The sequence below is a fragment of the Cyanistes caeruleus genome, chromosome 5, assembly GCF_971803275.1.
Source record: "Cyanistes caeruleus chromosome 5, bCyaCae1.hap1.1, whole genome shotgun sequence".
In the NCBI taxonomy this organism is placed as follows: Eukaryota; Metazoa; Chordata; class Aves; order Passeriformes; family Paridae; genus Cyanistes; species Cyanistes caeruleus.
Genome location: NC_141705.1, coordinates 49988772 through 50060860, shown reverse-complemented (window position 1 = coordinate 50060860; position 72089 = coordinate 49988772). Strand labels below are relative to the sequence as shown.

General features: G+C 38.0%; 2 long non-coding RNA genes across 2 annotated transcripts; both read right to left on the bottom strand.

Annotated features, from left to right (window-relative positions):
- Positions 1-36196: 36196 nt before the first annotated feature.
- LOC111929422 (uncharacterized) lies at positions 36197-42773 on the bottom strand. Its single transcript, XR_002864700.2, has 4 exons — positions 42605-42773; positions 41444-41527; positions 40991-41031; positions 36197-39771 (listed from the first exon to the last, which is right to left on the bottom strand). It is a non-coding gene; the product is annotated as an uncharacterized LOC111929422 (long non-coding RNA).
- A 14582-nt stretch (positions 42774-57355) lies between these two features.
- Positions 57356-69980, bottom strand: LOC111929423 (uncharacterized). Its single transcript, XR_002864701.2, has 5 exons — positions 69854-69980; positions 66021-66246; positions 58636-58797; positions 57569-57674; positions 57356-57420 (listed from the first exon to the last, which is right to left on the bottom strand). It is a non-coding gene; the product is annotated as an uncharacterized LOC111929423 (long non-coding RNA).
- Positions 69981-72089: the final 2109 nt, after the last annotated feature.

Genomic DNA, 72089 nt, shown 5'->3' with positions numbered 1-72089 from the left:
GGCTGGGGGAACCATCAATATAAGATTTTTTAATGTTAATACTTGCAAATTCTGTTTAGTTTTGCTCACTTAACATACTGTACGTAAAGCAAAAGATATTCCAGTCCTGAAAATTATATTTTCTTATTTATTTACATTTACTTGCAGCCAAGTATAAGACAGAAGCCATCTTTTCCATAGGGTACTGCAACTGGGGACTGAGGTCTGATTCTGAAATAAACAATATTTCATATTGGTGGGTTTTAATATCAGAAATACTGCAGACAAAACAGTATTTACTGTAAATTAATTTCTCTGACCAAAGTAGTATTTATGCTAAAAAAACCTGTCAACACCATGCAAAATTTCATAGTCCAGCTGATACTTGTAATTTTACAGGACAAAAAGCTAATGACTCTAGTCTGACTGTCAAAGCAATTTCTGAACAGTTATCAACAGTTTGCATGTATTAGTATGGATACAACAATTCTAACAACAGTTGGTTCTTGCCTCCTATAATCAAGCTCTTAGGAAATATTTACAGACACTCTAAAGATGTTTCAGGTTTTGAATAAAAGCATCTCTGAGAGTCCAAGTGAACAGATTAATAATGCATATAATTTTACCCCAGGTATTAATTTGATGAAACACTATTTTCTAAAATGGAGCCCAAGTCGAATATTCAGGGCTTGGGACATGATTTAGGTCTTGCTAGAGAGCTAGCAGTGAGCACAAGGCAAGAAGGCACAGATGGGAGAAATAGCCAGCCCGGTAGGAAATCGGAACTCCAGTGCCTGCAGCTATCCAAGGCGGGCATGCGGCAGCAGCCACTGCACACCAAGCAGCAGCTGATCTGAATGAGGAAACGGAGTACGCGGGAACAAGGAGGGAAATGAGACAAAAAGAGAGATAACAACTAGCCTCATAATTACTTGACTACTGAATGGAAAAATATCACTTAAGAAACAAGATGTTGTCACTGAACTGAGAAACAGAAGCTGGTGGTCTCTGTAGGATTCAATTAAAGTGCTTCAAATTTTGCTTTCAGACACTTTGAGATGCCTGCTGCTAACAGGATCTTGTTGGACTTTACTACATCTGGAAATTCTGCAACCAAGCCATGACAAGACATGATACTTTTTCTGAAGAGAATGTTTTATTTTATTTTATTTTCTCAAGGCTCCAGATCACAAGTAAATTAAGACACAACAGAAGTTTTTCAAACTGAGGTTGTACTGAAGGGCATCCTACACCACAGAAGAACAGATAATCATCTTAAGTACAGGCTTCTCTGGCTATCCAAAGATCAATACTAATGTGCCAACCCTCCAGCCAAGCCAAGCACAATTCACTGGAATGTTATTACTCCGCAAAAAGGAAAAGAAAACTTCATTAGCCTGAAGAGTTTCATTTACGAATGCTGCTTTCACAACAGCACAGAGTGCAGAAATACAACCCTGTTTCCTGGTTTCAGCTGTGATAAAGTTAATATTCTTCCTGATAGTGGTATAGAGCTGTGGTTTGGATTTGGGATGAGAGAGAATGAGGTTTGTAACACACTGATGTTGTGGTTGTTGCTAAGCAGTGATTAAGGACCTTCAGCTTCTCATGCTGTCCTGCCAGAGAAGGCACAAGATGCGGGGGGGGGGAGACACAACCTGGATAACTGACCCAAACTGATCACAAGGATATTCCATACCATATCATGCCTTGCTCAGTATAAAAACTAGGGAGAAAGATACCTGAGGGGCACTGCTCAGGAACTGGCTGGACATCTGTTGGTGGGTTATGAATAAGTGCATTGTGCATTACTTGTTTTCTATATTCTAATTCTTTTATGGTTGTTGTTTTTCTTGTTATTATTATTTATTTCCCTTTCTCTTCTGTCCTATTACATCGTCTATACCTCAACTCATAAATTTTACATCTTTTATTTTATTGTCTTCTCCATTCTCCTGGGCTGGTGAGAGGAGCTGTGGTGTGCAGGCAACTGCCTGATGCTTACATCTGTATACACCTCATTCTATGCAGTTAACATTGTTGGAATCTGTATAATATTGGTATTTTTAATAGAAGACTCCCAGTAGGACACAGACTGAGGTGTCTAATTTCCACACACCCGTGGTCTCCCTTACTTCTGTAGGTTTTGTAGCCCATTTTGCCCTTGATTACCTACGCATAACTATCACTGAAATCAATCAAAATATTTTGTATCTATATATACGGCCAAAGGCAAGAAAAAAGGTATTAATGCTGAATTTTTAGACATAAAAAATACAGACTCCTTTTGTCCCATTGAAGCTAAAGAGAATGTTAGCATTGACTTCCAGCAAGGAGCACAGATAAATCAATTGCAAATGCTTAGAAAAATCTCTCTCCCTAATTTGCACGTTTTTCTGGTAGCATAATATCAATACCACAATAGGGAAAACAGATAAAAATCTTGGGCCTGTTGCCTGTCCAGGATACAACTTCTGCAGAAAGCTACAGCACTGGTAAGGAAAGCCAGCAGGTTGAACATAGGCATCCAGCACAAAACCCTTGTTTCACACAGATTTTCCAGTGCATCATAGCTGACAGCACATGTAAACTTTTAGAGGAATACTACTCTGTACATATTTTTCAATATCCTTTATTTTTATCAAACAAGGGGTTCAGCACTAACCCATGCAGACAGAAACACAGCATACCTTTCCCAAAGTGCAAAGCAGTGTCCAACAACAACCATAAATGCAGTGTCTCCACGTACCCTAAGGGAATCTCAAAATAAAGCAATGACTCTGTTCCATGCTTCACGTTTTTCAGCTAATCGCTATTTCCTGGAGCTCAGGAATCCATGTGCTGTGAAATCTTTTAAATCTGCTCTTAATATTTCAAGGTACTTAATCACTAACATCTATTGTGCATTGGACCTGAAAGCCTCTCATATTCCAGCAAGTTTGTTATCTTCCTTTAACACAGCTTTTAGATGCAGCAGGACTTGTAGCTCAAAGTGATTTAAATAAATAATTTAAATTTAAATTTAAATAATTTTTATTTTTCCCTTGTTTTTTAACATAAGATTTCCATTAGGTTATAATTTAATATGTTAGCAAAGGAAACTATTTTTTAATTAACCTCTAGGCAGTTCTCTTTAGCAGACTGATGAGAATTGTCTAGGCCAAGATTATTGTTTACTACAAGTGTTAATGCTTCACTGCCTGCTGTGCTTACAGTTCTCCCCTGTGCTGAAAGCTGACCCAGTCTGGACACCAGTTCTGCAGTGGCTCATTCATCACTTCTTGTTAACCAGTGAACAGCAGTTTGCTGCTCATCGTGATCCAAGCTCCAAGCCCTTTTCTATCCAATGACTAATTCCACCATCAATCCCATACTGGCTAATGAAATGTACTTGCCTTTTCGGTAGTACTGTGTCACAAAGCCTTCCTGAAGCCATAATACTTTATATCTTGTTCTCTACCCCTGTCAAGTCCCATTGACCATCTCTCCTTCTCAGAGAAGTTAATTGGATATGTGAAGCATGACCTTCCTTTCATTAACCTGCACTGACTCCCTGTATCTGTCCAGCTTTCCCCCAACTTCATTTTAATTAGTGGCTTGAATCTCTCCTAATTCAAAGGTTACATGTGTACATATGCCATTTTCTCATTTATCCTGTAGTTCTTTTCCAGCTAAAAGCTTTACATCATGGTGAATTCACAGCTGATAACAACTTGAGAAATCTCCCTTTTCCTCTGCCTATGCATAAACACACACATACACAGCCTCCAAAGAAAATAAACAGAAAAAAAAAGCCACTTTTTCTTTAAACTCTGGTATCACCATTTAAGCTAAAAGAAATCTTATCTATCTTGAATCAGCAGCTAATCAATCTATTATTCTCAACAGGTCCACATTATATTACAATGCTAACAGTTAAATTACCTGCTTGGCCAATATCTCTCTCTAAGGTTTTCAAGAGTTCAGATTCTATAGCAAATCAGCAGCATGTCACACAGGAGGGTCAAAGCTTCAGGGATTAAAGAGAAAACTGTTAGGACCAAGTGAGCATATTTTGATTAAATCACACTCTACAGAAGTCTGTTATTACATTTTCCTAGAAGTTGACTTCTGTATCAATATTAAGGTACTTTAATAATGCAGCTTCATTTGCTTTAATACTGTACAACCAGAAAGTCTAATTAGCTTCTACATATTGTACTTGTGGATCATAAATCTGAAATTTAGTGAACTTCAGTGCTGAAATCATCAACTTAAATATCTAAGTTTCTACCTTCACCTTCCTGTATCCTGATCCAAGCTTTGTAGACCTGGATCACATTTAAAACTCATCTCAATTCTACAATTTTATCCGTTTTCTACTGTTCTTTCATATCTTGAGATCCAGTTGACATTTCCAGAAGATTTACTGAGGTTTTATCTATCCTGTAGGATTCATAGGAAGACATCTGTAGTCCTGGGCTACTATGGCTGTAGAAGAAACACTGCTAGTACTGAAAGCTTTGATCTAAGGACTGGATCAAATCTCTCTTTACTTTCAAAGCCACTACTCTTCAATCCAGGTTCCAAAACTGTCTCTAAATTTAACCAAATAAAAGGCCAAAACAATAGCTAACTTGCCCTAAATTATGCATTTGAATTCAAATTATAATTCCCTTACCTTGTTCTCTGCCAGGCTTTTAAGCCCTCCTAAAGTAAAGGTGTTTTCCAGAACTGGAGTTTTGTTATTACTGTTCCTGCTTAGAAGCAAGATGAAGACAAAAGTCTTTCAGTAAGTGTCTTTATGTCCTCTGTTTTCATCAATTGATACTTGAACGTGTAAAGCTGTGTGGAAGAAGTTATTTTTCCAACTAACCAGGAAGCCACATAAAATCATAGAGTCACAGAATAGTTTGGGTTGGAAGGGACCTTAAAGACCATGGTATTCCAACCACCCTGCCATAGGCAGGGATGACTTTCAGTAGACCAGGCTGCTCAGGGCCCCATCCAGCATGGCCTTGAACACCACCAAGGATAAGACATCCAGATCATGTCAAAAATAAAATCATGTTGATGATTCAAACCACAAAGCCTTCAAGCCTCCTTGCCAATTAGCCTAGTGAACATTGGCTCTAAGATGCCACTGTGATGTAAATATCACATGCTCTTGAAAAGTTTCCTTATGGCCTTATGGCCCCACAGTGACTGCAGTCTCTCATCAACCTCTTGCTTCTAATAATTTACATTTGTATAGCCATTTACTATTCATATTTATATCCTAAGTAATTTTCCTTCCACTTTTGATCTGTTTTCTTGATAAATTCTTTGTACGTTTTATTTTGCCTCCTATGCATTCTCTTTCAGAGCTAACAATTCTGATATATCCCAAGGGCTTTCCTGAAAATAAGATGTTAGCTGTCAGTGGAATATTTTTTGTCAAAATATTTTCTTAAAGAAAAAATAATTTAAACATCTCAAGTGCATTTCTCCTGGTCTTCATTTCCTCCTGTAGTTTTCCAGTCATCCATATTGATCATTTCTGCCACTTCCTGAATATTTATGTCTTGACTAGATACAGTACTGTATTTGCTGAGCTCACAGTAATCTGCCTTTGGTACTTTGTACTCCCTTTGCTTCCTGCAGTGTTTTGCTCAGGGGTGTGCATAGCTCTATTGCTTCAGGAACTGGCATCTCTGTGTTCCCCACACGAGGAGAAGTGCTATAGGTTATCTATCATGCAGCAACTGAAAGCACTAAGTTTTGTGCCTGGAATGTCTCATTCCCTTGGACAAGATAGCAAGGGGTCAAATTCTCCATTTCATATTTCTGGATGTGAAACTGTCCAAACACTAGTTCCTTTTCCCAGTCTGCTCTAGTATGTGGTAGTTATGTATATTGCAGTAGATAATGTACTTTTCATACTCTTCCCTTCTGTGTGGTATCAAATTCTACCAATCTGTATAGTGAGTTTTTACCATAGTCACACTATTTAAAGAATTGTTTTCTCCAGAAAAAAAAGAGAATAAAAAAAGCTAGAATTCTCCTTAGTTCACTCCATCTGAATACTATACACTATATTTACATTACATATTAATAGTCTTACTTTGTGGGGGAACTATAACTTGACCTTCTCCTCCTCAGAGGGAGGAAATGCCACTGTAATTTTATATTTCTCAAATCTTCCATGTGTTAAACTGGTGTGAAGAACCTCCTTGGCATTTCAGTGCTGGGATACGGTATCATTGCAATACAGGCTGTGCATTTCACTGTGTTACATTCAACTCTCTCATCTAGAAAAAGAGTATCAAGATCTCTTATGAATTTAAGTTGTCTTCAATCTAAGAAAACAACACAGATTATTAACCGGAGCTCCTCACCTACCACTCCCCCAGCTACAGTATTTTCATCCCTACAGCAGGGAGCACTACAAACCCACATAACTCATCTTGACAGCTGAGAAGAAAACTTTGAAAATGTATGAAAAATTCATATACTCTGAGGTAGTGTGGGATATCTAAAATGCCTCTGCTTGACATATATTTTTTTAATATACTTTTCTTATTAGCTGTGTGATGGGTTAAAATAGAGGAGCGAATGTGTAAACAGGAGAGGTGGATACATGGGATACATGCATCTGCAGATAGATGAATGTTGAGTCAGGAGGTGGAGAGAAGAGAAGCACTTGAGTTTGTAAAGAATGGAGACAAAACTGATGATGGAATTTTCTTCAATACTTTGAGCACTAAAGGAGTGAAACTGACATTTTGGCATTTCCCAGAGAGATAAAAAAGTGTTTCTACTGCACTCACTTGTATTATTTAGGTTCTCTTATTACTTCACTACTTTGAAAGCCTGCCATATGTTCTTTCTTTGACTGCTGACCAATGCAGGGGATTTCTTTACAGAGGGCAGGCAGACAGCAGAGTCTGCAGCCTTGTGCCTATCACATAAAGACAAGTTCTCATTGTAGACTGCTGTGGTGCGTGCCACAGTGAATCCCTGAATGCAACCTGTGCCTTCAGGGCCCAGAGCACACCACCAATGAAACTGTCAGTGAGAAAGGAGCGAGGGACTGGTCCTTGTCCTTTTTGGATATTCAAAAAGCGTTTAATCTCCAAACGGGTCCAGGGACAAAGACAAAAACTATCTGAAGGCAAAGGATTAAATAAAGACTGTCAGCGTTCAGTTGGAACAAGGGAAAATGGTGCAAAGGTGTGGCTAGGGACCAGGGAAACCAATAGAGTAACAGGGGTGGGGCAATGCAGCAAAATGGGGCCAATAGGAATCAGGGGAAGCAAGAACATTCTAGGGATTAGCCATAAATGGCAAACAGGGATGAAACAGGGATTACATCAATTTGGTGAACCAATAGAATGTCAAACCTTGAGAATTATTTACATGTGTCTGCAAAGGTCCATGGGAGGGAGGCCTTTTCTCACTCTATCATTGAGGGGCATCTCTCCCCATCTGCCTTTGCACCTGCAGGGCTGAGCTACAGTCACGTTTGTGGCTGACTCCTGGGCCTCAGCAGTAGACAGCAGCAAACATACCCATATTTGTTGTCTGATACTATAAAATGATGAATACATTGGAGCAGGTACTGCAGGTTCTGCTGGAAGTTGCAAAGATTCAGTATCACTTAAGATTAGATTTTTTGGTCCAAGGATGCATTGTGGCCACCCTGGTTTTCTCCCAAATGACACAATCCTGCCAACGGGAAGGGAAGTAAGTCTTCAGAGATTCAGGTTCCACAGTCTCAAGGACAAGTCAAGGATGGTTGACTCCAGGATTTGGGCTTGCACTTTTGAATCATTTCAACAAATACTGGTGAAGCAGCCATTATAGGCAACCAGTAAAACCACAACCAGTTAAAAGATGAAGTGTGCTTGTGCCCATTCTGAAAGTAGAATCACTGAAAAGGAATGTTGGACTTTGGGGATGTTTTGTTTGGATTTTTGGCTCTTTTTCCACATTTGCAGTCACATTACCCGAGGGGGAGATTTCTCTGCTCCTTGGAGAAGTAAGCAGAGCAGCCAGTGGTTTCAACAGAAGTGGTAACACCTCATTGTGAAACTCAGGGTTTTCATACTGTAGTAATATATCCTTCAGTTAAAATACATTGTCAATTTTGCATCAGAAATGCTCATCACTATCAAATGATATAGTGTTAAACATCTCTTGAACTGGATAATTTGGAAGAATACAGTATGAATAATGTCACACAATCAAAGATTTTCCTGTTTAAAGAATACCATAATGGCAACTAAATCAGAACTCTCATTTTGACTCAGTGCTGTACTGTATCATCACCACTTCCAGTGAAATGTTTTCCTGTGCAAATGATTTATTCAAAGCCTACTTTAAGTTACCCAAACAGGACTTCAGCACACAATAACTACATTTAGTCTTTTTTGCCCAAAGAAGAATTTATTTTCATATTCTTCCTTCCTGGACTTCTCATTTTTACAGGTTGGGCAAAAGAAAAAAAAAAACAAAACACCTCATTTGAAATGCACTAAGTGGTAGAAGACAGCAAAAAGATATCTACAGAGAGAGCAACAATGTTTCAGGAACACAAAGTGATTCAAACATACATTCATTTTTATCCTAACCTGGAATTCCTTGCTTTTAATCACTGTGGCCAAAGATGCTTTTGATGTTGCAGCTCTGCTGAGGTCAAGGGCTAACATGGTCCCTTTAAGTTTTATTTATTTTAATTACAAATAAGTGGTACATGTTATCATGTTACAAAACATTAAAAAAAAATATTTTCCAAAAAAAAGGTATATCCAAGCAAGTTGAATTTTCTGAATTTTTCTGCTGAAGAACAGTTCATCATACGTTGTGTTATGCAATTCCCAAAAAAAGTTTATTCTAAAAACATATCACTGCTCTGATTGCACACTGTATATACATGGGAAATTTCAAGTTCATTTAATTAAAAATAATTTTAAATGAACACTGGCTGAATATTGAAGAATTGTTCCTTCATGGACATTTATTTTAGGTGGTTTTCCAGGTAAAGTTTTTTGAAATGGTTCCATTATGTTTTTGTTTGTAGATATCAACTTTATAGGATGACAACCAATGATAAGAGTATTCAAAAGGGAGTTAAAGACAAGAAGATATGCACATTTGATAGGCACGACAATCAGTTCTACCAACATTGTTAATATTGACAAGTTACTGACACAGATTAGACATCTGAAATCGAAATCTCAGTTGCCAGTTCTAGTAATAAGTTGCAGTGTGTTTATTTTATCTTCCCAAAAGTAGCCACAGATATAAAAAAAAGCACATCTCTTTATCTCTTTATTTTGGAAGTGGCCTCTTCTTTATGCTAAATTCAGAAAGCAGTACTTTTTTGTTTTCTTTTTATACTTGGGGGGGTTGATTTTTTTTCTTGTTTGGGTTGGTTTAGGGGTTTTTTTTTTGGCTTAGGGCTTTTTTTGTAGTTTTGAAAAAACACCCAAAACTTTCCAAGCAAGTTTTTCCTGAGATAATCCAATTAATCTGCCATGTAACATATATTTCATGGCACACATGACATTCAGCCCAATAACTTGAGGTATAGTAAGCCAAATTTTTGACTCTTTAGTGCTTAAGAAACTACCTCTTATCAACAATTCTGTGATTCTGTGAATGTTTTCTATCAGTTTTTTTTCTCTCCTTTCACTCCTTATGACAAACTTTTAAACAGCTACTCACATATCGACTTCTGGTCTGAATTTCAGTTTGTTGACAAACTGATTTTTAAAATAACAGTCATGTTCGTCCCATCTAAGACATCATAATGGCCTCGAACTTGACACAATGTCAACCATTTGCTTTCAAATTTGCTACCCTACCATGAAAAAATAATCACAGGAGAGAGCTCAGCTAACCAGTGTTAGCCCACTGGGTGTATCAGCAGGAGGCATTTTGGCTCACATGGCCACTTTCTGAGGTGAGTTTTGAATAAGTGGGATCTAATTGTCAGGGGCAATAAAACCAACAAAACTAAACAACCATATCAAAGACAAGAAATGGAAAACAATAAGCAGAAAAGTCAGATGGCTGATTCCCTGTATGTCCACACGTGCACCATCCTCAGCGCATGGTTTTCTTCAGAAGAACCAATTTCAGCCGAGTCCTCGGGCTGCTGTCCCCATTCCTAAAGCTGTTTCTGGCTCTGCAACAGCGCTGGGTGTCTGTCACATGCTGGGACCAGTAGTGTGGAAAATGACATTTGTTTGCCCATCGCGGCAGTCAGAGCTCACCGCTACCCCAACCACACCCGGGCCAAACCCCCACATTCCGGCCACCTGCCAGCCCCACCACAGCCACCCCTCACTGCCATACGCTGCCCTGGCACAGAGACCACCCCACCGAGCCACCCTGGGATGGGCAGCGTGCTTGGGCCACCTGGCAGCAGAGCCAGCCCCCGAGGCTGCTTTCCGCTGAATGATGAGATCAGACAGGGCACTGCGGGCCCCCTGAGTGCCTCAGCTGTGTCCTTTTAATTGAATGTGGCACCAGCAAGGCACCTATGCTTGTGCCACAGTATTTGGTCTGAGAGAAACAATCATTTTAAAATAATTGCTGTGGCAGAGGGCTCATGGCCACCGAGGGTAATCTGCCACGTGCTGTTTGAGGGGGAGGCAGGGAACACTTCGCCCTCTGCACCTCTCCCACGTGCTTCACCAAGAGCAAACACTGCTGCACAGCTCTGGTTTGCTTCTTCCATTCCACTGAATGAGTCGAAGGATGATTTTTGCAGTGTTCTATATTAAGTGAAAGAGACATCTTTTTTGTTCTAAAAGAGCTTTTGAAATTAAGCCAAGGTGATTCATAATTAGATGAGTTGAATGCAAGTGTAAAACGCTGGGCCACATCCCCGGTCTTTGTCAACACCACAGTATCCACAACCAAACCACAACCCACAGACAAAATGTGAAGTGGCTCAAGGTGAGCACACTGTAAGCTTTTCCAGATTCTCCAGATTTCCACAGAACTGAGTGCCATATTTGTCTTTTCTCCTGAATTTTTGTAATGATCAGACCACAAAGTATGACATTGTCAGAGCTACAGAAGAGTCAACAGCACCCATGTTCAAGGAGTTACTCCTTCACAACAAACTGCTGTCAAAAGTAAGACACAAATGTGGGTAGCAGCACAGAATAGACAAGATTGTCAGAAACTCAAATATTAATGTTAAAGACTGACAGGGAAAAATTAGCATAAGGGGGAAAGAGTCCCTTATGCAATTTTGAAAAACTAAAATAGGCAGACAAGTATATATATGTATCCACATCTATATAATCATAGAGAGTTTTACTTGTGAAACACAAGTGATCTGAGAGGTGATGACACTCTCACTGAAGGAAACTTATAAAGAGCCAAGAGAAGAGAACACCCAAGCAAAGAGAGCTTGATGAGAAAGACCAGACACTCTCTTACAGAAAAGGATCCATTTTGCCAGAGTACAAGACAGTAGACTCCCACACGTCCTGCCTCTGCTCTCTGTGCGTGGTGGTGCATCCCCCCACCTCAGGCCACACCATGATCTGCAGAAGTCCAAAACTATGCTTTTAATTTCTTTTCTCTTATCTTTAGCACTGATTTTTTCTAGATAATGCACATAATGCATGCACGTTGGAAGGAGGAAGCTGACCCTCTAACAGACATATTTTCAAGCCCTAGGACCAAATTCTGAAATTTACTTCATGTTGTTTCAAAAAAGGTATGGAGCTAATCCATACAGAAATGGATCTGTAGATATTTCTTTTACGAGTTTCCATGGATAAAATAAGCTTTATTATTATTGTTACAATGAGGAGTAAGTAGCTCAATGTTTTTTTCCTAACTTCAAGGCTCAAAACAAAGGCATCAATGAAAAATATCATAACTACCAAAATTACTTTTTTTTTTTTTTTTTTTTTAAAGAGCTCACATGGTAGAAGCTTTCTTTATACCATATTACATCCATTTCTTAATGGTCCAGTACATCTTTTTTGGTCAAGTTTTTTAAATTATTTTAGTTCAACAAGCTCCCAATACAGTAATGTACATGGAACAGAACCTGGAACAGAACCAAGTACCCTCACCAGAAATGACAGACAACACTCCCCAATAACTGAAAAAGCAGAGCTTCTTTTTAAATAAGCTGTGCTCATCTTACAGACACAAAACTTGATCCTGGGCCAGCATAACAAACAATGAAGCACAAGCTTTGGAATCAACAGGCATACACATTTTGGTGAGCAGGATATGAGTTGCAGCACCTTGCAATCACTTTGATAAAGTGATTATATTCACACACAGTATGATCATAAAACCATAGACATAGCTTTTTTTCTGCAGATATTAGTTTACACTCTATGAAAGCAGATGACAAAATTGCTTTTCTTTGCTCTTGGGCAGTTTCTGATCAAGTGATGTGCATCAGGAAAGATGCAAGCTCACACAAAAGAAGAAAATCTGTTCTGAACTCAGATTTTAGGCACTGGTTGGATTTTGGGTCTCATCTAAAAGTCAGCTGAACAGCCTACAAAAGAGAAACAAGGTGGAAGTCACTTGTGATTTCATCGTGGGAATAGAAAAAATGGAAAAAGCTCTGAAAAATTTTCTCACAACCTTCCTACAAGATTAGGTTGGGCTTTGCTCCCTAGTCATTGAGGTATGGGACTCAGCCCCAGAGGCTTCCTCATGCAGATTTGAAATAACAGCTGAGGCTGGTGCTTACATCCCAGCTCCCCTCTCTGTGCACTAAAGACCATCAGAGCCCAAAAGTGATTACACAAGAGGTTGCTTTGTTGGCTTAAGACTGTGATTTCACAAGCAGATTTTAGCTCAAGCCTTTATCAAAATTTTGTGTAACCCTTTGTACAGCTGCCCATAACACTGAAGTTTTAACAGGAGATTTTGCAGGGCAGCTGCCCTTTCCTAAATTCTCTTCTGTTGCTGCTAAAGATCAATAGATCACACGGACACAGGTCGAGGTGTGGTGCAAGAAAGAGCAGAATTTTTCCTCCCAGGATTTATAGGTTTCTGACCATGGCCAGGGACTGGATGGTCAGGATAACACTTTCTCACTGCACTGGCCATGAGAAATGCCCATCACAAGATGTGTAACAGAAAGAATGTACACATATCTATGTTTACAGTTACTGTCCTGGGAAAGTCTTTAGAAAACTATGTTAGCAAGCTCAGAAGCTGAGTTTTCAGGGCGACACTCTTCAATGGGAGCACTGCACTCGTTGTCCACTTTTACCCAGCTCCTTATCAGACGATCCTGTACTGATCATAGAAGACATTAAAAAAAACAAACAAAAAAAAAAAGCAAAAAAGCCACCACATCTAGAACAGAAAACAATTCAAAATGGTTTAAAACTGTCAGCAGTTTAAAGGAAATAGGAAAATATACAAATAAAATAATTACCTTGCCTTTCTTTCATATTATTTTTTCCCCCTAGGCTTTTTTCTTTGGCATCTGGTCAGCCTGTCATGACACAGTCCACTTAAAATTATATATTGTCAAAGGTATCCTTTCACTAGTGCCAATGATCCCACTGGACAGAAGATTCTTCTGATAGCATTTTGATGCCTACTATTCAGTGTTTTAATTTCCTGACAAATTCATCATGTGTAATTTATCATCATGGATGTTCAATGTCACTAAAGCAAAAGTCAGAGCTTAGCATTTTCCACACCTTTTAATGTATAGGCCCTTCTATTTTTATTTAAACTTGTATTAAAACTGCAGATTCCTATAATATATTCCTTTTTTTAAATGCCATGTTTTGGCATTTGGTGATGTTCAGAAGATGCCATTGGTCTGTTTAAACAAATCTAAGCAAATATTTTATCATTGTTTCAGTGCCAAAAATCAAACTTGTTTCTAGGCCCACAAGGACCACATCAAGAAATTGAAGGAATTAAAATGACCATTAAAATTAAAATTAAAATGACCATTTTAAATGTTTGCAGCTCAAAAGAGGTGTGCAAGTGTCATAGAAGCAACATTTTCCCCATTTTACAGGAGATTAATAAAGGAGGAAAAGAATAGATTAAAGCCATTTATAAAGTTCTACTGAAAGTTTGTAGAAGAACCAAAACCTTGATAACAGTTCTGTGCTTTCATGACAAAGCTCATTTGTCCTTTCATGAATGTCAAATAGTGTTAAAAAAAGCAGGTGACTTTCATAGTACTTTCATTGCTTCCTGACAGTCATCTACAGCCAAAATCCTAAATTCTATCTCAGTGAATATTTTAGACAAGTTAAAGAATTTCCATTCTCCAGAACTTCTTCAGAACCATTACTTGAAACTTAAAATACTTTTTCTTATGTTCTGTCAGTAGAAATTCTTCTCTTTTAACCCAGAAGGATGCTTAGTACGTGGGATAATGCACATTTTGAAACCAGACAGAGGCAAAAGACAATAATGAATCCAAAAGAATCACTATGCACTGCTGGGATGATGATTCACAAAGGAAGATGAGAGTCAGTGACTACAGTTCTGGGTATTGTTCATTTCCCAGCGTGCTTAATTTAAAGGCTCTTGAGCAGGAATTTTCCAAACTTACACAAACTACCTATGGTCTAAGAGAATCTTCCCTTAAAGCTTCTGAGCAGAAAGCCCCATGTAAAAAAAAAAAAAAAAAAAAGCAGTATGCAAAAAAAACCCTGAAGTTGGATTTTGCTTGTCTACACAAAAGTACACCGAGACACGCCTGTTCGTACCCTTATATTAACAGCAAGAAACATCTGCATAATAAGTGTGTTCTAAGAAATTAAACTAAACATGTCAGCACATTATATTGATGCATTTCATTCACCATTAAAAATTTTACAGCCTGATTTGAGAAATGCATGTATTCCACAGTACTTGATCTTCTACAAATTACAGAGCTGTTTTAAACTTCAGTGTTTCCAGCTATATGCAACTGCTACTAAACTTTATTTGAAATTAGAGCATAAATAATAAATAAACCCTTTACCAAAGTTCACAGTTAGTATTCTCTTCTCTTTCCCTCAATTTTCCTGAACTGAGCCTACAGGATATATGGAGGATCTACACGCCTACCGAAGCCCCACAGAATCATGTTTTCTCTCCTTTACAGAAAAAAATTTGCAAACAAGGTGAAAAACAGTTCTAAGCAGTATTTTTCCTGATTTTCCATTATAATTTTATGATGCTTATGAATTTATAATTCCATAAACAAGCTTATTACGGTTGAAGGCCCATAGGAGATTCTTTTTATGAACAACAATTTTTTTCCAAGCTTTGACTGGAATGATTATGAAAGATCCCAAGACATTTAATTCCTACATGGTAGCAACTGAGGCTATCAACATATCCTTTTTTTGTACAGCATTCTCATGACAAAAAACAGTACTTCAGGGGACACCTATCATGGGGTGCTAACACGAAATTTCCATTGATGAATCTTTGGATTTCCTTTTCTCAGCTCTGTGAATTCAAGGTCTGATTCTTCTTTCCAATACATCCTCTGTGCCCCTTATTTATACCAGGATACAGAGGTCAGAATTACACCACCTGCATGTGGTTGTTGCTACTTTTAATAGTGTGTGGATCAGGCTGGACACAAGACACTACGTGTCAAATCAGCTGGGCCAGCTCAAAAACACAGCCTCATCCCCTGTGTGTTACATGGAGTTTACCTCTGCCTGTACCTGCAAACAGCCTGGTGCTGCTCATACGTACAAGTAGAGGAAATTCTAAGGCTCTGGCCCCTGGCACAGAAACATTTCTTGATTCATTGCGCCCAGCCCCTGGCCACATCCACTGTGCATAGCCTGAAGCCCACCTGCCCTCACACTCCTGTTGTCCTGTCAGCCACAAGACAAGCAACCTGCCCCTAGAACTTCCCAAGTCACCGAGGGCACACTCTAGGACAGAAAACCAAACAAACCAAAAAACTGGGCAGTACCTGTGGGCCCTGCAGGTGCAGCTAACTCATGGAAACAGCACTTTAAAGAGTCAGGAAACAGATAAAGCCAAAAGGCACTTGATGAGATATATGGGAGTGATATGGTTAGAGACAAGGCAGTTAAAAAAGGAAATAAGTGTATGTAAACAACAGAAAAGTTTCTGTTACATGTGTGTCCACAAAAAGAGCAACTTCCTGACCTCCTAGAAGCTGCTGGATGTGTCCTCAAAGTGCAGGTGGCTGTAATCCAAGTTTAGAAGTGTTTTGAAGAGAAAAATCCCTAGTGGTCAAGAGATCTCCAAAATCTGTGGCCAAACAAAAACTGCTGATGGGGAAGCGGAGAGGTTGGAGAAAAATAGTGCCATAAATATTCTAAAAAAAAATAATAAAGAAACATAGACTTTTTACAAGTTGGGAATTACTATTTATTTTCCTTCCCACTGTTAACTCTTCCCCAGGCTCCTACTGAGACACTTTGATCCTTTTTATTTTGTTTACAAGCACTTTTACAGTATGTTGGTTATCTTATCCACATTTTGTTTCTACCATTCCAATCATCTCTTCTACTGTAATTCGTTCTTTCCAGTCAGCCATGAGAGAAATAAATGTAAATGAAAGCAGAGTAACAGCATCCTTTCCTAATTCATTACCTTAATTCAATTTGTTCTATTCCCCTCTTGTCTCTCCTTTGTTCCCCATATCGATTAACATATCCTTCTCCTCCCTATTTTTTTTCTTTATTAGCTGCTCCTTTAATTCTATTTCTTTGCCTTTTTCAGTAGCTAGAGCCAGTCTCCTAATTTTTGGTCACTCTGCCCTTGTTTCTCTTAGCTGTGTGCAATACAAACACACATACAAGCCCTGCCTTCTCTTCTTTCCCTTACATTGCTGTCTCTCCATCAGCCTACAGGTGCCTTCTCCACTCTCACTGTCTCACCTCCATCCAGTTCTCCTTCTCACATGAATCCAGGCATCCCTCCATTGAAGAGCCATGTCCCTTTCCTCTGGCTTCTCCCCTGATCATCTTGTTGTTACACTGCACAAACAAGACAAGTTTTGAGAGGAAGGAGTAGTTGAAAACTCACTGGCCTCCTGACTGTGCCTTGATCTCAACTCTTGCTCTTTCAAATATGGAATAAATGGAAGGAACAACCAATAACTGCTGAGGAGGGCTGCATTTTCAGAAAGAGTAAATGACTTTAGCTTAGAGAAAAAAAATGGTTTTGTTTTGTTACAAGAGAAGAAGAAGAAGAAACACAGCTGAAACTCACTAACACCATTATCAATCTAGAAAAGTTGTAGTGTGTTCAGTTACTCCAAATGGGGCCAAATCCCACTAGATATCCAAAAAATCGTCCCTTTTGTTAGCATACTCTGGACTGTAGGGACTGGCTTATATGTTAGGTGTACTGAAGACAACTACACATGCATTGAGATACAAGCTTTTGAATATGCAGGCTGGCAACAGCAACTAAATATTCACAGGCTGACTTTTGAAACATGGGAGGAGAAAAGAGGAGACAAAAGAAACAGCACAATTTTCTCTTGACAGCATCCTGACAGACTTCTTCAGTTATGGACAGAGTCATTTATTGAAAAAAAATATGTAGCAATTAGCATTTCACTTTTCTTCAGCATTGTGAGAAATTTAAATGTACTAAATATCAACATAATAATGAGAAACAGCTAATTCCTCTATTAAAGTAATTTTCCAGAGGCTCACAGAAGTAATTTATTGCCAACTGGAAAAAATATGTGGTGATGAAAGCTAGTTGCTTTCCCATCTACTTCTTCATCTGCACACAATTTTCCTTTTACTTGCAGTTTGGTGCTGCACATCATTCATGTGGCGTTCACATCAGTCAAGATGAAATGGTGTCATTAGCCCAGCCAGCAAGACCTCCTATGAGATTTCCACAGTACTGCCTATGATTCCCTCAAAACAGACAGACACTCTCTCTCCCTTCTCAGTGTGCCAGACCTTGCATCAGTGCCTGATCTGTGGCAGGAGTTACAGGCAGGGTAAAGATTTCATATTAATTAAGCCAGCTTGAACAGATTTTGTCTTCATTTTCAATATAAGACTTCATCTCCTCTGAACTTTTGGCTGCTAAAATGTCTCATTATTAATTTATTATTTTACAATATTGGAGTACAAAATATTTAGCAGGACAGATAAGAAAGATGATACCAGAGCCATGATGCCCTTACTCTACTGTTACACATAGTTAAATTCTCTTCTGCCCTGAACCTTCTTAAACTGCTTTCATTAGGCAAAATCTACCTGTGAGAGCAGGAAAGAAAATACCCCTTCTGCTTTGCAGAAAGCTTTACTAAATAAAAGCCTGAGTACTGGGTGGGAGGCATGGAGAGGGAAGATGGTGATATTAATTAGGAATGAATTTATTTTTTAAGAGAGTTCTTACATTTTTAATGCCAACATTAAAAATATTTCTTTTCCTCCTCTTTTTATCTTTTGCATATTTCTTTCAGTTACAATATATTGATTGTGTTTAATTAAACAACATATTGCATTGAATACCTGATTCTCACACACTCCTTTTTTGGGGCCATGCTATTCTTAGATCATCTGTGAACACACTCTATTAATCATGTTGCATAGCACCACAGAGTAAAAACAAATTATGATATTCCCAAACAAATGGGATTTACTCGGGCCAGTGTATGCCCAAGTCTTCTGCAACAGTCTGAAAATCTCTGCAAACTATTCTAAAGCCCAGCTCTAACTTAAATATGCAAACTACTATATATATTTTACAGATGGATAGATGGATAGATGGATAGATAGATGGATAGATAGATGGATAGATAGATGGATAAATTGATAGATGATAAATTGATAGATGGATAGATAGATAGATAGATAGATAGATAGATAGATAGATGATAGATAGATAGATAGATAGATAGATAGATAGATAGATAGATAGTGCTATATGCATAGGTGGGATGTGAATCTTATTATTTCTGGTTAGAAATAATAAGCACAGTAATGGTGCAGAATGGCTTATAGCTCCATTGGGAGCTGCCCAGGAACAGGAAGCTCTTAGGACTGGTGTTAGACTGAGACAAAATAAAATTTTTCTATTTAGCACCAGTATCCCACACCTGGATAAGGCAGCAAAAATGTGCAAATAACAAAAGACATCAGAATAACAAATAACGGCAGACAGTCACTCTGGACCTATTCTGAAACAACAGAATACACTTTAAAAAGCAGTAAAACCAATAAAAATCCAGTCATCTTGAAAAAGGAGATTCTTTGCTGCAATAAAAGCAGTCAATAAAGAAGCTCTCTCATTTAAACATCAAATGCACATTGTTTTGCAACACCTGTTATTCAGCCATAATAGCTTTCTTAACCTGTCAAAGTGTTTAAGCTGAGGAAAAGAAATGGGCCTCCAGCTGTGCACTTCGGTGGAGAAAGTCTGTGCGAAGCGATATTAGTTTAATGAAATGTGTACAGATTGTAATTGTGGTAATAAGAGGGCAATTCCCAGAGGGGCAGTAGGAAGGCAGTGAGTGCAGCCAAGCAGAAAACAGAAGCTGCAGACTGGAGAGAGACTGATATCCTGTGTATGGACCCTCACCCTCCAACCTGATTGCAGGCTGTACAGCCCAGCCAGGTCTCCTGACCAGCAAGCCTCAGCACTGCCTCATGCCCCATCCTTGCCCCTCCCAGAGAAAAGAGCAAAGACAATCCAGCTCTCAACAGTGGAGCCTGCCAGTATCTGTAGCACAGGCTCATGAATATGTGAGGATATGTAAAAGCAGGGCAAAATAAAAAACTAGCCCTGGAGAATGCTGGCATGTTCTACACTGCTCTGCGGTGCCCAGGAAGATACAAAGCATGTTTTCCCAGGAAAATAAATTCAAAGTCCTGGAAAAATGAAAAATAATACTTAAGGAGGAGATGAGGAAAGAGCAACATCAAAAACATATGGGCTTTTCCTTTCATTTCCTTAAAAAAAAGACAAACGCTCTTGTTTCAGCTTGCTTGCCCATGCAAGTACAGCAAACCTATTTATACCTGGCAGACTCCTACATGAAAGCTGCCAATGCCAAAGTGTATCCCAGGGTTAGTCTAAGAGAAAATATCAAGACCAGCAACATTCATCATAGCAAGTACTGTTTAGAAGAGCTTCTGAATGACGAAGTCTGTCAGCTGAGGCTGCTGTAGTAATTTGACAGTGTAATTCAATAAATCCATCCTCGCAGTGGCTTAGCTGGCATAGTGGGTGTCATACAGATCCACCAGCTTCCACAAGTGTTTCCATTAGGAAACACCTCTCTCTGTGTCTCCAGAATGTTAATAGTCAGTAAGACCTAAGGCAGGGAGGTAGAAGTGAAGACTAACTTTCTTTTCATAAATGGGAAGGTATTTGGAAAATATGGGCAAAAAAATACAGCTCGACTCTTTCCACAATACAAAGCTAAACAGTAACTGGTGAGGGTGGAAGAAAGGTGGTGGAGGAGAGTTGAAGAAGCAGAATTGGAGACAGAAAAAGAGCAATTAATATAAGGAAGGATACAGTGGTCTCAAGAGAAGAAGAACCTATTCTAAGATGGTCAAACAAAAAGGTATGTGAAAAAGAGAAAAAAAATATTAAGACATTTTATACTGAAAAAACATAAGCCCCAAACCCAAAATCACGGTCCAGAAAAGCATCAAAACAAAGAAAGGGCTAGAAAATGAGAAGTATTTTATTTTATTGGCATAAACAAATTAACTGAAAAGAGAAGGAAAAGTAGCTGTGTTTGGAGTTGAGAGTGGTGAGAATTTTCAGCCAGGGTCATGATTTAGGAATAGGTAAATAATGATTCATCTAGTTTCCCCTAGCAGTAACAAGCAGTATGCTGCTTTCATTTTCTCAAAATTGCCTTATTTACCAGTCACATATTAGGGAAAAAATCCACAGCTTTATTAGGTGATTTGCAGAATAATATTTTTTAAAACATGGGCTGCTGACCAATGAGCGTTGTACTGTCAATCTGAAAAGAAGCTGAAAAACAGTTTGAAAATCAACTATTCATCTGAAAAAGTGGAACTCATCTAAGCAGAGAAACTTTCCTGCCAGGTCTTGCTCAGAGCCCTACTGACACCCTCTTACAGAAAATATATGTGTGTACAGTAGGGAGAGCACTTCCTACCGCTGCTGCAGGTGAGCACAAAGAGAAACTGCAGACAGGGAGGGAATCTCTGCTATTTGATATAATAGATATAGATATAATAAGATATAAAAGATACAATAGATATAAAAGATATAATTGGAAGCCCTTAACAAGGGCTATCATTGTTTCAGACATTCCTTTTTCCAGCTTTGCAACAAGTACTGCTGCTCTTTTTACACAGGAACAAGCAGGAGCTGCCTGTTGTTATTTAGCAGCATTAGTGAGCTGTGGACCTCTGACAGAGCCTGAAGGAAGCTTGTGAGCTTTTTAATTCATTTCCCTGATTGCAAGGAATAGCTCACAACATGATGGCTGTGATTAGTTAGGACAGTACTGAGGACATGCCGACAAGGTTCATCAGACACAGAGCAACTAGAGTTGCCCACAGATAAATTTATGCCACCAGTACAGATGTCACAAAGCTCCTTTTTACATGCCTTCAAAACTTCTTCAGCAAAAATAGCTCTTGATCCAAGCCAACTTGGGTGGCACAGCAGAACATGCTGTGTGAAAGGGACTGGAGAGCAAGGAATGGATGTAAGGCAGAGCTCTGCTGCTCCATCCCATGTCCCTTTTAATGATGGATGAGAAAATTGCTCAGACTTCTCCAGCTGAGGCCTCGGTTGTGATGTGACACTATCACCTCTCATCAGTCACATCTCCTTCTGAGCCATAATGTCACAGAAGACAACATGACTGATGCAACCTGACACAACATGTCACCATGCCAGGTCTGCCAGCTGGGAAACCAGGAGGAGGGAGAAGGGAGGAGCGAGGAAGAGAACAGGCTTTGGAAAAGGCATTCCTCATCAGAGTTCCCATGTTAGAAGGGGTTGTTTTGTTTTTAAGAATGGTCCTATTGCAACAAAAGCCAAAAGAGCAGAGCTACACAGAGGAAAAAATCCCCAACAGACTGGGAACAAATCAGCGCAATTGAACAATTCTGTGTCCACTGAAATCTACTAAAGTTTTAGGCAAGTCTCCTGTCGTAAAGGAAGGGACACAGGAAGGCCAGTAGGTCTCTGTGTTGTTTTAGAAATCCCCTCTTTTACCCCTAATGAAAAACAGTGCAAAGAAACTGAGCCTTTCCTCAAAGTGAAGATTCAGGTCCCTAAGGAGTGATCCAAGACATTTGCATCAGACATCTTCCCACTTTCCAAACTGGGAAAGCAGGGGAGGAGACATTTATCTTTCCCTTTAAACCAACAAAAGAATTTTAGTTCAAGACTATGCATAATTATGAAAATAAGTATACATTCATAAATTTCTGCATTGTACTAATGCTGGCTGGGAGAGCAGAAGAAATTTGGGATGCAGCTCTCCCACTTTTGAAGACAACCCCATTGTTTCTTCACTTTAAAATGGTGAAGAAGCTGTAAAAAACAAGATGATTTTCCTCAAAAAAATGTGTCCTCCCACAGTGAGACTCTGTAACTACAGAACTTGAGAGTCACAGGAGCTTCAGTTAATGGTGTCTCAGTCAATGCCACTTCTGCCTAAAGCACATTATTTTCCTTACTACTTAAAACTGAGATGTCTATATAGGCAATTTAGCAAAGAAAAGGCACAAACATTTTGATCTAACAGGGCCGAGTCAATTTAGAGCAAATTACTGCTTTTATTTTCTTCTTCATATTTCCAACTATTCCATAACTCAAATAGCAACAACTGGCCGCATATAAAAATGTTGTGGCACCACGCAACCACATAAATGGAAAGTCAAATAGTGGAACATTCACATTAGTTTCCACTCCAACAGGAGCTAAACTAAATTTTACATATTGACACAGAATTTACTAAATTTAGACCATGTTTTTGAACAAGAAGCTTTTTGACACAGAAAATGTTGTCACCAGGACGCCAGAGTAATTGTCTGCAGACACAACGTGGTGCACATTTTTGCAATTTTAAAAGTATCATACCTGCCAATAATCACAAACAGAAAAAGTTTTAGTTACAAAAGATCAGCCTGAACTTCTGGCACATTATATGTTGTAGTATTTGCTGCTATTTTCATAGCTGAATGCAAATATGAATTTGATAAACTTTCAGGAAATGCCATTTGTATGACAATATCTATTCTTCAAATTCATCTCATTTCAAGTACCCATCATAAAAATGGGAGTTTCTTGATCTTCTAAAGTCTTAAGTACCAACATTGATTTTTTTCATAAAAAATAGGTGTAAGTTAACCATTAGTGTCAGCACATCCCTCTCCTTTTTTCCTGCCTACACAGTGCTGAAACATGCAGTCAGTTGGAATTGCCCTGACCAGGCAGCTTCATACTGGCAGATGGGCATTGCTGTCTAGTCCTCCTCACTTGTCAATTGATTTTGAGCAGTTCAGTTGCTGATGCCAATCATTGAGTGAGAGATTTTATAGTGACATCTGCCTGTCAGTGACTCTGACTCCTTGTGTCTACCTTCCCGCACAATTTTTCTTCTCCTTGAATGTCAGTTTGTTTAACCACAGTCCGGTCACAGCTGCCAACTGTGAACCAGGGCAGCACTTCTAGTAGAAAACAAGGAAAGAAAAAAATCTATTAAACATGAAAACATTTAATTCTGGCTTAGCCTCAGGCTGCACTATCCTCAGGGACTGACCCAAGCTCAGTGCTGATATCAACAAATTCTTTTTATTGCCTTGCTTCTCCTTTGCTTTAATTGATTTTTTTTTTCTTTTAAATCCCACTGACCATAATTTGCAGATGACTCATAGCCAAACAGGGTGGGCTGCTTCAGTTATGGTACAGTTCCCTTCTCTTCACTAACAGATTCTTGTCCAGGAAACATTCACTAGCCCACTTCAAAAGCAAGGTCTTGATTCCATTTCATGGAAGTTACCCAGCTCTCTTTATAGGCAGACTAAAAGCCTATTTTATTTGCTCTACTTCCTACCACTGGTGAAGTACTTCGAAGTCCCTTCCCAGCATACCAGGAATCAGCCCTGCTGTGGAGAACCAGTGGCCACCCAGCTGTCCTCATTCTGAGGAGACATGCACTGCCACTCTTAGTGACAGCACCATGTGCTGTGATACAGAGCAAAAGTCACTTACACACCCTGTTATGTTCATATTTCCTACGCAAGTGACTGAGGGACCACGTGTGGCCACAGCTTTCACTCAGAAGCTGAACAACATGGTCAAGATACAAATACTCATCAAGATTTTTTGAGAAAGGACAAATGCAGGTTTGTATGTTCAGTTCCAGCTCTACAGTAATTTTAAGTTATTTTTGAGTAACTATTTTTGCAAATGAATTTATTAACAAGATCAATCACCAAAACTCAGTCTGTAGCTGTGATATTTTTAAATGATCTGACAAATCACATTTACAAGCTAATAGTAAAAAACATTTACCATTTGGAGAGAAAACATAACCAATCATAATAGAATGCATTAAAAATACCAAAAGTTCACAGTAATAGCAGAAAGAGGGAAAACAGATAAAATACAGAGACAAAAGGCAAAATCTTGGTCATATATATTAAGGCCAAATAACACCACTGGTCATAGGCATGGGGTAATGAGACGTACCAAAAATACTTGACAGAGATTAAATCTCTAAGCCATTTGCTTAAAAGAACCTGAAATTCAGATCAGGTCCAAACACCCAGATATCAGGTCCATCAACACTATCATCTCACTCCTTTATCTTTACCACTGCCTTTGAAGGAGACTGAAGTCAGCAGCCTGGATATGAAATGCCGCCTCTACACAGCCACACTGATTCATGCTTCAGATTAATTTTCTCCTCTTTCTTTTCTGTTTATGCTTCTCTTATTTTTAATTTCCTTCCTTTTAAAACCCTATACTTTATCTCAAGCTTCTAGCCAGTCAGCTATTTTGTCTCTTTTTCTGTATATTTGGCACTGAACTGAAAATTAATAATCTCTTCAGAAAATGTGCATCTATATGTATATAATGGTGGGGTCAGGAGATCCTAAAGACGGAGAAGTTTATTAATATTATGCAATTAAAAAATTATTCCACTTAAGAAACACTACTTTGTTTTAGCCCAATTTTTTAGAAGACCCACCCTGTGCAAGCTGCAGTCCTGAAGTAGGACAAAATAAGTGAAGTGAAGCCATAAAGGGAGAGCTGACTGCCAACAGACCTGACTCTTTACCTTCTCTCTCATTAATCTACCTTCTCTTCTTTCAATTCGCTATTTTTGTCACTCCCCAGATTTACTTCACTTTTTCCTTCTGGGACTTGGCTGTCTTAGTCTTAGTCTTCTTTCCCTCATGCTCCACTTTTATTTTATTCCCTCTCTTATTCCAACAAATGCTCCATAGCAGACAGATTCATTCATCTCTAGCACCTTATCTGGTGGAGCATATGTTTCTTTTCTTTGAGGTCAGATTAACTATTCCTTATAAATGTTACAAAGAAAAAATATGTGTTGGCAGCAAGTTCTGCTACTCTTAGCCATCATTTTTGTCCACTGCATTAAGCCCATTTAACATGCTTAAACATGCCTTTTGTCAACAGCAACAAAAGCAAAAAGCAGCTGAACTCTAGTTAATAAATCATTTTCTGGAAGTAGAAACTGACCGAGAAATATGATGCCAGGCAGTTAATTCATGTTATTATTACAGAGAAGAAAATGGAAGAGAAAAAGTTTAACCAGCTTTCGTGATTATAAAATGTGCTTTCTGTATATAATTGTGTGTATACTCATTGTACTATTTTAAGACAAAGAGATCACACTGAAGCGCAGTATGTTACTTTAGACATAGATTCACCCACCCCCAGTTGGTCTTATTTCCTAATTAGAGATATAATTCACTAGCATCTAAATTTGAAACATAATTCTCTACCTCATTAGGCCAGCTCCTATAACTTTTATGTATATACATATGTGTGTATATACCTTAAAATAATAAGGTATTATTATATTATATTATTATAATAAGATATTATCATATGCAGTAGGAAACCCTGGAATCACATAACAGGGAACCACAATATTTTCCATTAGCTCATAACTTTCTCTGTCCACAGGAAAGATCAAGAAGTGTAACAACCAAAAAGTATTTTAAAAAGGTCAAAATGTTTAAAAGTTATTATTTCAAAAACAGACAAATCGTTATTTAAAGGGTTGGGATGGGTCAAATTTAAGTGGAAAGCAAATGGAAACAATAAAAGCTGATACTGCAGTGTATTAGGGTCTGTCATTAATCTGCACTGTTTATCCAAAAAGACTGGGAAGAACAGACAGTGAAGATGAAAGACACATGTTTTCTTCATCTTTTCTGGTTACTCTATTCTTGTTTCAGATGGCCAGTTTAAATAATACTATACAAAATGTAGATTTCATACCAGGACCTGTATACCTGTTATACCCTTACAGGTAAAAACTGTAATATAAACATCACCTTAGCAAGCCTGGCCAGATGGGTATTACAAGCTCCTGCAAACTAGGACCCATAGCAAGGCCCTTAAACACAGCAAGAAAACTGAATTTTTGATCAGTTTATCTGCCTTATCTAGCTCCTGCCAAAAATACTTCCCAGCTCTCCTGTCTTCAGAGATGGCTCCTGCCTTTCTTTCTATCCTTAGAGTGCATCTCACACACTGAGAAAAAGTAAGCAGGTTGTTTCTGAACAGAGAAGTCTCTGTTCCATTCCTCAAAACTATCACCTCATCCCCTTCCTGAAGAGACAGAAATAACTTGCATATATCTTAGTATATGTCATACGTGCTTTGTGCAAAAGACACAAGGAAATTAGCATAAAACTCAAAAAATACTATTAATTTAATGACAATTTTATGTCTGCTAGGACTGGTATCCAGAAGTGGATATTATTGAGAAAAATAAATACCCACTGTTATTCTGGCTGTGCTGAATTTCTAGCACAGGAAGCTTTGCTGGTTCCCAGGAAACTTTGACAGACTGGAATGTTCATACCCAAGGCTGTGACAGCATCATCTAAACTGCATGCAGCTACACCACTGCCACAGTTTTATGCTACTATAGCTCCTTCTAAGGATTTTTTTTTTCACTTATTTTGTTCCAGTGATAACCCTTCTGTTCTTCTGATATTAAAATGGATTTAACCTTCCAAAAGCAGTTAGAAAGGAAATTGGAAATTTGTGTATATCTGCTGTTGGAGTTCTATAAAAACAGGAAAGTAGCAACTATCATGAAGTTTTTATAAGTACCGAATTGAATATATATATTAAAAAGTTACTAGTTTATGAAGCCATATGAGAAAGTCTATATAAGAACTTGTACTAGAAAATTGAAAAAAAAAAAGTCATCAATGGAAAACAAGAATCTGGCTTTTTCCCTGAGCAAAGCAATTTGGTTTTAACTGCATTTCCTTACATACATTGCGGCTGGTCTCTTCAGAATTTGAAACAAAGTTAATGAAAAAAATAGCCATTGATTAAAAAAAAAATGTTTAGACAGTTAATAAATTTTAAGCACAAAGCTCTTTCATTACCATGTCTCCTCTAATATCTCCAGTGCTCTTAACTGTTTTTGCCAAGGGATAAGAACAGGGAGAACTAATCCAATGCTTTAACAAGTCCTTTCTAAAATGCAACACATCTGCAACCAGGAGTGTGCTGTAGCTTCCATGACAAGCCATTATTTTTTTGCCTTTCTTCTGCACCTCAAGGAATATCAACTCACTCTCAGGAAATAAAAAAACATAAACAAATCCCTAATATTTCCAGAGATGGGTTTGAAAGCTCTACCACCAAAGAATTTTGATTTATGGTGGAGATTTCCCCTGGCAACTGAAAGAAGTTAGGTTTGCATACGCTAAAAATGAGTTACTGGACCTGGAAAAGACCATTTGATCCAGATCACAAGTACTCAGTGTATTTGGTATAAGTCTGAAATGAAAAGTGGTATAAAATGAGTCTTGAAATATTTGGCCACTTCTCCCACCTCTGAGATCACTCAGCACCAGTCAGGTCAAATTATGAATTAGAGAAGAGCTATGTTTGCAGAAGGACACCTAATTGTAGAAGTGACCAAATAAAGCTCTCCTCTTTTCCCTCTTCCGTAGCCAGAAGTGGAAGATGGGCCAATGTATGCAGTTTCTGCCCTCCAAAATAAAGTTTGAAAGAATTTTGGGTCTCTGAAACACTAACTGAATACATTATAGAATCCCATGCATCATGAGTTTGCACACACAGCCTCACACCCCCACAAATTCATTATTAGGCTTACAAAGATACTAAAGTTCAATCTCTCTCGCTTCTGTCCCCACAGAACCTGAACACCTCCTTACACTATTATGAAATTTGGGCTTAATTTTTTCTACAGACCTAGGTCTAAGACAAAGGACAGCTGGCTATTTTATCCAGCACAATCTTCCTTGCAAAATAGAATAAACACTTTAATGTTTTCAGGTCCAAATGCTGCTTTTTCTATCCACTGTTAATAGGATCACTCAAACCAACAAGCCACCCAAGAGCAAAGGTTATTTATTGAGATTGCAAGCTTCTGGTTTTCCCACCCTTTCTCTACAGAGGTGACAGCTTTAGACAAGACAGCACTAAATTTATTGATATTTTTTCTTGCAGGCAATTGTCTGTGTAGTACAAAGCACTGATACAGCAGTTTTTCCTCTCTTTTTCTCTGTACCTGTGGGAGGATGAATCCAAGATTTCTGCCAGCAGTTCTGACTGCAGGAAAGAGAAGGCAAATCCAGCTCCAAGTCACAACACTGACAGGAGAAAGCATTGAATGCTGTCATGACAGACTGGTTTGTTTGAAAGTGAAGCTTCATTGAAAGAACAGTTGTATGTTTGGAGAGACTTGTGGCATTTAATTCAAGTCTGATCCCAAGCCTATGCTGTAAGCAGCATGGGAGAGAGTAGGGAAGGTCAAATGCCCCTCCCTCCATGCTGCCACACTCCCAGAAAGTATGGGCAAAAATTTGTGAAAATAAGCAGTCACTGAATATATCAGAACATGAAATAATACTATCTTTACAAAATTTGGTGAAAGAATTGTACTTTTAGTAAATTGAGGAAAATGAAAAAAAAGCTGCAGGCAGAGGATTGCACTGCTTGCAGGCAAGCATGATCATGCCCAGAATCTTCAGGTGGAACTTCGTGGTGCACATGAGACAGAATCTCACAGGAAGAATTGCAGGACATGATGTTCCCTGAAACAAGGTCTTGTAATTCAGACCTTTCATATTCAGTGGAGGAGCTGAGAAATGGTGAACAAGTCTGTTCTACTAAAAAGAAAAATGTAACATTTGTATTGACATATGATGATAAGGAGGTAGTATGCTAACTCTTAATTAAAACTGAAGCCACAAACTATTGCCAGGGTCAGCAAACTGCTACTAAAACAGCTACCAAGATATCCAAGACTGGCCATAAATCAGGTGAGATTCAAATCCATTCAATATTAATGCAGTGGAATGCCAAGAAGCTGGATGTATTTCCCGGACAGCAGAGTTAAAATCACTGGAGTAAACAGAGCAAGTATTATTTGCCAAAATGAGAAGCTTAATTCATGGCTCCTGTGTGAGAAGCAGAAGAATGGTAATCTTAACCTTGGTGCAGACACTGATGTGCTTTAATACCTGATGTGCCAGGGATCCTCCTCTGTGGAATTTCAAAATCAAGACCTGCTGTGCAATTCTGTGGCTAATTTCAAGACATACTGGGCCCACATCCAACAGACATGGTATTGAGACATCCCTCACACCCCCCAACCATTAAAGAACATTCCAATCCTTGGGACTCATGAGATGGGGGCAGTGGCTAATGAGAATTTGGTTTATAATTGCAATTGGATCAGCATTTTAAAGACTGGGATAGTTACTGTTCACTGCATGATTAATCAATTATGTTATTGCTTATGTTGTTTCTGTCTTTTCTCCTACTCTCCACCATATTCATCACCCCTGTGGACAACTTGGGAACTGAGGAAACATCCCTGGAAAACAGTGTTTGAGCCAAGTGGTTGTGTAAGAAGAAATTATAGAGTGCAATTTGCTTTTAATTTTTTCAGGGGTATTTTTGTGGTTAGCTCCAGGTGTCAGTATTAGTAATCTTACTCCCCTTGTACAAATCATGGTCAACATACAGCATCTTTCCAGGATGGCATTCTGGTCTGAGTGTAAATTAACAAATGTACCAAACACCAGAACAGCATTTTTTGATCGTCTCCACTCACTAAAGTAGTACATTTATAGCAATATTCATGCCAAGTAGCTCATTTTTGCAAATAACAAGTACGCAGATACTCTATTTGCATTAATTTTCAAAATATATCTAAAGAAATAAGGCACATCTTGCCATATTCTTTCACATGCTGATCTGTGATATGCTACAATCAAAGGATTATTTTCCTTGACATGTGTACTGCTATGAAGGGACAATGCCAAATGCTGTACAAGACAAACTAGTGCACAACCTCCCACACCAGGTTTATCAATCTGTTTTAAAAAGATGAAATGTAGCTGTAGGCCCAAAACCAGAGTTCACAACAGGCACTTTTGCTCCCCCGTTCTGAATAAAACTACTAACAGTGACTCTCAAAAGGAAATCAGAGAAGCTTCAAGCACCAGGATGTGTGATTAGACTGACTCTGTGAGTAGCCTTTTTATCTCAAATTTTTTTCCCTTTTTACAGCAGCTCCAACAAAATTTCCAACACCATATTTGAAATTCTCTCCTTACCAGTCACACCAACATATCTGTAAACTTAATCCCACTCTGCACAAGCATTGAAACAGATGGTCACACCTCATTTAATTTAACACTTCTTGCTTTATCTTTCCTTCTGATGACCCTCTGTGAATCATAGCTGTTAAGCTAAATCACAGTATTTAAACTGCTTTTGCACCATAAACAACACTCCCTTGAGCTTTCTATGACTGTGACCTTTAGCAGACACCATCATTTTAATTTATATACTGACCACAAACTCTCATCTCATCTCTATGAAACCTAATTGGTTAAGGATTACTGCCTTTGGACAGACTCAGGACTACCAGCAAATCAGAGCAGTTGACATGCAGCCAGCATGCTTTCAAGATGATGGGGCATCAGAGTCCTATCCTCTACTGCTCCCCATTACTGTTGTGTAAACATCCTGCAGCCATAAAATAGAAATACGAATAATTCCATTGAATTTTAAGTGTAAAATTTTCAAGGGGGAAAACAAACAAACAAAAAAACCAACCACTCAATTTATTGAATGGGAGACCGTACTTAGATGATGAAAATGCCTTTGAAATAACAGGCACTCAAATCCCTATAATGGAATGGCACAGAAATTTTCTACAGGGATATGGAGAAAGAAGAGTTGATTCTTGCAGAGGAGTCTGGAAAAGATTTTGCCCCAGAGGGAAGTGTTGCCAGCTCCCCAAAATGATCAGAGAAATCACTCCATTACTAAATGCTAGTGCAGCATGTGGGATTGGAAGACAGTGGAAGGCATGACCACGGGTTTGTTTGGGAATGAACCATCACACTAAATCTCTGGATGGGCCAGTTAATCAGAGCAAGGCAAAGTCAAACTCCTGAGAATTTCAGCAAGGTCCCATAAATATTGCTTGCCTTCAAAACACCATCATTTTTCTAAGACACTTCTAAGATGTTTTCTTCCCTTTTTAGTATTAAAGGAAAATATGCCAAAAGCCATTTAGAAATAAGACTGCTATCCCATATTGAGCAAATCTTCTGTGGCTTTTCACATATCTAAAACATTCCCTCCAGAACTTTTAATGTAGAATTCTCTACAACATTTGATCAAATGCAAGTATCAGGCATATATAGCCAGGGGCAAAAAATAGAGTATAAAAACTTTTGTGTGTGAAATTTATATTTTAATCAATACATAAAGAGTTTCTTTAGGTATTTCTTACATAATTCCTACACAATAAAAAAAAAGCTATTGTAGACTCAACATATTTCCATTGAAACATATGCAGTGTTTTAAAGCATGCAAGAAATAATTTCCCTGCCAAGTATTCAAGTATCTCCAAAATATTAGCAAGGAAAAAGAAAGTACAACTAATGAAGAGATGTCATTAAAAAATACTATTTCCATACAGATGGGAAAAAATGACCTAAATTTTTTTAGCCTCTCATGTTATAAACCTGAAGATCTGACACAGATTTATTTAAATTACTTTGCTTTACCAGTGAAATATGTGAGATATCTTACATCTATTCAGAAAGTTTGTGTCAGAGATGAATTTGGAACTCAGCTTTCAAAATAGTGTTGAAGCAGGTTGACTCTGTGATTTTCATGGCTGTAGCAGAGTTTTCATGTATATTTTTACTGCATTTTTGTGCAATTCAATTTGAATTCTAGGCAAGGTCTTCCGTGTTGTGAAAAATCCAGAACTGACTCTGAAGAGAGCACACAAATTTAAATGGTACAACTTTTCTATCCAATGTCCTTTATTTTCAGACAAATGGGCTCATGCATAACACCCTCATGTGCATCAAGTATTGGTAAAATATTCTTTTCACATGAGAAAACAGATTTGAGTGTGCCGGACATGCTCCAAAGGTATTGGACAATCACAAGTCCAAGTGGAGGCAGCTGACTGAAAAAACTGTTCTATTCTCACCAAAGCTATAGCAAACCCTGCTAGGCTCCCTAAAAACCCTGTAAAAATCTGTATATGAAGGGACATAGGTTATCCATTCAAAAAAATCAGAGGGGTAACTCAGGCCTCCTACATTTTTTCCTGAGGAAACAGAAAGTTGACATTTTAAGTCTACTGCCAAGTTGCCTACTTACATCCCATTAGTGAGAATTAGTTATGGTCAAGACTCAGTGAAGGGCCTAAAAGAGCACAACAATAATAGTTGCACGCTCCAATTCTCCCAAGTCCCATCCAGTTACCCATAAATTCCCCATTCCTTTCAGAATGCAGTCTTTTCTCATCATCTAGATCCATGTACTGGTATTCCCAAATTCTGTTATTTCTCCACAAATTATGTATCTCAAGCATGAAAAAAGAAAGTGAGAAATGAGGCTCTATACATAAACAGTATTTATCTCTGAAAAGAAAACACTCAGTGATGTTGTTCAGAGGTTACAGCTAATGTAAACAATTATCCAGACTGACAAAAAATTCAAAGCATAGTTATATACAGAGGTATTTATACACATATGAACACAACAAACAACTGTTAAACAGTTGTCAAGGTCTCTATCCAAATATATCTGGTTTTCTGTCTAGATAGCCCTGGTAAACAGTCATATTTCATAAAAATGACCCAATATGAGTTTAGAAATCCTACCAATACACGTGGGAAATCATGGGGTGATTTTTCCAGTTGTGGCAACAAAATCACAAGAATACCTACTGATATATTGAATAGTCAATTTTAAAATAATGAATCTAATAAGAATACTTTAATTTACACTATTTTAGGGTTTGTGATGCATTTTGTCTTGCTCTTTAAATCTTGCTTCTCTTGGTAGTGATGCTTCTTTGTCATGGTTTGAAATCAAACACATGTGGTGGCATTTATGTACTTAAGTATCTCAACAGCAACAGAATTTCATAGACAGAAATATAGTGCTATCACTTGCATGTTCAGAAAATCATGACTACATGAATTTAAAAATTCTACTATTTATAGCTATACACATTGTAAATGAAGTTCTCCCAGCTAGCCAGAAATAAAAGCCATTAGAAACAGAGAGCATTTTATATGGTAACACCACTCAGAGCAATTCCAATCTGAAACTGACATGGTAGAGCACAACACATGTTTACATTCTTTAAAAATCCTACACAAATTTGAAACACTACAAAAGAAATATCACTGGCTACAGGATTCCTCATGCAACACTTGCAGACTCTTCAGAGGGTGTGCAATACACACACTGTCCTGCAGCATAGTCCTAGTCAAGCAAGACCACTGCTCACCCCATGGGTACTCACCAAGCCAGCCTCTCCAGCTGTGAAATCCTGCCTTCTGGGGTGCTCAATTCATACATCTTCCCAGGTATCTTTTGGAAAGTACCTGCCCAGGTGATGCAGATCCAACTCCTCCAACCAAGGCCAGCAGTACTGCCTCCTGTCAAGGCTTGTTTCTACACCTTCAAGTTTCTAAATTTTTCTTTATAACTTAAGGTACTGTTTAAAATTAGAAAATTTCAGCTGCTCCTGATTCAAACCAAGAAACCGAAGGTGCACTGTCCCACACACCATACCTGAGACAGTCAGCCTCTTTGATCCTGAAAAAAACCCATCCACAGACCAACCTAAATAATTTTTCCTGAAACCTGATGTTCCCAGAAGTCCTATGATACTAACGAGAAGCTGCTAATGTTTAATTTTGAAGGTAAAGCACAGGTCTACTTTAAAGCATACAGTGAAATATTAGCAGGAAAATATTTCTTATTTATTATCATAAGGTTTACCAGACTTAAATGATGTAAAAGATTCTAGCTCTACATGAATGGGAATCTTTGTCACTGTCCCTAAAGACTGGATAACATTTAGCCAGGCTCTAGGACCTGGCTTCTAACCTTTAAGATGCTTCTTATAAAGGTGCCACAAGTACAAGAAGGTGTACTTAAAGGTACAGAGTGCAAATTTTCCTTGCTAGTGGCGGGATGAAGGAGAGGGGAAAGGAGAACAGAGCATCCAAAAAGTATTATTCTTCATTTGTAGTGTATTACATGCTAAAGACTTGTTAATCTAAACCAAGGCATACTGTAGATAAATATTTTAATTATGTCTCTTATGTTCAGGCTTTCAGAACACAATATTAAAAAAACAAAAAAGCATCACCTTTAGGAACAGAAACAATCATAAGCTGAAGCTAGACAGACAAGATAAAGATTTTCCTTGAAGAATTTACAGCCTAGCAAGAAGCAGGGGTGGTTATAGAGAAGAACCATCTGTATCTCCAAGTCAGATGTGGGTAAGATCCATCAATCAGCTTACATACAGGGTAGAAATGTATTTGTAGCTGCATTTTAGTGGTGGAACTGCTAGATAATCCAGCCATTTTACCTAACTCCTAGCTTCACATGAAAAAAATCTGCCCCTGCAAATGTAACTTTAAAGGCTAAATTTTACCTGGAGATTGTATGTTTTCCCATGAAAAATGTTGTTGGCTGATGAGGAGCTATTAATAAAAGCTATTAACTTACCCCTCAAGGCTGGTAGTGGATGTGAGACAATTGTATCACAATTTACATGGTCAGCATGCCTTACTTTTAAGTAGGCCATTTTAAAGATAATAAAAAGTTAAGCATTTAACTCTGACCAGAAAAAAAAAAATACTTAAAAAAAACCCCAAACAAACGCCAATAACATCCTGAAAGTCCTGTATAGAAAAAAACAGGACAGGTTTTAAGATACAATCATGCAGAAAGCTTCTGAATACCATGATCACAGGACAATATGAATCATAAGTTACAACTGATGGACCAAACTCAGTTGCATGCCAAAATTTTTTTAAAAGTCTACCTTAGGATGTCTGTACTTGGTATTAATGTGTTGCATTTAAAATGTCAAAATAAAATCTGGATAATTTTGGATAAGCCAATTCACTTGCTATCTTTGCTGCCAATGCCTGCAGATCTTTCATGAAGATAAATTTGTCCTCTAAAAGTCTATAACAGTTTTATTGACACTGAAAACTGTAGAAAGAGCATTAAAATATTCAAACCATTCCACAAGTTCCAAAAATCACAGATGCTCTTTAAACTTTGAAATTGCACCAGAGTTCAGATATCTGGGTGAGAAGCAGAAAACAAATGAACAAGTTGGAAATACTGGGAATGAGGCAGATATAGCACAGCAAAGAGTAGCAGAACTGTTACAAGGGTGCAAATTGTTATCTGTCACTTTGGTGGCATTTATGAAACCTCCAAAATCCAGAATTGTTTGAGAGTTAGGACTAGAGAGGTACAAAATGTCTGATTGGTCATCGTGTCTTGGACATGAGCACCCATTGTAATTACCATAAATGCAGTTACAGGCTTTCCTGGAGACTTCTGAAAATCACAATCTGTCTTCCCAGGAATAAAGAAATAAATGAGGGATCCTCTTCAGAAAAATCCACAGACTTCCTTCAGCCCCAAATTCTTCTTTATAGCTCAGTTTTTTCTGCAATTGATATCACCTGCTTCAGACTGAGAAAAATTATGCCATACTTGTGTAATTTATTTGTGCTCTGTGGTTGTCATTCTGCATAGATCATCAAATGCTTTTTTATTGACTTCCGGCAGAAGAGTGTAGAAGGTTTTAGTCAAAGGAAATATTTCCTAAAAATCTTCACAAAAAGATGTGGAGGAAATCAAATATGTAATCAGAAGAACTTAAGCCTTACGGTAGTCCCTAGACAAACATTTGTTCATATGGCGCTCCTGTGAAACCTCATCCAGCCTGCAGATACTACAGTAACTCTAGTACAAAAGAGTTATTGTCATAATCACTGTGCCTTTTTAAACAATGCTTTGTGATCCTAATATTTCAAACATTTGTCCTGAACAGAGTCATCCACACCATTTTATAAAGTCCTCAAATGTTCTCTGTTGAGCTCCAATATTGCTTATTCCAAGACCCAGACAGGCCTTATAAAAGCTGATGCTGTTGGAAGATCTTCATCAAGCAGGCACTCAAGAAAAGAAGAAAAAAAGAACATGTAGTGATGCATATGTTAGTTCCTGCTTGGAGCTACAAAAGTAATCTTACACTCACCACTTAGTAAAAAGGCAGGTCATTCTGAGTGTTGCTATTTGGTATCAATGGGTAAAAAGGAGCACACAATTCTAACTACAGACAAGCAGAGCAGAATCTGGGCACAAGCTATGGCAGCAGACCTGCACAGATCAGTCATTATTCAATGTCTCACTATTTTTTACAGGCAAAGGAAACATCCCAGATAATTTGAATACACAGAACAGAGCAAAATATGAAGACGACTATATATTATTCATGAAAAGATCAAATCTTTGAAAACAGGGACAGTATCTACACCCTTTCATTGTACTGGTGTCTAAAAATCCCACTGTCATCCAGATTACTTCACAAAATCAGTGTGAAGCATCTGGGCTGTTTATGTGCAGCTTAGTGTTGCTCCTTTTGTAAAACACACTCACATGTTGATGTGGCTGGTATGACCCAGGGAGACTGACTGGCCCTCACCAGCTTCTGCTGCAGCCAGGATGGGAACGGAGCTGTCACACACTCTGTGCTTTTCCAACTGCATGGGTCAGTCTGTCTGATATTCCCCTGCCATGTGGGCAAGATATGCAGCATATATATCTCCTGGCAGTGAGACTCTGGCATGTCCTCCACTACACAGATAGCCTTTGTACTTTGTGTAAATCCAAACCTACCCCCTGGTGTGGGAAATTTGTTTTATTCCAAGGTCAGTCATGCCTGTTGTTCTTTGTAAATGTTAATTTCTTAGGCTGCTTTCTCATGAAGGGTATAGTCTAAATGCCCTAGATTTTTCTTTAAAATACAAAATTAAGATTCTTAACCTTTCCTGGTAAGGACTGCACGTAGCTTGGATCTGTGAATTCCTCCTTTTTTCCATGGCCTATTTGCTGGATGCTGTCTCAATTGGTATAAAATGCACACTTTAAAGACCAGTAGGCTGCCTTGAGTTACAGCAGAGGGCATTTCGGTGACATGGGAAACAGCAGTTTTGGCAGGCTAGGCACAGAGCTGCAAGCAGAGGTTCACTGCGCTCTCCTGCCAGCTCTAACACCTTCTGTATCTCCTCATAGTTAACACACAATTTCCACACTGGTTCTTCTGGATCACATTCTGAGAAAGGCCAGATAAACAACATGGACCCCAACACCACATCCCAGCAACAGGAATCCTACTCTGAAGCAGATTACGACATGGAATTTGGGTGAGGACTTCAAAAAAAGACTGGAAGGTGTTTAGTTTACTACCATAGACCCTGTGAAGTGTACCTGAGCAGCATCAATCATTTTGTGTACCCCTTGCACAAGGATCTATCAAGGCTTTGCCTTATACTCATGCATGGTTTACTCTGCAATAGCTAATCAATTTGCAAGTCACATTTGGAAAAAAAAAAAAAGAAAAAAAAGATAGGCAGTCCCGTGTTTTCAGCCTCCACAGGGAATAGAAATTGTCTGAGTGCAGAAAACAAAGCTGACAACACCATTTAGGAAATTAAGAGTTCTGAATATGCTTCTCAAACTGCTTTTAAGCATCTTTAATGTTCAAGAAAGTCAATATAGAGTAGACAGACAGAAAACAAAAAAAAAAACAACAAGCATAACCCTGGAGAATATAATAGAAAATAAGTGGTCAAAAAACAGCAGGGAAGAAAACAAAATATGTTTTCATGAAGGAACTCTGCCCACTCAGGGGAACAATGGAGAAGAAGCCATGGACAACATGTGGAGACAGGACACAGAACAGGGAAAGAGAGCACATTTATGTGGAAAGCTTTATGAAAAGAGAAGTTGCCATGACTTGGGAGCAATAAAATGACTGCATGTATTGCAAAGCTTAAACATGGTTGGTCTGAACAGCACTTGACACACACAGAACATGATTGACTGGATGGAAACCAGCCAGTGGAGGCGAACAGTGAAATGGGTCTTAATCCAAACTGGGAAGAGCCATTGTATCAGAGGTGTGCTCTACACAGGAACAAGAGACAAATAATTAATAGATATGTTATTATAAGAACCGTGTGATACAGATCAGTTACTTCACAGCAAAGCAGAGAAATATGCAGCTTTTTTTAAGGCAGGAAATTGGCATGTTCTGTTCCATTCTATAGTTTTGCACACCACCTGTGTGAAATTTAACATACAGGACTGCACCACAGAAGGCAATGAAAAAACAAATATACTAAGTCCTATGCCCCAGTCTGTCTGATCCAATATACTAAATAGGACAACATTCTTATCACTTTGTGTTTAATGCTTTCACAGAATGAAATATCACAATGCACCTGTATATATTAGGTTAGATCCTCAGTTGGAATAAATAGCTGCAGCCTCACTGAAACCTGTAATTTTTAAGTATTCCCCCTTCACCTTACTTCCTTTGGAAGGAGGCAGCTGAATTTCAGTTTGCTTGTTTGGCACCTCCACCCAAACTTCATGGTCAGCTTGGCCTAGAGATATGTTTTCTTTTTCTCTTATAATGCTATATATCCTGTTTAACAGACAATTTACTTAATCTGCAGCTGACTCTGAACCGGGTCAGACAATTACATTAAAAATCTTCTAACCCCCCCCCCATACATGCACTCTGTAATGACTGAATGTTATAAAACAGTAACTGCTTTAAAAGTGGCAAAGCAAACAAAGTGACTCATCCATCCCCTGACTTTCCTATTAATACAATTAACTTTGAAAACATTTGAGTCAAATTTCTTTTTCTTTTTCAAAGGCTTGAAGGGACAAGGATTATCACCAAAACACTCCATAAATGATGATGTGTTTATTACTCTTCCCTAAACCCAAATCAACCCTTCCACCACATCTCCAACCCACACATGTGCATGTGTGCATATCATTCTTGCTGGGCCAAGGCTACAGTATGCCTTTGCATCATAGCAACACATTATCACTTACAGTTATCAGGCAAGAGCGACACACAAAGGCACAGTGGCTTTTAAGCATCAACAGAGTATCAGCAAAGAAAAACTCCAAAATTATTATTTGCATAAGCAGCTGACAGTAGCTTCCAAGTGGGTTTTTATATGCACTGAGACCCTAAGAAAAATGAAGGGGAAAAAATAAATTGAGTATTTCACCATGAAAAACAGCAATTCATTATCAAGCAATTAGCTTAGTAATAAGTTCCCGTTTCTCACTTTGGGAAATTTCCATGAATATTGGTAATATAATTATGATAAAGGTTGAAGACATACTACAGTACTCAACTGTTAACAGTCCACAAACAATTTGTCTTCTCATGATAAACAGGAGAGGGTCTAATTACACTGAACATTTCAAGGAAAGATTGAATGTTTGCCAGACAACTCTCCACAGATTGCTTTTAAAGCATAGTACTGGACTGCTGAAGGGAAAATACAGAATCTTGGCTCCAGGTAATTAACTTTCACACTGTTCTCTTCTTAAACCCTAATGAAGCTCCCATGAAGTCTTTATTACCAAAGGGTATTTGTTAATAAAAATCAGAGAGCCAGACAAAAGTCCTATTTCCCTCTCCTACTCTATACATTTCTGGCTATTATACAATTCTCAGGACTTGTAATGTCTTTGAAATGAGTAATGATGGCCTGAAAAGTGAAAAGGGTGAGAGATATATAATGATAGAGAGCAACATTTCCAGAAATATGGAAAATTCTGGGACCTGAAGAGAGTCTTAAAAGAGAGAATGGCGGTGTTTGACCAAGAAAAGAGCAGAAGGATAAGGAAGGCTGAGCTATATTTGTATTTGGTGAAATGGCATTACCCTGAAGTGAAACTGATGAAGATAAAAAAGCAAAACTTCAGGAAATCCAGCAACTCAGTAGCTTAATCTAGATTTCATACGGTAAGGAGTAAGATTGCTTACTGACACTGGTGGCAGTGCTTCCTTCCAGGAAGCATCTGTTCAGATATTTAAAGTGTTCAGTGTATCTGGCAGGGCTCTCCACAACAAAGATTTCCAAGGACAGTGAATCCCCTTGCTCCAGCCACAAACAAATACTGTTGAGCCAGCTGAGGTATATTGGCTACCTCAGGGATGCAATCCCTTCTGCTGGCTTTGCTGAAGATAAAGTCTTTGGTTTGCACAGGCTGGGTGGTGATATTTCAATGTGTCCTAGTGCTATCCAAAAAACCACCAAAGTGCTTTAATAGAAGCTCCCTGTGAAGTCCCTGAAAAGCGCATTTTGGATTACTCTTAATTCCCAAAATAAATACACAAGCATTTGCATAAATATTGTCCACAATATTACAGTTGGAGATTTTGTTGACTCCGTACCTGAGTGCTGGAGGAAAGTCAAGATATGCAGTCTGTTTCCTCTTTCATTGTCCAAATCCAAGCCAGGACCCACAAGGAGAAAGGAATAAATGTTTGTTGTGATTTCACTTTCATCTATTCTGTATGTCAATATGTGCTTTCACTATATTAATCCACATCCTTCCCTGTGTCTAAAACCTACATTAAAAACAGGAGCTAATCTCTAGCCCTTCATTATGCATTGGCAAGAGCATTTGGCATATGAAACACCTCAGGACCATTTGTTAGATGGTCTGTGCCTACAAAAAGGCTTTTCCTGGAGTGTACAAGTTTGCACAATGCATTTTGGAGGAGCAGTTATCATATTGCAATCAGATCAGATGAATTGTAAATAGCACATTCAAAAGCACATCCTAGCAATTTCTAAAAGGATTAAGACAATAATAGCCACTAGTTTGCAATTTTTGAAATTACCTTTTTGGAACACTAAGCATCAGAAGAGGTGACAGTGGTTCCAAGTCCATGAAAAATTTCCATTTCCCAAAACAGAAAGCATTGCTGACAAAGTATTTGAGGGTTTATTTTGTTATTACAAACAACAACAACAAAAAAGAAAAACAACTAGAAAACAACATACAGAAACCTCTGCACTTTTGATGATCTAGAAACAGTTCTTACTCAAGCCATTCATTCATCTTTTGGGAGCACATCTGAATTTTACAGAGCTACATGTCTTACATTTCCTGAAGTTCCACATACTATTTAGATATAGAAAAGAATGCTATTAGTGATTTCCTTTTTAAAGCTTATGGCCATGGTTTCTACATCTCACTGCACTCATTAAGACTCTCTAAAGCTAAGATTTATCTTTCTAATTTCAGGATTATTTTGTTTAGTTGAGGCTGTAACTGTCATTAATCAGTAGCTGCAAGAGATGTTCATTTACAAGAAAGGGTATTTTGGAGCAGGTAGAGACTAGTATAATCTCTTGCTTTTAAAAGTACCTATTAAAAATGCAGAGAGAATATTGCATTAAACAGCTTAGATGCTAAAACTTCGTGAGAGGTATCTTAGCTGAAATGTAATAACAGAAGTGCAAGTAAATCCAAACAATTAACAATGGCATACACATTAAAAACTATTTCCCCAAAAATATCAAACATGAGCAAATACCATATCAATGTAGGCAAGGAGCTTGCACTTAGAGTCTGCAGTTCAGGAGTATTTGTAATAGCTCATATAAATTATGAATTATCACAGGACTAGCCTTTGCATCCAAACCCGTTATTACTTTGTACCACTTCATTTGGCAGAGGAAATTGAGTTCTGTTTAGAACTGCCTAACCACCAGTGATAAGCCAAAGTATCTATTCCAGATCTTTGGCATTACAGATAAGGGAGAAGAAACTGATCTTCTGATTGTAGCCTAAGGAGCAAAATGTTCTGTAGTTCCCTGCTAAGATGAGCAGAAATCCGTCTCCAATCCAGGAAGAAACAAGTAATTTTGGATCAGCTGGAAACTACATTTTTCAAAGGTTTCACTTGGAGAAAAATCCTTTAAGTTTTACATTTTTATTCATTTATGACTAGCTCCAAGATAATGCTATACAGTAATTTCATAATAATGCTGATCACCTGTGCCACAGGGCATCACAACTGCTTCTATGTTCAATTGGTCTCTTTATCCTCATGCTTTACAACAGACACAAGACAGTGCTACTGACAACTAATGCAAAATACTCTCTAGCAACAGAGGCCTTTGCATTCCTACAGTTACAAGTCCCAAGTCTTAATACCCTTCCTCACATTGCAGTCTAAATGCAGGCTGTTATGACCTTAGGGGATTCAGGTGTGAAAATGAACTAGCTTCACATGCATTCTGGTGGGGCACATCAACAAGATTATACAAGCTGATAGGAGACATGTTACCCTCATAATCACACTTCCCAGTGGATGCATCTATGCCAAAACTCATTGCAGCAGGGACAGTGACAAACAAATGTTCAGTCCTAGGAAGAGAGTGGAAAAAGCTGTTTTGTCATGCTGTTCGTAGATGGTTTGTGCATTTCCTCAGGAGTGTACTTTCATGGGTTTTGTATATTTTAGGCCCAGGAATAAAAGCCAGGGACTGGCTTTCAATTTCCTATTCCATTCTCTTCCATTAAGGTCTAATGTCCACGTCATCACTGGAGCAACTGAGTGCTTTCCAGCAGTTTGTGAAGTGACATGACTAACATTTGTCCTGTGTTCATGCCCTCATCCCCTCCTCAGGCGTAGGAGAATGTGCAGTAGTGTTTTGGGATTTTTTTGCCCTTTCTTTTCTTGTTTTTTTTTTGTTTTATTATCAGACCTATACACAGACTTGTATATGTTGTGTTATGAAAAACAAGTTAAAACATACACCTTTTACTCTGCACAGAAGTTGCTTTGGTTTGTACTGGTCCTTGTGGGAGTTCAATCCAGTCTTAAACCTTGTCCAAAAAAGTCTTTGTGGTGCTTCATATCTTCCTGGAGTGACTGGTTGCAGGAGCCACCTGCAGGTTTCTGATCAAACTCTTTCTTTTCTTGTAGTAAAGGGGTGCATGGCCTATGGTGTTATATTACCATAGGAAAATATGGAAGCGAAACAGGCAAGAGAAAACTGGAATGAGGACTAACTTCAGCATTTGGCTATACTCAGCAAATATAAACTAGTCAAACTCTCCAGAATAGATCTTTATTTTTTAAGACATTGGTGCAGGACTTGATCCTAAGACAGTTCATTACAAAACAAGGACAAAATCCAGCCTTTTCCTAAGGGTTTATTATGAACACAAAAAACACGGTGAGATTTAAAAACAAAGGCAAGCAAAGCTGACCCATTTTTGGATGTTAAAATAAAGCACCAGCACCCTCTATCAGGATATTTCAAACACTGGCAGTAGAACAGTGATTTATCCTGAATAGAAAACATGCCCTTAGTAGATATTTAGTATGTACCGCAATCTTTGTCAGTCTGCTTTAATTAAAAGTTCTATTTCTGTTTTAAAATTGACATGACTACCATCCAGAGCTCTGCTTTGCACAGATATTTTTCAGAGCTGTGGAGCAAATTGTTATGCAGTATCACTCAGATAAAGGCCTGCAATAAGAGAAGTGATAATGAAGACAGCAGCTGTTACTAAATTACAAAAACAAGACAGATTTGTTGGCAAACAGTAACAATCTGGAAAACTTTTTTGGGAGTTCAACACTTCTGCAAAGAGTCCCTTTTTGGGTTCCCTCAGTGGAGTGTGATGACACACAGAAAAATTGTTTCACAGGAGACTTACGACCTTTCTAACATGACCTGCTGCTCCTCACACTCTTCCCGTTCATAGGTAAAGTAATTACATTTATCTTGACCCCTTGCAGCCCCTTTTTTATGGGAAGGACTATAGCACAGAGAATCACAAAGGACACATGGATGTTCAATGCCCACCCTTTCCTAATAGGTTCCAAAGAATCAACAGCAGAACATATTCCCCTATCATCCTCACCAAAATCTTCAGCCACTAGAGAAACAAATCTTCAGTGCAGCGTTTTACCATTCCTTGTGTCTAAACAATCGAATACCATCAGCTTCCGGTCACTACATAATTATGCCAGGTGTCAAGAGGAAATCTCAAGGGCAAAGAATTTGTAGCCATTCTTCCAGCTTGTGACAACTAGGCTAAAGCCACTGTTTTTTTTAGAGCATTGGTAATCTAAACAACTGGACAGATTCATGAGTTTTCCAGCACCCTCTGGTTAGGTGTCCCTTATCCTTCACAATGACTTTATATAGTCACGGAATTCCCACCTGAAAATTATCAATTCATGTTTTTCACTATGCACTAAATGAAAGGGCGTAATGTAGCACAAATACTCATCCATGACGATTACCAATCACTTTGGGCTTCTGTGTGCGTGCAGGGTACGCAGAACTTAGGTTTTGAAAAACACTTTATTTGCTCCTTCTTCCCCCCTCAGGTCTCCCCAGAAGGCAGTCAAGTACATCCTTAGAGTACATCTCCTTAGTACATCTTAGTACACCTCCTTAGAGGAACCTTAGGGGTAAGATATCTTTCTTTTATCATCATTAAATTTCTCAAAATTCTTATAGGTGTTATTCAAGCTCAAGAAACCTTGCTGAAAAAAATTGCAGTTGCATCTTCAATGAAGCACTGGAGTCAAAGTTACCAGGGCTACTGAAAGAGACAGTTCTGCAGTGTGCTTTGGGTAAAGAGGACAGAGAAAACTCACCCCAAAAGATTTTACTACTGTTGTATCTAGTCCTAGTTGAGACTCTGAAAAAATAACATAAAGGAGTTATGGAGAACTTGGTCATGTATGTTTTTAAATATGCAGATTAATTTAGGATGCAAATGCAGTGAAAATGTGTTCTGCACTGAAGCATGCAAACCAGGATTTTGTCCCACACTTAAATAAAGCCATACTTCCTTGAAATTTCCAGCCCACAAGAGAGGAAAAAAAAATTGTGTGTCTACCCAAAGAACAGGGTTTTAATTAGGAAAAGTAGTCAATCTAGAGAAGAATTAAACAATGAATTTTGGAAGAAAAGTTTTCATCTACTCTCAGTTCTAAAAATGTTTCATAGGGGAGGCTGCTGTAACAGCTGTCATAATTGCCTATGAGTGTTCTTTGCCTTTTTGCAGTATTTTTGAAAGCTTTGATATGCAGAATAGTACTACATGGAAAGAATTTGCTTTGCCTCAGTTTCTTTGTGGTAACTTCCCAAATGGATGGTACCACCCCACTGCCTCCTGTCAAAGGGAGCTTAGCCCTCTCTCATCAAGGGAACTCACATCTTCCCTGGCACACTAAGCAACACAAACACAGCTTCTGAGAGGCATAGTAACACTTTTCTCTCAAAATCTTTAGCCTCTGTGACTGTTTGCCCAAGCAACTCAGGTCTTCTAATAGTAATGCACACACTGAACCTCAAAAGCAAAGGAAGTACATGGTGCTGTAGTAACAGCACCAGTTTGAGGGACAACCATGTATCTTGGAACAATAGGTTCATGTATTCTTCTGCATAAAATCACAGAAAAAATAAGAGAAGGACAGGTCTCAAATCACAGATTCAACAGGACAGGTAACAGATTCAACAACTATCAACTTCTTCATCAATGAAGAAGATATGTTCTATATTGGTTTTTTTCACAGAGATTACAAAGAGCAGATACTCAAATGTAGAAAAGAGACTTTGCATGTTGAAGTGTACAGCCTAGTTACCCACCTCTATCATAACCAAAAAAGAGGCTGTTACTGAGGAAGTTGTTCTGTTCTATATTAGATGTTATATCAAGTGGAACTTTTGGACAAGAAAGTATTTTTTCAGAAAAAAAACTTTATAACAATAGTTGTGTAATGAAAAAAGAGAGAAGCACAGCAGACAAGGACAGATAATATATTTAAACACAGCAACAATAAAAAGCATAGAAGATAAAATAAAGAAACTTTCCCACCTCTTCTCAGGGTGGTGATAAGACTAAATTGATCACAGAGATATGGATCAGTCAACATTGGCATAATGTGTTAATTTTATCTATTATCATATCTATATCTATATCCACTATTATCTTAAATGCATTTTTTAAATATACATCAACTTCCAACCAGTCATGCTCAATAAACAGATGATTATTGGGTGTCTGACAACATGGAAATTATCTCTGCGTCTGCTAAAACTTTTTATATAAGACACACACTCATTTTCTTTCATGTCAACTTCATTTAGCAGTCATTTCCTTTACAAAATTAAGTCAGACAAGTCAAAATCAGTCTTGCATACACTGCAAGCTTCTCCATTAGATCTGTATTAATCAATACAGAGCCCATATTCTCTGGACCTGAACAGCTTCAATGGAAGGATTGTTTCTGCTGGGGATATAACACAAATTTGTCCAGTCATGTAATTGCCTGATGAACTTCTAAATTTTTGTGAAGGTAAGTTTTTTACTAATAACAACAAAGAACCACTGTCTGCCTTTACAGACATTCATTCAGTCCTAACAAAGTTGAGAAGACCTGTGCAGTCCCATCAAAAAACAGTGGAGAAGGACACTAGGATCTGATTCTCCAGACATGGACAATGCACAGAGATCAGATTAAGTAGATGCATGTTATTCTAAATGTCTTAACCAAATACAGCACAAAGGAGTTAAGCAGCTGGAGCAACTGTCTGAAGAGTAAAGATGAAAAATTCTGGCCCTGGTATCTCTAAAGACACTATGTAAGTTGAGATTTGCTCCAGGAACACTTAGAATTCAGTTCGTTCAGAAGTTGGTTCTCCCAAAACCAACATGACTTGTGATGAGATATTCAGTACTGTCTTTGCATGGGATATAAACAGATTTGGATATCAGGGCTCCCAAAACTCCAATCAGATCTGACTCCTGTGATCATGTGAAACTCCATTAATTCCAGTGGAACTTTTGACTAGGATCTTCCCAAATAAAAAATAGAGTTTCCAGGAGGACAAGTGCTATATAAATAAAAATACAAACGATTACTGCTACATAATATCTATCCTGAGAGAACAGAGTGACATCCTTGGAGCTGTTCTGGGAGCTGAGGTGAATAATAGACTTTTCATAATTTACCATAAGATATTAATTTATCTTTGAAGAACAGCAACAAGAAAATGCAATACTGGGGATGGAAAAAAAGGGAAATAAAATTGCACCATATTTTTCTGTGAACTGGAGAACACTGTTAGAAACCAAACTAGTCCAAACCAAATCAGCCAGCAACTGTAGGTAGCAACTGAACAGCAGGATTTGATGAAGTCACCAGTGCTGGTAGTAGGGTAGTAGGCAGAAATAGCATTTAAAAAATAATTTAGAATAGTTACACAAATATTGTTCAGAGCGGTACAGCTGCATCTATGACAGGAATAAATAGCTTTCACTCGGTCCTTTGGAGAGCTGCAAGGTGATTTGTGATTCCTCAGAGTGGTTACCCCAGCAAAACACTGAAGGGAATCTGACTGACAGCAACTTGCCCTTGAAGAAGGCACAATCTCCTGCCTCTGAGCTTCCCCTGATCTGGAATACCCTGGCATGTATATAAGCAAGAGCTTGTGTTCTGTAAGAGTGCTGCTCCTTGCCTCCAGCTTCCAGTTCTGGCCCTACAATCCTTCTCCTCCCCAGGCACAGTCCCCCAGCCAAAGCAGCAAGATGACTCTGTGGCTGAGGGTCAGAGAACCCATCTCTCACAAAGGTATCTGGTTTGTGAGAGGAAACTGGTTTTATCTAGCACTGACTAGAATTAAACTTCATAAACCCCAGTCTTGGCAGATCTCTGACCAGCTAACAAGTTGCTTTGTCATTTTTGTGAGAAGCAGTTTCCTGGTTGTAAATCAAAGATGTGCTATCCTCCCAAAATGCTTTTCCCCTCATTGCAGGCACTGAAATCAGCTATGCCAGCTACCCATCTACCTGGTCACTGAGCCCTTTTCTTTCTGTGTGAATGTTTGTCAGGGGCAGGGATTTATTTACTTACCTCAACGATCACCTAAAGGTCTGTAAGAACCCTGCTCTGGAGACAGCAGGTGAAAGACTCATTTCTCACCCTTAAATGGTCTTTATGATTAACCAGCTTAGGTGTTCAGCCAGAGAAAAGTGATTTTTTAGGCATTTCTAGCTGAAACAGAGCAATAGAGATGCTGCCAGGGGCCCACATGGGCAGCACTGCTGCCCCACTACCACTAAAATTTTCCATTTCCCATGTGTGGCTTCTCCCCAAATACACACAAGAATGCAGCTCCCAGCACCACCCCATTTGGAAATAAGTCTTGATCCTATAGGTCACAACAGTGACCAGGCCTGCCTCTATAAGCTGTGGCCTGAATTTTGCCCCATGAGCTGCCAGCACAGCTGTCACCCTCTGGGACAAGGTAGATGACAGTTCTGCAGTGGCAGCGGAGCAGGAAGCCAAGTGTTGCCAGCTGCAGGAATGCTACAGCCACAGCCCCAGAGGAGACTTGCTGCACATCAACTCTGCCTTCAGAAAACCCTGCAAAACCTCCTTCTGTCAAGCTGCTTTCCCAGCGTAACAAGGATGACATTCATCCTCTGGTATCCCAGTGGTATCAGCTACAGGAAAAAGCACTCACTGAAGTAAATGAATGCCCAGAAAAGTAAACTGATCTCCCAAAGTACTGTACAAGAGACCCAAACACTGTTGTAGCCCAGGGCCAGGACTTTGAACCTTTAGAAAGCTCAGAGGTTTTATGAAGACCAGTTGGTGTTTTATACTGGATACTGAACTCTATCTAAAATTTATTCATATACTGCAGTAACAAGTTTCACAGATGCTGAGAGACACACTGCTTTAAATATTACGGTCTGAGAAAGCAAGCAGCTGTGCTACCAGGTAGCAGAGTTTATTCTCACTGTGTGAAAAGCATGCACACAACTACTTTGAAAACCAGAGGGGTTACTTTTCCCTCCTATAGCACCCAACAGTGTCAGAGTAAGTCTAAATCCTAAGGCTTTTCATTGAATGTTTATTCTGTAAGAGAGCTTGATAATCTTAAGGGAATGCCGGTTCCTGTGGTTATAGGCGTAATAGAGTGATGGGATTCTTGCTTTAGGAAAAGGGGTGGGAAGTTGTCATTCCTCTCCAAGCTCTTTTTAAGACACCATTTTCCATCTGGGATCATTTTCATCAACGTGTATTTTCCCTCCATTTTCCCATTAGAAAGAACAGGGAACAAACAAGAAATTTGTTTAATCGTCTTCTGTGAGATCAGCTGAATTCTAATGCTGTTTGATTACAGCTAGTCACAAAAATGTCAAGTGCATTTCCATTTAGAGTGCTTGCTTAAACAGCCATGCAAATGGGGACCACCCAAAAATCAGCATACATCATGAGAGATTTGAGCTTCCTTATGGTGTATACTTGTTTCAATCCACTCTCTTGCTCTTTAAAATTATGCATTTTCACAGCACATCATTTCCTTAAATGAGGACGATACATCACTGCTGCAGATTGACTCATGAGGCCCATTAATAAAGGCCAGGGTTTTTCAGCAGCTTTTCTCATTGGGAAGGTGTTCTCTTACCATCTAAATCTGTAATTAATATGATGCTCTTAGCCTATGCCTAGCCCAGAGTTCCAGCTCCCATTGCCAATCTGGTTGGTGGTTTTCATCGCACAGGCAGTGGTATCATGTTAGAGAGTAAATAATGTATTGTTCCTTTCCCTAAGTCAGTAGCTATTCATTTCAAATGCACCAAAAATGCTTAAAGTGAAATGGTTACCTTTGTCATATGGGATTCACTTCTTATAAAACAGCTCTGCCTGGAGTTGCCCAAAATATTACCTTATTATACAATTTCTAGTATTATGCTGCTGCATGATGCACTATCAGTATAAGACAGGAAATACTAATATCCAGAAAGCCTTTGGTTTTATGTCCATAGTTTTCCCACATTCTTTTCCTTTCCAAAATAAGTAGGGATAGCTGATCAGAAAATTGGATGGAAGACTACAATAATACATGGAGGAAAAAAACCGTAAAATCTCTGTTTGATCAAATGCTTACTTGATTATAAAAAAAAAACACTTTAGGGTATCATTTTTCCATAAAAAAAAATATAAATAAATCTGAGTTTTAAGATGTTACGTTTAAAAATCTAGGGATTGTAGCACTCGTTATTGAAACAAAGCATTTCAAATGCAGGCTGGAAGAGTAATGTGTTAGATATTAATTATCTGATTGGGGCTGAGAATTTCAGAAGTCTCTATAGGGATGAAAAAAATCATACAGACATTCCCTGAGTACTGGACACATGATTCCTCTATTGTTTTAATTAAAGCATACTCACTTGAAGTGATCAGGCTCTCACAACAAAAAATTTTGCTAAGGCCACAAAATTATTAGCTTTCATGACCTCCTTCAACTATTAGTTTGGGGTCTTTTTTTCTTTTTCAGTTTGTGTCTATGTACTAATTTATATAATAAATTATCCCTGTTTTGGAGCCTAGGAAAGCTTTCTAAACAAAGCTTCACTAAATTTTGAGAATGTGGAGTTGCATGGCAATCTGTATTGTACTCTCAGTCAGCTGAAAACTGTTGTAGGAATGATATTTCACATGATGGTACTTCCTCTTCTGGTCAAAATTAGGAAGTGCACAGATTTTTTTTCCCATCCCTTCAAGTTTAACATAGCACTTCTGAATCCTCAAATAATTCAACTGGCTTGAGCTGTGTTCACTCCCTGCAGGTTATTCAGCATGAAAACAAATTTTTGTTAGTACAGGAAGTATGTACCAGGTACTGGACCTACACAGCACACCTTTTCCCATACAGAATAGGGCCTCCATGGAATTCACGGTCCAAATATAAAACTGGAGAGATACTTGGAAACATCACTTCCCTATTCATCTGAGACACATAAAGAGCTGCATCTCAAACCTAACCTGAGAAGGGTTAGGCTCCTGTTAGGGCCTGATAAATTTTTAGCAGTTTTAGCTGGTTTAAATACAGCTTCTCTATTTATCACCGAGAGACATTAAATAGGGACAGTGTAGAGCTGTTGTTTTAGGAGCACATTTTGTTGTTTGTTTCTTAATGAAAACTCTAAAAGAGCAAGAGAATAATAACCAATTATACTACAAGACTCCTTACAGGAGTAGCAAAGCAGTACGTTCTCTTTCGTACATTGGATCCACAGAATTAATTAAAACAGATAATTCAGAGTCAGATTGCCAAGATAATTTGAAAAAGCTCAAAAGCTTAAGGTTTATCTACTTAATAACTATATTCTAGGTCTTGATAAGATTCTCCAGGGAATTCTCAAAATTCCCTGTACTCTGCTAAAGTTTCAGATCTAGCCTTGTCTGATGAAGTTCAAATTAATAACAGCATCTTGAAGACATGTGAGGTTTGGCCAACTTTGCAAAAGGCCAGTGTAATAACTGGAAGGTGCTAGGTCAGTCAGACCTGCTATCCACATTACTGTGCACACCTGCAGGCTATATTGGACTCTGGAGAGGAGTAACCACATAATTAGGTAGACTGACATTTTACTGCAGGTTGAAGTAATTAGGGAACTGGCAAAACAGGAGAATGACTTACTAAAGCTTATGCTATTGCATATATTGCCTAGGGTTTAAAATTAATAGTGTAAAGGAGAGAACTTGATACCCTCTGATGCAGGCATGATTACCAGATACAGACAGGCCCAATAGGTAACATTTCAATTCAGCTCTGAGATATTTTAAAGTTGTAAGGGCCAGAGCTGGTGTCCTGGTTTGAACTTGCATACAAATGAGCATCAAAAATGTTCACAACAACCAACAAAGACTGAATATACAATATAGTGTATATATGCATTATGGCATCTCCCAGTGTATTACCTGAGCTGTAAGACATACCTGGCAACAGCCACATATTGCTTCAAAAGTCATTCCATGTGCTTTGTTCATGCAGAAAAAGGAAAACAGGACCAAAACTGAATTTGGTCTTTTAACATTATGCCTCCTAGCCTTTCTCCATAATGTTTTATAACCACGCATCAACCACAAGTGGTGAGCATATTTCCCATCTGCTGGGGCTGAATGTGCTGTGATCAGTACAAGCAAGAAGAGACAGAGAGAAGCTGAAACTGTGTCCAACTAGATTAAAATCTGGAAAGCTGTGTTATCCAAGGGATGTATTGATTCTGAGGATATCAGCAACATTTCATGTTGCAGTTCTGCAGTCTTGAGCTGAACCTGACACAATGGCTCCAAACCTGAATCTTGTCTGTTTAATCAAATATCCAATAGTCAAAAAATGAAGATGCAATAAAATGGAATAAAACAGACTCTGTAAAAGATGATTAACTGTTTGCTAAGTGCTGCCATCCATAGGAATTGTGTTTGCTAAGCAGCATTCCACATATCTTCACATAAAACCCCTCTTGTTGGGAATTGGGATAAAATGCAATTGCCAAAAAATACAGTATATTGTGATAAAGCCTCTCTCTATGTTAGAAAGTACAGATAATATCTCTTCTCCATGTTCAGTTACTGTCACGACTTGATCAAACTCAGCATGAATGGACAGATATCAAGATTTTTTGTTCTCTTAGAAGTTTTCTTTGCTTCGTTTTCCTTTAAAATCCTTCGGGATAAGCTACTATCCTGTGCTCATAACCTAAACACTGAGTCAGACAGTATCAAATGGGCAGCTCACTTCCTGTAACTTTTCTGTGCTTTTGGCTGTGGAAAGAGCCTGAAATCCCACCTTCATACGAAGGACACCTGGGTGGAAGGAGAAAGCAAGAGCAAGACCCCCTGTCATGTGATTGGTTACCCTCGATTTGTAATGCAAAGATCTGTAATAAGAGCCATCTGTCTTGCACAATGCCTCCCTACACTGAACACTTTTACCAGGGCCCCCAAACCACAACCAACTGAGACTTATCCCGAGGCAGTTTATAGATGAAAAGAAAGGACTTGGATTAAAGAGGCACTTCCCAGGGATGCCTGCTGAATGGTTTTAGGAAGCCAGCCAAGGCGCTGAGGCCATTACTCACCAAATAGTCAACCCAGCTGACAAATTTTCAAAAGAACCGAAGCTTACTGGCCAAGATATGTCCATTCCTCTTCTATATCAGTCATCCTCTCATTACACTCACACCACCATAATCTGCTATAACAGGAGGAATCCCTCTGTGGCAGTGTGCATTAAGAAATCATGCTTTCATGTATATATCTGTCATAGCAAAATTTCACCATTCCTGAGATTCTACACTTAAAAAATAATAATTACAAGGAATAAGAACAGTGCTTTGCCTTCTTATCCCTTATTTCCCTTAAAAATATCCTTGCATGAAGAGGTCATTCATAAGTCTGGTCAGTGCTATGTGTTTTCCTCTAAAGAAAATACAGTGTCTTAAAATGGATCAGATGCAGATAGGCAAAGCAGGTTTTTCACTTCAAATGAATGATCAAAATTTACAGTAGCTCAGGATTCCACCCATTAATTCTATAAAGTTCATTAAGTTCCTGTTATAAAATCAGAAGTATTACACCGATTTGATTGCAAACAAAAAAAAAAGGAAGGTGCATTGTAGCAAGATGGGGCTCAGCCTCTTTTCCAAGGTTATTAACAACATGACAAGCAGACATAACCTAAAACTACATCAAAAGGAGGTTCAGGGTGGACATCAGGAAGAATTTTTTCACTGAAAGGGTAGTTAGGCACTGGAAAAGGCTGCCTAGGGAGGTGATGGAGTTACCTTCCCTGGAAGTGTTTAAGAAAGAATTGGATGTGGCACTTAGTGCCATGCTTTAGTTGGCATAGTAGTGTTCACTCAAAGGCTGGACTTGATGACCTTAGAGATCTTGTCCAACCTTGATGATTATATGTTTCTATTATTCTGTGATTAATAGAGGACATGAGCAATGCTAGGTTACCTTTTGGTTGCAAATGAAGCAAGTTTACGTACTCACACGGGACATGATGTTTAAGTCACATGCCCTAGTGCACTGCATCTTGCCGTCTTAGCCAGCACAATGTGATGCTGGGCTGAGGTGGTATTTCTGGGCAGTTCCTTGGCAGCAATGTTTATGGACCAGCCTTCTGTGGTCAGCAACAGCTTGGATGAAATTTCAGAACCCTCCCTACACTACCACTGGAATGGTATTCGTGTACTCATACTGCAAGGATTGTGTGCTTGCATGTGTGTATCAACCTCCCAAATGACTTGTAAGCAAAGTGCACTTAGAGGCAGCATAGGCTGGAGCCTGGCAATGGTCCCACAAGTAAGAATGCAGCTGCATATTTTTCCTGAAGTGGAAAACTTGTTTTCTGTTGTTTCCAGAGCAGTGGGTATGCCTCCAAAAGCAGTGAAGGAGCTATAGCTTTCTGCAGCTGGTGCTGTTGCTAGTTATCATCTGTAATAACAAAGATATCAAGGTTTAGGCTTGTGCTGTGACAGCACAAATGACTGGTGGCAGGGAATTATGAACAGAAAGATGGGGGAATGCCAGAGAGGGAAAACTTCAAGGAGGTGGTGATAGTGGCAGTGGTCACTTTGATCAAGATAAGGAAGATGATAAAGAAGATGATGACTGTATGTATGCCACTGTGTCTGATGCCAGAAGGTTTGCTATGTTCATGTACCTACAGGTTCCTGGCAAAAAGGCAAACCTATGACTGGGGGTGGCTGACCCATCCTCTGGTGCTAAGGATCAAGAAACCATGGTGGAGTAAAAAAAAAGGATGCAGTGGGATGATTAGAGCAGAGAATCAGTGAAATGGTGGCCAGCCATGCCAGTTTTTATGGAGGACAGTGTGTTTCTGATTCACATCACACACTGTCAGTGAGAGCATTTCTTCAGAGTAGCCAAGTGAAGCTGTGCCAAGGGTGCCCTGATGCCATTCCAGCAGCAGACACACTCAAAGCACAGGTATGAAATGCAATCTGTGCAAGTCTGGCCAGGAGACCTCCCAGGCTGGTAAATGACAGAAGATTGCTATTTTTATCTGAGAGATACAGCTCAGTATTTCAGGCCCTAATGCAAAACCTGAGAATCAGCAGCTGAGGATATCTTGAGGCTGAAGCTGGGGGAAGAAAGTAGCAAAAGAATGATAATTGCCTGGGTGTACTTTATTACATGAATTTAGTTGTAGAATAAAACTGATCAGCTGAAAATTGTTCAGCATTTAAAAAGATGACACGATCACGTCCAACATGTCCAATGCATGGTTTTCTCTTTGACAGCTTGTCCATAAAAGACCACTCAACCAAATTAAAAATAATCTGAGCCCCCACAGAAGACTTCCTTATATAACTGCTCAATTATTTTCTGTATTATGGGCATCCTCTTCAGCACTGGTTGTAATATGGGATTTGCTCAATCCTGTGCTGTTTAGCTACTCAGTACCCAGGGCCTAGCTCTGTTAAGATCCACTGCCTAACCCACCTTTACTGTAAGAAATTGTAGACCTGTTGTTGTTGCATTAACATGTAGGTAAGATGCATAGGCAAGTGTCAGTGGTCTAAAAGTAGCTAAAGAGAAAACTAAGATCATGAAAAAATACAAAACTCTGAGGAAAAGGAAAAGAAGTCAGAAGGCAGAAACTCAACACATAGGAGGATCAGGCAGTACATTTCGCATGCTGATTCTTATTAATCTGGGCTGTGGATCAGAATCCATTATGCTTACTTGCTATGGGAATTCATATGGAACAAAAATGTCACCTTCATTCCATGTTTTACAACCTGTTATGTAGGGGAAAAGAACTCCCAACCACTACTGTACTTTGGGAAGTTTAAATACTAATATAGATTTATCCCTTTATGACACCTAGGTATCCCCAGGAACTGAAACAAAATTGACACACAGGCACCTGGGGGAAAGGATTAAAACTGATTGCAAATTCTTTCAATTCCCAAATAGTGGATCACTGACATTCAGTTTCTGCTGAGTATTCTGCAATTTTCACAAAATATTGTTGCACCACTTCATATCAAATTCATGTGTTCAGGATACCATAAACTTAAGCAAATATAAATATAGCATGACCTTTGACTTACAAGGCATAAATGGCAGTGATTAAGTTTTGTCATAGTCTGCCTTTAAGTCACAGGTAATTATATATTTGTATAAAAACTAGTCCATAGATGTTTAAAAATGACACTTTAACTAAATTTCAGGAATGAACAACTGGATAGAATTGTTATGATATATAACGCTGGAGCATAAAAAATTGAAGCTTTCCACTTACCTAGGAAAATTTTTCAGTTTTATATTTATGTTCTCATATATAATTTTTATTATACATTATTTACTTTGGTACTAAGTTTTTTCTTTTAAAGTATACCTATATACGGAGGTATATATCAATATCCACAGGTATGGCAAGTCTTCACTTGTACAAATATGAAAGACACTGATTTTCTTACACACTTTATAGAAAGCAAGTTTAGGGAATGGAATCTCAAGCCCTGGCACCTCACAGAGGTTAAGATCATGAGGGCCCAATGGTCTTCTTTCAGAAGTAGCCTCAGAGGCTTGGTTAGGCTAGAGAATCTGTCCACCAGCCCAGCTCTGACTGTACTCACTTGAGCATGACTGAATTACATTTCACAGAAGGCATTTGGGCAAGATTCATCTCAGCCAAATTTTGACACTTAGAGGGGCACATCTGAGGCATGATTTGTCTCATTCAAGGATAATCTGTCCCGTGAATCACTGGCTTGAAGTGCCCGTTTCTGCCCATTGACCACAAAGGCAATTAACTAGAGGGAGGATGTTTGTTATTTAGACACATAAAGGTATTTGAGACATATTGCACCTTGAGCCTTCACCTAAAAACCAAGGACAGAGAACTCCTTGTTTATGCAGTCAGTATCTTACCCTTTTAGAAGACTGTGCCACTCACTGCAAGAGATAGGTGCTGCCTCTCAATCAGACTGGCTCACCTGCAATTTCAGATTATTATGAATTTTCTCTGGCAAATGGAATGCCAATAAATTTTGCAATGAAAATGCTTTTATATCTGTCAATCATATCATCACTCTATCTTCTGTTCAATCTTTCACTCAATTTAAATTTTGATTTCATATTTACCTATGCAGGTGAAGTCTCCTTAGAAAACCCAACTCAGCTTTGGACCAATGTGTTCTGAAGTGTTATTATCCCACTGAAAGGTTGGCAGCTGGGTTTCTTTCTCCTGCTAAAAGATATTGCTAACGCTTAATAATTACGGGAGGGCCTTCAGCAGCAGAAGTGTATGAGTATGATGCAGTAGGGAGAAAACTACATTACAAGCAAATCAATCAGCTTCGAAAGAGAAACAAAAATTCATTTTAGATGTCAAACAGCACTTATAAGTTTAATTGTAAAATGGTACAGTAAATATTTTTTCCAGTTAATTGATCTAAGAGAAAAAAAGAAAGATTGATTTTAAAAAGCTTGATTTTTCAGGGAGATGTCCTATTACCCTCTGTAATTACATTAGTGTGAAATATGTGAAACAGTTACTCATATTTTCTACTTTGAGCTTAATGACATTGTTTTGGGCATAAAACACTTTACTGAGGGAAGCAAAGTGAAAAGAGATATCTTCTTCCTATTCTAATAAAAAATATGAAATTCATTATGATAAGGGTCTTCCTTGCAGAAGTTTAACAGCTAGTTATAAGAGAGTAAGTATAGAGCACAGCATCAGAAAATAATACAAAGCTCCTTCTAAAACACTAGAGGTTCTAGCCGTTAAAATTTTGATATCAAAATTTTAAAAAGTCATTAAAAAAGAATTTATGATTTCATCATTCATGAGAATCTCAGAACAAAACTCATTATTCTGAGGGGCAGGAACCCATAAATTTCAGTAGACTTCAGATTAGGTAATAAAATAAGAAAGACCAAAACAGTGGAGAAGGAAATCTGTTAATCATCTATTCAACTATGAGATAGAGTTGCCAAAAATATTTTGGAAAAGCGTATTATCTGAGAACCTTTGACATTATTAAAAGATTGAACTTATTTAGGAAAAGCTTATAAAATGTGGTTAGGCATTGATACATGAACTAAGAGCAACTTCTTAACTTTTTCAGAGGTCACTCAATTGTACAAATTGTACCATACAAAAATTTATGTTGAAAATACTACTGATTATGTTGCTTTTTTCTTACCTCAAATGGATCTCAAAGTACTGTGCACAACACAAATAATTTGCTATCCAGGTTTAGATGTTCACAACAAATATCTGTACCAAACCATTTCCGCAACTGGTATGACCAACCTCTTCAAATCAGTTCAGACTCAGATCCAAGCTTCTCAGTTAATTTCTCTCTCTGCCTTATAACAAAACAAACATTGCCCATGAGAGCTTATGAGTATGAAAAATTTGGAATGTCATCTTTGACTTTGCAAAATAGACCAGCAAACCATGGGTTAATACAAACATTGCATTTTTTCTAAAGTCCTACTAGAAACTGACTTTGGAAAGGGAAACATTTTTTATAGATATTAAGGATGTGAATTTGGCTTCAAATCTGATAATCTGATAACATTACTGAGTTAATTTTTCATTCTATTCCTGGGTAAAAGTAGTAATCCTGCAATTCTAGAAGTTCAGTTTTTCAGAAGAAAACTTAAGAGGCAAATTACCCTCATGCAATTGTGTCCTGGTTTCAGCTGGGATAGAGCTTATTTTATTCCTAGTATCTGGGGCACTGTTATGGTTAAGTTTAGTATGAGCATAATGATGATAACAGAAATATTTTAGTTGTTGCTTTAGTAGTGTCTACTCTAAATCAAGGATTTTTCAGTTTCTCTTGCTCTGGCAGTAAGGAGACAGCACTTCCAGGACAGCAGATCCAAACTGGCCAAAGGGTTATTCTATTCTATTCTATTCTATTCTATTCTATTCTATTCTATTCTATTCTATTCTATTCTATTCTATTCTATTCTATAATATAATATAATATAATATAATATAATATAATATAATATAATATAATATAATATAATATAATATAATATAATATAAAATATATAATATATAATATATAATATATAATATAATATAATATAATATAATATAATATAATATAATATAATATAATATAATATAATATAATATAATATAATATAATATAATATAATATAATATAAGATATATAATATATAATATAATATAATATAATATAATATAATATAATATCATAGGAAATCATACTCAGTATGTAAACTGTGGGGAGCTGGCTGGGAGCTGCTGATCGCTGCTCAGGGACAGGCTGGGCATCATTCAGAGTGTGGTGACTAGCTGCATTACGCATCACTTATTTTCCTTGTTTTATTCATCTCTCTTTTATATTATTATTACTTTATTTTAATTTATTTCAAGTATTAAACTGTTCTTATCTCAACCATGGACTTTACGTTTTTCTAATTCTCTTTCCCATCACATCAGAGGCAGGAGGGAGGTTGGGGGTAGTGAGTGAGTGGGTGTGTGCTACTTAGTTGCCAGCTGGGGTTAAACCACAAGTTGTTTAGATGCAGGCTATGCATATGTACCTGTGTTTTTTCTTGAGAAACAGCACCTTCATGAGATGGGATTAATATTTCTTCCCAATCAGACAGACACATCTATGAGTCCAGGCAGGTACCATCTCATCCACAGATTTCATTAGTGTTTTTGCAATTCAGGGAAACTTTTAAATAACACTGATCCCTATTTCAGAAAAATTTGTTTTAGACATTCACTGGCAAGGAAGACTCTTCACCAAATGAGACTGTTTTGCCTGGGAGAATGGGGATCTCATAATCTTGAATTCTTTGAAACTGAGTTTCCTTTTTTTTTCAGACCATCATGGAAGGCAAAGTACAAAATATTGAGCTGAGAGCATGATGCAACAATAGAAAAAATTAAAGTGTGCAAAAACATCCTTCCAATTTTTGTTCAACTACCTGTACATTTTTGGGTTGATCATATGCCTTATCAAAGTGAATTGTTCTTTTATACTTTCCAGAGTACTTATTTCTAAGCTCTGGTCTTCAAGAGGGCTGTCTAATGACAGCTCAGTTAAAGCTCTTTAAGCCCCCAATCTCACAGTCATGTTAGGAATCCCTTCACATATGCACTCCCCCAAATAATTTAGACTAGGTTCAGAAATAAAAAAGAAAAAAATATTTTAGTCCTTACAAGCTGTATAATGCTTTTTAAAATTTGTTGCTCATTCATTCCAACTTTCCCAGTCCTATCATTCGGCTCTTATCTTTTCAAGAAATGTGCCCACAGTTTATTTCTAGTCATAGAGGTTTAAGCCCAATTAAGGTAGTGAACTTTTTGTTAAAATTATTCTTGAAGAAAACCATAATATCTCATGTCCAGTTACATAAAAGCTAGAAAAATAATCTGTTAGATATCTATGTCTGAAATTAGTAATCCTTTCACTCTATTAATCTGAAGACCAAGAATACTGCCTATTTTAATAAATTCACTTTAGGTCAGGAAACATAATTTTTTGCATTTAAAATATTTTAGCATTTAGGTCACAGATGCTTGCTACAAGCAGCTATATGTCTTTTTATGACTGTTCTTGTCTTCAATGGTTTTAATGAACAATGTCTGGGAAAAAGACACAAGAAAGGGAATAAAAGGAAACAGATGGAGGAGTCTCTACTGGAATGATATCAGTATAGACTTGCATCAGGTAATTTAGTTTAGGCACACTTGCATGGTTTGCTTAGCAGAGCAGAACAAACAATCAGATAAGCTGGCTGGAGCATATTCACAGGCTTTCATTGGAACAATAAAGAAAAAAAGCCAGTTCCACTGAGTATGTTGAACACTGACCCCAAGACATGGAACAAACAGAAAGTATGATTTATTATAGCATTTATATTACAGAGAATAGTATATCAAGGAGCAGCAGTGGAAAAATGCTTTTTGATCATCTTGTAGTTCATCTTTTTCTCTCTTCCATCATTGGAAAAGAAATAAAACACTGTCATTGATCTACAGGTTTCAGGTTTCCAACAGCACAACATAAGCTGTAAAACATGCTCCAGTCTGCTATTTCTGTTTGTGTGCATACTCAAGTTGAGCAGTTTTTTACATTCACTAGGCTAAAGCAGTAAAAAAAGAAAACCGAGAAAGCAATGCCTGGCAAGCAATTCGTCCAAATGGATCACATACACTTTTATTGGATGTGCTGGATAAGCTGATATAATAGCCCAGAAAGATAAATTATGTATGAATAAAATCCTGTGATGTCTGTTGTGATGTCTGTTTCTCGGAAAGTACATAAACACTTTTTTTTTTTACTAGCATGTGTATATCAGGTGTCTAAAGGAACTTACTATCATTTCTTAAAGCAGAATTGGTGTAACACAGGGTCACAACACAGGTCATTACACCAAGTTGTGTGTCCACTCTGATAGACACATGCAATAATCATGTGTATATCTATACCACGGATTTTTTCAGTCATGGGCCTTCCAAAGCTTTAGCATTTCAACAGTTGCTATGGAAGAGCTCAGCATTTCTGGAAGCAGTATTTTTGCTTTGATAGATCAAGTAGCTATTCCTTCTCAGTATTGATGACAAGATCCACCCATAGACTTTATTGCCAACATGGAGCATTAACCAAGGAGAGATCCTGCATATTAGGCTAAAATATAACACCAAGACAATGTATCTGCAACAAAATTATTTCCTTATTAAAATAATTAGGTTTTGGAATTTGTATGATGGGTACCAAGCCTTTCTGAAATATACATGGTACATGTGGCATATTCAGTGTAACCACAGGCTAGCAGGTATCTCTAAAATCTCTGCCTGTGCCTGTCTTTCAAAATGTATTGAGCAATTGTACTTTCATCTTCACCTTTCAAACAATGTTGATTCCACAGTCAGAATATTTTTGTACAACACAACTGTGATTGTTTCTCATGATTAAAGAAATACAGAATCTAACTAATTTACATAATATGAATCATCTACTATGAATTTTCCCTTTATCTTCAAGTGCTAGAGCAACCCAATATAAATCCCTCAGGAACACAAAAGAACAGAGTTATCTGAAGCTAAAATCTGCCCTTGAAAAACAAAATTTTGTTCAGGCTCCAGCTGTGCTCCAAAGTCATCTATGACTGACATTATTTTAAGTGGTTTGTCTAAGATGGAAGGCCAGACATTGCTAAACATTCCAGAAAGTATTATTAACCTTACAAAAAATTATTCATGGATGAATAGTTAAAAAGTTGCTAACAGCAAAGGACTAAAGAAAATCCTAATGCACTCTCTCTCTTAAATATCAAGTTTTCCTCTGGTCTACATGACATGGTGTAAAAAGTAAGTATAAAAGTTTTATTTTATCCATCCTAGTCCTGCCTCCTGTTTCATCATCTTGACTCAATTGTTGTCATTCCATGCCATTAAAAAAATGTTGATTGTAGAAAGGACCAGAGGGTTTCTTAGGAGAACACTCTCACATGGTGTTTGTAAAAGAGTCAGACACACTACATGCTCCCACATGCACATACATGTCATATATACACACGCACACACACACACACACATATATATATATATTACCAGTAGATGCTGCAGACATAAAATGTCTGCTGAGCTTAGCAGGTCCAATTCAATCAATGCATGCACTCTGCAATGTCATAGCTCAGGAAGCTTTTCAAGGAAAATGCCAGGCCAGGTCAGATGTGGCACTGTTCTGTCTGTCCTGCCTGCATTACCTGCCAGACAAAAGACTTTTGACAAACTACACTGCCAAAATTGTCTTCTTTTTCAACCTATCTAACCTTAGCACTGACCACTATGAGCTGTTCCTTTTCATCCAGTTTAGCAATTACTGTCTTTGCTATCACAGTCCCTGCCTCCAACTCCATTTCAACATGCATTTCCCAATTCATGCTTTAACACTTTTCCCAATTCCCATTAAAGTATCAGTATTCACATTCCTAACATCTTTTTTGTCTTTTACCACTTACTAAATGTTTGATGAGCAACACAAAGACTTTCCAAAGCATTCATTCACCTGACTTTACAGTGAAAGACAGTACAGAATCAACTTTATACATGGAATTAACGCTGAGCACACTGAAATACCTACACCTGGTATTCTGAATGTATCAGTGGTATTCTTTGGCACCTCTGATTTTTTATGTATAAAAAAGTCATGTATGCCATTAGGGAAAATCCAAAATGCAGTTCTGTTTTGCCTCATAGAGTACTGGTTTGCTTCTTTTTCCCTTGTAATTTTAACTCTGGTCTATATTGGCCTGCTCTGCAAAATTCTCTCATTCTCTCCCACACAAACATGGGAGAACCTTTTACTGTTCCATTTATTGTTGACAGGTGCTGCTTATGTTATATCCAGCAATACCATCAAAGGGCTTGTGTTAGGTATCACACATGTGAATTCCTGACACTCCTGTGGGAAGCAGCTGTACATTCTCACTACTCGAGCCAACTTTAAAATCTCTTTAAAGCACTGCTAGGTGGACAGGAATTCTTATTTATCAAGGATAAGGACAGATCTGAACAGCTTTACTACAGGGAAGGCTTTTAGGAGTGTACATGGCAGCTGGTGGCATTTCTAGCATGTCTAGGGCTGAGATCTTCTTTCCAGGAAAAAATGCTTCAGTGCAGTTACTGTCATTATGTCCTGACAAAAAGCTACAATAAATTTTCTTTTCAAGATCTTATTTGGTGTGACATTGTTGACTACCGCTTAATTATATATGTAAATAAAGAAGCGGCCATCACTTTTCTATGATGATGTTGCTCTGAGTTAATGATGAAAAGGGACATGGAGAGGCTGTGGGACATGTCAGTGTTAATGAAGATTTATTCAGTAGTGACATTTGATCAAATCTTCTTGGCGAAGTCTTAGGTTTCATTAGTTAAAGATGTAAAGCAGTCTGTCTGATTAAAGGGAGAAAAAGCAGTGGGGAGCTCACATAAATTACTACAGCTCAATTAGGTGCAGACAGTTTAGTGAGTGTTTATTACCAGTAGAAAGGAAGATTTTCCAATTAGATTAAAAGGTTTTGAAAACAACTCTTATAGTGCACAGTGATTTAGACCCATTGCTGGAATAATACATTGTGAGAAGCTGCATTGATTAAAAGTAAGCTGGTAAGTTATCTGCATTGCTTCATTGTTTATCAATGGATCCCCTGCTGCCCAAGTACAATTTACCTCACAAGATCAATGTCTGGACTTGGCTAATTTTCTCCTGGCTGAAGATTTATATGGATGTAAAGGACATCTACATCCTGTCTGAAAATACTGAGGAGATTTATTTGGGATGATCATCAGGGAAGTGAAGTTGTATCAATCACCAGAAGTGTACCCTGGCCATGCTGTGCCCTTCAGGCTGGCACCCCTGCTGCAAAGCTGGATTTAAAGACAAGACATTTTAATCAGAAAGGAGCTTCATTCCAGTGAGGTTCCCCAGGCTCATTGTGAAAACTGAAAAGGCATTAAAACACAAGTGGATGTATATAGTGCTCAGACAGTGATCAGCCAACGTTTCTGACAAATGATTGAAGGTACTCTGCGTACAGTGCAAGCCTGTGATTCATGAATCTCAATGTCCAACAGCGCAGAATGTGACTTCCAGCAGTGCTGAGATAGCTGGAGTCCAGCTCTGCTTTGCCAAAGGATTTTTGGATATGAGCTGTGAAAGGTAGGGGGTCATTGTCCATGGCTCTGAATGACTGATTGATTCCCATGATGTGGAATGGCATGGGGAAGGTGGGGAAAAAAGGAGCAAAGGAAAAGAAAATGAATGATATTTAAATTCTTTATACTCCTATTGTGCCCTTCAGACACACGAAGGCCTGCAGCTGCTTCTAAGCACTGTCTCCCAGAATTGTTCATTGTGAAGACTGGAGGAACTGAGATCCACAAATGGAGAAATAAATAAAATAATTCTACTTTTACAAGTTTAATAATGACAGTGTTCCACATGGAAAACTTTCTACTACCTTGTTTGTAAATTGGACTCAAAAGAATACAAAAGTTACAACACCAAACTTTTCTGTCTTTCTTTTTTTTTCCCCTGCACATGCAGCATTATTCCTCTGTTAATGCAGGTCTGCAAAGGGTAAATTTAAATCTATCAGAGATAAACTTAATAAACTTAAATGCTATCAGAGACACTGACACTGCCATGAAAGCAGAGCTGAGCCCCTGCTTTTGGCTTTAACAGTAACCCATCTGGGATACAGAAAAGTGTGTAGGAATGGTGGTGAGAGGAAAAGAACAATGGCATAGTGAGTTTCACAGAAAATTAAAATCTGGTATGCAGGGACTATTGTTCTTCATTGCATTAACATGTTACATGTTCTCCAAATATACAGAAAAGTTCATTCTCCCCCTAAAAGCTTACTCATATTTCTGGATAGGACAGGTACACATCTTTTTGTATACTAAAAACCTAATTTAAACACAGATGTGTGAGCGCAGACTCGCAAAAACAGCCCACAACAAAATATTCCTTTTTAAAATAATGGTTCAAAGAAGCTACAACAGGGTGTTACTCACCTGAATAATCCCAGAGTTTTACACTCATGTGCTCGCTGATTACTTCTAAATTACATTTGAGCCCTAAGAGTCCTAGTTCTTAACTCAAAATGAGCAGAGTTCACATAGTCCGTATTTAAACTGCTTTGTCCTGTCCAGTTAAGCCACAAAGCTTTCTTTGGGGATTCTTCTGTGCCTTTCAGCAGATGTCACTGCCCTCCCCATAACTACACTCCACCAAAACAACCTGTGAATAAGCAAACATTTTGTAAAAAAACAAAAAAATGCACATTCAAATCTCTCCAGGCACCCCAAATATTACCACTTACTTTAGCATATTAAATAACTTCTCATGAATAAAACACTGATATTCTTTGTAAACTAAACATTACATCGTTGCTGGCTAACAAAATGAGCTTTTGGTTCATTTTCTTTATAATTGGAAGGGCTTGCCATTTAAGGAAACAATTAACATTTTTTACAAGCAACAAGATTGTGAATGACACCTTCAATTACACTAAATACATTTAATTATGATTTATTGGCACATAGCAACCTCTTGTAACATTGCAGGCCAACATGCATTTTTGCTTAATTAAACTCATTATAACAACACTTTACTACATACAGGGAAAAAACCCCAAAACAAACAAACAAAAAAAGCCCATATTTCATAATTAACTGTTCAAAATTAAGGCCATAGGGTAATTACACAGCAGATTTCCTAGTATTAAACTGCTACTGTTACTAATAGGAAAAATATCTGGGAAATATGTAGATAACAGAAGAGGACTCAAGCTTCTGGTCTTAGCAATGGAATTGAAACTCCCTTGAAGCTTAGTCATGGTTTGGGGCACAGGCAACAGTATCCTGCGCTGCTCTGATAGTTTATTGACTTTTCATTAGTACAATTTTCTGTGTCATTTTAACTGTTCCCTTCCCAAAAAAACACCAAAAAAAACCCAAAAAAACCAGAAAAAAAATCATTTTCACTAGAGGTTAAATACACATTAATGGTAACAATTTCATTTGCCCCACAATTGGTGACAGTGCATTTTACTACATTTTAAAAAAAAATTCTGTGGTAAAGAAGGTTAAATATAGGAGAGAAGAATTTGAATTATTAATCTTCAATATACCTATATACCTAGAGCTTTCTAAACCTATATCTAAGCAATTTCAAAGCAAAATAAAATCTCTGAGCCAATTTTTTTCTGCAATGTAGTGTGAAACATTATTTTAAGTTTACCAGCCATGTGCTTTGACGTAATTCTAACGAATTTAGCAGGGATATGGTCAAAATCACATGTGAAACCCATGTGCTCAGATCCTATTCTTTCTAATAGGATTTACTTAGGCACCTCCTGGGTGGAGATTAAAACTTCACCCTGCACACAAACCCTTTCCATTCTCCTGTTAATCACAAGGTCAGAGCTAAACTGCAGCCTGTCAGAAGTCCTAATGAATATGGTTTACACATCGTGGCTGGTTGCTTGCTCAGCAGCAGCCTGTGCTATCTGGAGGCCAAAGATAAGTGCTCAGGGATTACCTTTAAAACAATCCACCCAGCTCTTTTGTCACTAAGAACAGAAAGTTGGGAAAAAATGGAACTGTAATCCTTGCTTTTGTGGACTGACCAATTTTTAGAAATTGAAGATTCAGGAAAAAGCCCTTGAAATCAGTGTCAAAGCTCAAAGATCAAAGTGGTGTGGCTCTTAAAAGGTCAGAGTGCCTAGTTCAACTCCCTCCCTCTCCCTCAAATAGCCTTTTTGGCTATTTTAGTCCTGTTTGGACTATAAGAGTTTGTTTGCTTAAATAAGGGAAGAAATTTATTACAAACATCTTCAGTCCTGATTGTTAACATCATGTGCAGGAAAAATCATGCAATCAAAGAATCATTAAGGTCAGAAAAAAACTCTAAGACCATTGAACCCAATGATTAACCCAGCACTGCCCAAGCTCACCACTAAACCATCCATAACCACCAAATCTACACATCTTCTAAAAACATCCACTGATGGTGACTCCGCCACTTACTTCCCTGGACAGCCTTTGCAATGCTTGGTCAGCCTTCCTGTGGAGGAATGTTTTTCCTAACCAATCTAAACCTTCCCTGGTGCATTTTGTCCAATTACCTTTTACCTGTGAAAAGAGACCAACCTGGCTGCAACCTCCTTTCGGGCAATTGTAGAGAAAAAAAAGGTCTTTCCTGAGCTTCCTTTGCATTGTTGGCCCATAACTTCCATGGAGGAGCAAAGGAGATCAGACAGCTGAGAATGCAAGCTGTTCTGCATGGCCCACCAGGAGCCATGCAGCCCTCCAGAATAACTGGTAATTACTTCAGCCCATCCATAGGGGTGCATGGCGTTGAGCTTCAGACTCCTGAGCCCATGTTACCCACAGCTCCTGTCACTTCCCCAAATTTAAAAGATCATTGCTAAACAAAAACACCTTTAAAGGGATTGTTTTAACTTCTCAGCGGTGAAGACTCTCAGAAATGGTCTGACTTGATTTTGTCCCTTCAAAAAATGAAATGCTCCAATTTGGTTTTGAACATAAGAATTTTAAAGGTAATTCATAAGATATAGAGGTGGGTAAAAATGTGACTGTAGGTTCTTTAGAATCATCACATCCACTAGTCAGAGCTGGTTTCCATAAAACCTGTTAATTTTTCACAGTGCGCCAGTATCTCTCAGGGGTCATAAAATACAGTGGAGTGCTTCATACTCTTTAGTGCATTTACTATACAGAAGCAGGAGAATATGGATCTCTCCACGCTCAACAGACCAGGAATTTATCAAGCAGATTAATTATTAATTTACCTTGCAATATATTCCAAAGGATTAGCAAATATTAGGTGCAATTTACACTTGCTTTTAATTTTAAAACTTTGAAAAAAAAAGAAGAAAATGCTACTGTGTTAAGTCCAGATGAAAGAAATACAGAACAAACAAAAATTTTCCTCTTCTTCTGTTGGATTACCTGAAAAATCCTCAAGCACACTCATTCTGGGAATCCAACTGTGTTCTTGAAACACCAAAGAGGATGTGAGAAGAAAATAAACAAAAAAATTAAACAAAAAACCCCAAGTAACAAATAAACTAGAAAAGTCAACCACAGAGGAACTAAAAGGATAGCATCCAGTCAAACACACAGTATCCAGCATACCAGCATGGAGAGAGAAACTCCTTAGGACTTTTAACAATCTAACAAGTTGTACTTTCTTATAAACTTAATTGAAAATAGCTACATCTGCTGAGACAACAAGCAGCACACCTGGGCTTCCACTCTGAACTCACAGATTTTATATTCAAAGCTCTGCCTGCAGCATGCTTTGTATGCACTGTCTCTTTCATATGTATAACTTTGGCTTGCATGTGTTTGCCCTGCAGACTTAAAATTGCAGGGAGAAGGCAGAGACCGACCACATACGAGGTCTGCAAAGAAAATCAAACCTTGATTTATCGTATTGAAAGGCTGCAAGGTGTCCTGAATGCCCTGTTGTATTTCTTACTCTGGAAGAACTCTCCAGGTTAAGGAGTAAACACCGGTCCACCCTAAATGTCACCTCTAAACTGGGCAGTGTTTACTCTGCTCTGTCACTGGGGAGCAAGTTTGTCGTGGACCAGTGCTCACTGATTCTTTCAGGTATTAGGGCTGCATCTGCCATGCATATGTGAAATATGTGAAATGCATACATTTCACACATGTATGAAAATGTCACAGGCTGTTCTCTCTCCTGCCACCGCTGCATATACACCATCAGCACTGACTGACAAATGTGCAAGCAAATGAGCAATTTCAAATGTAATTTATATATATATATATACATATATATATAAATTTTTTTTTACCTGATCTTTAGCAAAGTGTGTCCTGAACTGCTCCATTCTCAATTTTCAAACATAGTCACCTCAGCAAGAACAAAGACTGTCACTGACAGGACACACCAACAACTTTTGAGTATTGTCAGCCAAGATGCTTTTCAGGAAATAAAAAATAAATCTGATGGATATTTAAATTTTACAAGTCATTATTAATTATTAATTCTGCATGGCAGTTAATTATTCTAATATTTAATATAATTATACTAAGTCTTACAAAAATAAAAGGGATGCTGACACCAGCCCCTTAAGTCTTAGCACATATTTTGATACCTTTTTGGGCTACCTAAAAACAGAGGCCAAACAAAATTAAGAGAATAAAAAGCAGTTATATTTTTGAAGGGCCTTCAGGTACATTTAGGGCAGATGAAGCCCACTCAGAGGCTACACCAGTCACAGTTTTTCGCTTTTATAAATTTGGTTCATCTGCATATTGGGGGTTAATCTTCAAATTACACCTCCAGGTAAGGAAGTCGTTTACCCCAAGTTTGCTCCTCCCCAACCCACTTTTGTTTACTTTCTCGGAGTCTGAGACAGTAAGGTGTCCTTGATTCCCAGGCCTAGAGAAGAATTGTTATGTCTGACTAAAATGGGAAATCAGTAGCTCACACTCTATGGAGTTAGAGTTATACACTAAAGAATTGCAGGATTACAATTATAAAAATAGAAAATATAAAATGTAAAATCCTAAAGCATCAATTTTATGACAAAATATCTTCTCTTCCAACCTCACAACACCAGAATCTATCACTAAAACCATTGCGAACTGTTGTAGTAAGAAATTTGTGTGGGTTTTTTTTTGTTTTGTTTTTTGTTGATTTTTATTTTTTTTTTTGTGGTGCTTATTATAACAGAAGTCTTTACAATCAAGTCGGGTACACCCAGAACTTCAAAGAAACACGTTCCAGATTACTGAAGCAGAAGAAACTCAAAATGAGTTATTCCAAACCAATGCCTGATTAGAATACTTTTCACCTAAGAGCAGTGCTGTGCTGGGTGTTATTTAGTCACCTTATAAATACCTCATAAACTTCCTGCCCTTATCTTCATACAGATTTTTTTTTTAGAAACAAAAGATCAATGTTTTTCATCAGTGTTTTGCTTTCAGCAATGCTTCAAAACCTGTTTTCATGGCTTCAGAGCTTTGTTACCCATTTGATGTGCTGATTAAATGAAGGGACTTGACAAATAAATTTGTGCTGTGGCTGTTGAGAATGATTTTGTAGTAGGAAGAGTCATAGTAGCTAAGCACTGACCTTATTAGGTTACAATAAAAAGAAGTTACCACTGACAACAGTGAATTTAAGACACTATTGCTGGAAAATGCAGTGGTAGATTGCAGAATTCTTTTTAACTGGCAGTTAGCTTTCACTATTTTGCTAAGACCTGCAGCTCACATCTATTCAGCACACACAGAAAATAAATTTTACATCTGCTCTCAAAATCAGTAGTCAGAATTAACAAACATTTTATCCATTTTCAGAAGTTCTTATTTATTAAATATTTGGGTTTTTCTTAGCATTATCCCATATCAAATATCAATATGGAAAGTTATCAACTAATGTTTAAGAACTTACCATCTATCTTGTGGGTACCCCATTCCAGAAGACTCATGGTGAGGGTAGTTGGGCTTTTTTCAAGGTTAGGTGGCTAAGATTTTTTGTTCTTCTTCTCAATTGTTCATCCAAACGTCTCAAGCGCTTCTAAGGAGTGGCACCATTGACAATAAAGATATTCAAAAAGTAAGCTATTCAAGCTACATTGCTTTAAGCTACATTATGTAGGTCAACTCCTCAGCATATTCCACGAAAAATATTCTCCCTTACTTTTACAGGGGGTGGGGTATAGCTTTCTGTGTAAATAATTAGTATGATAAGAGTCAGAGATATGCATAATAGAGCTTTGGCAGTCTGAAAAGTCTCTTATGCCAGCAATCCCATTTTGAGATTCTTCCAATACTGGAAATTTGTGAAAACACAAATCCTGAAAAGACAGTGCTTTGATTTCAAATTATTGTGTTTTATTTTGCTTCCATATTTTTTAATTATTTAAATTCCAATATTTGCCAGTATCATGAGGATTGCATAAATGCAACCCATCTAAAACCTGATGCATTTTTTTTCCTGGTACATTATCACAATGCCATATTTTAAGTTTAGTATTTTGGAAAACACAAGAAAAGCTCTGATAAAAGTGGAGAGCAGTA